The sequence below is a fragment of the Trachemys scripta genome, chromosome 4 (genome assembly GCF_013100865.1).
Source record: "Trachemys scripta elegans isolate TJP31775 chromosome 4, CAS_Tse_1.0, whole genome shotgun sequence".
NCBI lineage: Eukaryota > Metazoa > Chordata > Testudines > Emydidae > Trachemys > Trachemys scripta.
Genome location: NC_048301.1, coordinates 27,171,894 through 27,243,982, shown reverse-complemented (window position 1 = coordinate 27,243,982; position 72,089 = coordinate 27,171,894). Strand labels below are relative to the sequence as shown.

General features: G+C 43.3%; 2 protein-coding genes across 3 annotated transcripts; both read left to right on the top strand.

Annotated features, from left to right (window-relative positions):
• The first annotated feature begins 20,860 nt into the window (after positions 1-20,860).
• On the top strand, positions 20,861-56,569 carry BDKRB2 (bradykinin receptor B2). 2 transcript variants are annotated; one of them, XM_034770168.1, is made up of 3 exons: positions 20,861-21,014; positions 50,456-50,539; positions 53,804-56,569. In XM_034770168.1, the coding sequence occupies exon 3, from the start codon at positions 53,811-53,813 to the stop codon at positions 54,942-54,944; it is 1,134 nt and encodes a 377-aa protein (XP_034626059.1). In that variant the 5' UTR covers positions 20,861-21,014; positions 50,456-50,539; positions 53,804-53,810; the 3' UTR covers positions 54,945-56,569. The 2 variants fall into 2 exon arrangements, with proteins under 2 accessions (XP_034626059.1, XP_034626058.1); XM_034770167.1 differs by lacking the exon at positions 50,456-50,539 and having other exon boundaries at positions 20,864-21,014.
• Positions 56,570-68,069: 11,500 nt separating this feature from the next.
• On the top strand, positions 68,070-69,650 carry BDKRB1 (bradykinin receptor B1). The gene is given in 7 exon segments (XM_034767930.1): positions 68,070-68,092; positions 68,752-68,871; positions 68,873-69,064; positions 69,066-69,114; positions 69,117-69,208; positions 69,210-69,388; positions 69,391-69,650. Coding segments are annotated over 7 exon segments (915 nt in total).
• Positions 69,651-72,089: the final 2,439 nt, after the last annotated feature.

The window sequence follows — 72,089 nt, the reverse complement described above, 5'->3', positions numbered from 1 at the left end:
AGCCAATTCTGTTAGGCCCCTTATAGTGGGCCTGGGAATGTTAGGCCCAGGACCTTAAGTAGAAGTGTGGGGTCTGTAAATGGTATGAGATGGCCTGTTTGCTATTTCACTGAGGGCGTTGTGACGGTAAAACAAATACCCCTGCCCCAGCCTTCATCCAGCCCTCGCCCATACCCTATTCTGACCTCACTCCATTCCCATTCGTGACCCTCACCAGCCCTGCACCTGCCTCTTGACCCCCAGACCTTTGGCCTGACTTCAACCCAGTTTTGATCTTTGGCCTGCTGCCAGACTCTAACTGCAATCCTGATTTGACTTGTTTATGGACTCTGGCCCTGGTTCTGATCCACTGCCTGTTCCCAGGATCCGAGGTTTTAGTGCTGCCCTTGGCCCAGTCCTGACTCTACATCCAGCTTTGACTTTTGATACCTGTTCTTAACCACCTCTCCAACCATTAGGCATGACTGCCTCGAACTCAAAAGCCTGACATTGCCTTTAGCAACCACACTTATTATCTCATCAAAAAAGGTATCAAGTTAGTTTGATGGGATCTGTTTTCCATAAACCCATGTGGATATAGCATTAATTATAATACCCTCCTTTAAGTCTTTATTAATCAAATCCCATATCAGCTGCTGCATTATTTTGAGTGGGATTGGTCAGACTGACAGGCCTATATTTACCTGGGTCATCCTGTTTACTCTTTTTAAATATTTGCACAACATTCATTCCAGTCTTCTTGAACTTCCCCTGTGTTCCAAGATTTATTAAAATCAACATAAACAGTCCAGTGAGTGCCTCAGCCAACTCTTTTAAAACTTTCAGATGAAAATTATTGGGATCTGCTGATTTTAAAATGTCTTACTATTGTAGCTGCTGTTTAACAGTCTCCTGAGATACTAGTGGAATGGAAAGGACCGACAGTGGCCAATGCCTAACTACATCACCCTAAGCACTATGCCTCTCACGGAGGCGGAGTTCAGTCAGTGTAGTAGGCGAGTTACATCGGTGGTAGCTACATTTTAAGTCAACATAAGCTGCCTTATGTCAACCTAACTCTGTATGATAGACAAGGCCTAAGAAAAGAAATAAGAAAAGAAATTACAGGCTTAAAGCAGGCAAATATATATGCAATGGAGTTGCAGTCTATGGTTTCCAAAATGTGACAGAGCTATAGTAATCTGTCAGTTCTGAATGTCTTTTAGGGATAGCCCAGGTTGACCCAGGGAATCTCTGTTTCATAGCTTCAGCCCTGTGAGAGTCCAAGGCTATGTCTACACTGGCACTTGTCATCGGCAAAACTTTTGTCTTTCAGAGGTGTTAAAAAAACCAACAACCCTGAAAGACAAAAATTTTGCCGACAACAACAGCCAGTGTGAACAGCGCTTTGTCAGCAGCAGCGCTCTCCTGCCGACAACACAAACACCATTCGTTGGGGGTGGAAGGTTTTTGTCGGCAAGAGAGCCAACAAATAGTGGCTACATGGAGCGACATTTAGTTGGCTTCAGTAATACCAACTAGATTAAATTTATGCTCATAAATGAGCAATTCCAATTTTTCTTGTTTATTACCCAGGCTCCTAGCATTGGTTTATAGGCAATTCAAGAATTTCTTCTCTTGATGTCCTTTTGTTCCTCGAGTAATTTTGTTCTGGACATCTCAATTTTGTGCTGAGCACTCATATCTTCCCTCTTTTTACCTTCCCTTTTTGTTATTACTTTGACGCTCTTCTAACTACTTTAGCCAACCTGTCCCTAAGAATATTGGTCCCCCTTTTACTGAGGTGGAGGCCATCCAAACAAATACCACCAACTCTCCGCATAGAAGGTGGACCAATGCTCCACAAAACCAAAACCCTGCCCACTATACCACTTAGCTAGCCAGCAATTCACTTCTAGAATCTTCTGCCTAGTGTCTTCCTTTGCTTATGGGACAGGAAGGCTTTCAGAGAAGATCCCTTGGACAGTCTTCTTCATCATGCTTGTGAGTTCCCTGAGGACATTTACTGTCTTGCAAGATATCCCACTATGCAGTGTCATTAGTGCCAATATGAACCATTATGTCGGCTTCAAAAGCCTATCTAATCTTAGAGTGACATCTTGTGTCTTGGTTGCAGGAAGGTAGCATACTGTCCTGTTGTCCACCTCTCCCTTGCAGGCTATTCTTTTGAATATTGAATCCCACCCAAGGACTGTCTACTTTTTAAATGTGTGTAGGCAGTGGCTGAGCCACTGATAAATTCGATATTTTTAGTTTTATAAAAATCTCACTTCAATCCCTGTGTTAAAGATTCTGATATAAATTTTAGGAAATATCCCCTTCAAAGTGGCACCCAGTTTCTGCTACTTCTGTTTTAAAATACCCAATTGATTTTGCATGAGGCATTAAAATACAATCAATTAAAAATTGCAGAAGGAGGAAAGTAAATGAATTATGGAGAAAATATATTAAATCTCTCAGGAATCCAGCAATAGGAATGAGGGCAAGGTGCTAAAAACTTCAGACCCTGAAAAAGAAAAAAGAAAAAATGGAATGAAAAGACTTTGGTAAAGTAATGGAAAATCTGGGATTCACGATATGTCATGCAGAGTGAAGGAGTGACCAGACCCAGAGAGTTCTAAAAGCTTCTGATACTGTTTTTTCATGTCTAGCACGAGATCTACCTCTGTAAGTGCTGGATGAGGAGGAAGAAAGTCAACTGTAGGTTTTTATTACTGGTGAGCAACAATTTTTTTTCAGCAAAGAAGTAAGACGGTAAATGTTAGGGTTGTAGACAGTTAGGGCCCAGCCATATAGTCCCTCTGCCAGCAAAACTCCCATTATAGTCAAGGGGCCAGTTTATGCTCTCTCTTAAACCAGTGCAAATTAGGAGTGAGACCAATGAAGTCAGTAGAGTTACTCCACATTTATGTGTGTAGCTTAAGAGCAGAATTTAGGAGCAAGAAATGCAGGCATGAGCCTTTACGCAAGGTAAAACACATTGAAAACCAGAAAGAAGCTGAATGATCTTATGATTTCTGATGTTATTAACACCAACTGTGACCATATAGAGCATTGTTGCAACCAAGATCCTGTAGTGGCACCAAATCTTGTACAAAGGAGGTCAAGTAAGGTGTCTATGACAAGGTTATGGTTTGCTGGTTATGATTATGCTATCTGTATGCATGTATCATTTTTGTATTTAAAGTTATAAGTATTGGCTCTATACTGTCTGTATTTCAAACTTGTGCTATGCTTCTGGGTGACACTCCAGACAATTTGGCATCAGCACTGCCTAGCCTGCTCAATGGCCCATTAAGGACCATCAGCTATACAATTAACCCATTCAGAGAAGGCAGATACACCTTGTGACTCAGCAAGGCATGAAGGGACATGCCTATGGACAGAACTCTAAGGTTTTTCTATGCCATGTGCTGGATAGCTTGTCTTTGGGACAAAGAAAGCAGAGGCCACAAGGCAAGAGACTACAAAAGGCTGCTGCATCTCCTCCATCTTGTCTTCAATCCTGCTTCTAACCTCTGGGGGAACCTTGCTACAAACTGAAGCTCTGAACAAAAGACTGACTGACCCATCCCAACTGTGGATATACTCCAGAGACTTAATTTGAGCCTGCAGTTTATTCCATCACTGCTACAAGCCTGAACCAAGAACTTTGCCATTACTGTATGTAACTGATTCCATTTAACCAATTCTAGCTCTCATCTATATCTTTTTCCTTTTATGAATAAATCTTTAGATTTTAGATTCTAAAAGATTAGCAACAGCGTGATTTGTGGGTAAGATCTGATTTGTATATTGACCTGGGTTGGGGGGTTGGCCCTTTGGGATCAGGCGAACCTTTTTCTTTTACTTGGGTCATGGTTTTCATAACCATTCGTCCCCACAACGAGTGGCGCTGGTGGTGATACTGGGAAACTGGAGTGTCTAAGGGAATTGCTTGTATGACTTATGGTTAGCCAGTGGGGTAAAACCAAAGTCCTCTCTGTCTGGCTGGTGTGGTGTGCCTAAGAAGTGGAGAAGCCCTAGCCTTGGGCTGTAACTGCCCTGCCCTAAGCAATTTGTCCTGAATTGATACTCTCAGAAGTGTCCCACCAAAGGCAGCGTCATTACATGATTAAGTATCAGAGGGGTAGCCGTGTTAGTCTGAATCTGTAAAAAGCAACAGAGGGTCCTGTGGCACCTTTAAGACTAACAGAAGTATTGGGAGCATAAGCTTTCATGGGTAAGTGAGGTTCTAACCCACGAAAGCTTATGCTCCCAATACTTCTGTTAGTCTTAAAGGTTCCACAGGACCCTCTGTTGCTTATTACATGATTAAAGTATTGAATTACAACACAGGAGTGGTTCAGTTCCCAGCTCTTCAGACTCCCTATGTGATGCTGGGTAAACCATTTAATCTCTCTATTCCTCACTGGTAAAGTGGGGACAATAATATGCAGGGCCGGCTCTAGGCACCAGCAAAGCAAGCAGTTGCTTGGGATGGCAGATTTGCAAGGGGCGCAAGAATCAAGCATGGGAGCTAAGAACCAACAGGGTCCCCTGGGAGCTGTAGTTCCTTGGTTAGCTCCCTGCCTATAGAGCCAGCCCTGGAGCAGGGAAAGAACTACATTTCCCAGCATTCCCTTGGCCACTAGCAACAGGAAGGGGTGTGGGAAAGGTGTATGGAACTGAAATCTGCAGCTTGCTGTGAATGGTAGGAACAGAGCCAGCTCTAGGTTTTTTGCCGCCTCCCTCCCCCGGGCTCCCCCCTGCCCACACCCTCTGCTGCCCCAGCTCTGGGCTCTCCCCCCACTCGCAACTCCTGCCGCCCCAGCCCTGGGCTCTCCCCCGCCCACACCCCCTGTAGCCCCAGCTCTGGCCCCCACCTGCACTCCCCTGCTCCCCCAGCCCTGGGCTCTTCCCCTCCCCCACCCCGCACCTCCTGCCACCCCAGCTCCGGCCCCCATCCGTACCTCCTGCCGCTCCAGCCCTGGGCTCTCCCACAAAGAAGGAATTAGGGGGACTAAATGGATGGTGCACCTCTCTATCTGAAGCCTAGCAAGGGAGGTATGTGGCTCCCACTAGAATTTAAAATGAAAAGTAAGGGAGGGGAGGCTCTGGACCTGGGCAGCTTTAGATACAGTACCAGGCACTTAGGAGGATTTCCACTTCTGAGCCATGGAAGCAGAAATTGACTTTTCCTCTCCAGATATAGCTAATATTCAGAAAGGGAATCTAGCACCTGCCTTCCAGATTTGAACACCCTCAAAATTCAGGAGTGCTCAAGCTCAATTTGGGCAGCTGTTACTTCATTTCCCCCAAATCAAATATATTGATCCACTGTAACTTGCTGTAGAAAAAGTAGAATAAATTAAGCAAGAAATGCTTCCCAGTGGTTATTAGGACTGGAATTGCTATTTTCAACAGCCATTGCCTTTTTTTTTTTTTTTTTAACTTTTAGTTTTATTTGTTTAAAAGAAAGACCGTGATAGTGCATTCCCCATAGAAACAAAGAATGGAACAAAAGAATAATAAAGGCACCTCAACTTTTCCTCATTTGTGTAGGACAGTCTTATAATGTGCATCCAGATATCCTCCAGTCACACAAGCTGAAAATTGTTCCACTTTACTGCAGTTCTGTAACCATATGGGAACCAATCCTGTCTGTGTTCTGTGCTCATCCAAAATTCCTGCTGAATGACCCGCCCTGGGAGCGAGTTACCAGTGATCCAAGGCTGGGGCAGCAGGAGGGTGCAGTTGGGAGGGCGAGAGCCCAGGGCTGGGGTGGGGGGCAGCCAAAAAATTTTTTGCTTGGGGCAGCAAAAAACCTAGAGCCGGCCCTGATAATATGACATCCTTTCTCTACTTATACCAGAAAATCTTTGGGGCAGCAACTGCCTTCCATTTCATGTATGTACAACATCTAGTATGGTAGATCTTGATTGGAGCTTCTATACATTACGGTAAACAAATTACAACAATGAGGTGTAGCAGTTAGGCATCTGTCAGGTTGCCAGCTTGGCCCTTGATGGTAAGAAGTTCCTTGTGTCTCAGCAAAAACAGGAATCAGAAAACAGAAGCTATACAAATGTTACAAAAAAACCAGCAGTTGTTTTGGATTGCAACCCAGCACACTTGTTCCTTGTAAGGATCATATGTTTCAGGGCATAGATGGAGGGCCTAACTTTTGACCTCTGTAAAAAGCCAAACCAGAAATGACATTCATTCAACCAAAGAAGCTTTTTTCCAGCGAGCTGCATAAAGGGAAAACATGAAGAGATAAAACCACTTACTTCTGAATACCTTACACTGTTAGCAAAAGCAATTTTATATAATCATCTTCCTACTGCTAGAGTCATAATCCTCACCGTTTTCTGGTGTCACCATCTTCCCATAGCAACAGATTACCAAGCAAGTACATCATTTGATTTAATTGAAAGTATGAAGATAGAAAAAAGCAGAAAAATATTGATGTGAAAAGTCCTTGAAAACTACCAGTTATTTTTTTAAAATAACAGCAAGTTTACTCCATTTTTTAATGACCACGTTCATTTTTCACTTGATTGTTCAGATAGATTGGATTGTAAGAGAAGAGTTTTAATTTTAATCCAAGTACAAATATTTGAAAGATTAAATTGTAGTGTCTCCTCTGAATTCACAGTGTCCCTGCCAAGTTGGCTCTTAATGAAACATTCTGATCTTTTTAATTCAGATATTGTCTCTGAAAATTCTTTCCCTTGAACCAAATGCATCAGCAGTGATTTTAAATAAAGGGACCCCAGTCCTGGGTTGCACTCTGGCTCCTTGGCATTGCTTCATTGGCAGAAAGCAGCCCCTGTGAATCCAGCCAAGAAGGATCCTCTGGTCCTATGCAACCTCTCTTGGTGAGTATTGATGTAAGGGTCATAGCCAGAGAGAAGAGAGAGTGGCTGTTTTTTCCCTGCACTTTGGTAATCGCTATATGCCATATGGCTGCTGGCACAAATTAGAACAGCCCTAAGAAAAGTGTGAACTGCCCAATTCATCTCAATGGGTTATTAACTCTGAGAGCTAATTGTCACACTGTCTGCAGTGGGTCATAACTATGAGTGCCTACCTTGACGCAGACTGTCAAAAACAAGGCAGACACCGCAAACTGGTGGCGGGGGTCTATAATTAGATTTAATCAAGCTAGTAACAAATGTGAACTCCTGGATAACTGTAACAGTCTTACCCTGGAGTCACAGACAGCCCCCTTAGTCTCTCCAGTCTATCTTGCCCCCCAAGGACAAACTGGATTTAGTGATAAATGGTCACTTACACTAAAAATCACATCACATTCACGTTGCTTCCAGTCTCCTATCCTAGATCAATTGGTACCCTAGATCTTACACCAAAGATACCGCCTGTAGCCAATCCTGTAATAAACTATCTAAAGGTTTATTAACTAGGAAAAAGAAATAAGTTATTTACAGATTAAAGCAAGCAAACATATACACACAAATGAGTTACCATCTAAATCCTAAGAGTGTCGGAGTGGTTGTGCTCTGCTAATTCAAGTTGTCTTTCAGCGTGGACCCCGGAGGCAGCCCTTGGGGATCTCTGGCTTCAGTTTAGAGTCTCTGGCCCTTCAGAATTCAAACAACCAAAAAGATGGAAAATTTTCCTGTGGTTTTGTTTTACTTCCTTTATTCAGCTTCCAAACCTACAGGAGGAGTTCCTTGCACATAGCACTTCCCAGGTGCAGGGAGGGCCATTAACCAATTCTCAGTATTGTGATATTCCTTGATGGTTTTGACAGTCCTTCTGGATGGGTGAGGGGAGGAGTCTCATGCCTGGATTCATAAGTTCAGAGCACACACATTCAAAGTTAAAAAGCAAAACTTACATATTTTCTTATAGCATGGAATTCAGATATTGCAAGTGAGATTAATGCATGCAGCAACTTACATACTTTTCATGGAGTCTAAACACTAAATACATTCTTATAAGATTAATAATTCTGAGTAAAACTAACATACAGGTCAACTGGCCTGGTCTCCAGCTACAAGTTTGTCAGTTCTTAGTTAATGTCTGCAGCCTTGGCAAGAGCTGGCCCCTGGTTTGCCAGTGTTACACTAATGATGACAAATTAAATGTCAACATTAATCATTTTAGAAGAAATATCAAGCTAACAGGCCTATTCCCCCAATCCTCTCTCACCTTTCCAGGTTTTAAATAGTTTAGCTGCAGCACACCTGTCAAAACCTCCAACTTTCTCCAGGACAATTTCTACAGTGCAATCATGTATTTTCAATGCAAAAATGAACAACTAGAACTACAGGGGCAGCATAATGTTAATTAAACTACCTGGTTTTGCAGACTGCCTGGGTTCCATCGGGAGCTTGTGAAAATCTAACCATGTCCACAAGATGTTTTGTGGGCAAATTCTGATGGAAAAATGTGTCATGGTAATTTTCCTGACCAGCTCTCCTAAGATTGGCACATAGCGGGATTTACAAAAGCACCTGAGCAGGTTAGGCACTTAACGCCCATTACAAGCCAATGTGAATTAAACACCTAGCTCATCTTGGGGGAGGGATAGCTCAGTGGTTTGCACATCAGCTTGCTAAACTCAGGGTTGTGTGAGTTCAATCCTTGAGGGGACCATTTATGGAGCTGGGGCAAAAATCTGTCTAGGGATTGGTCCTGCTTTGAGCAAGCAGGGGGTTGGACTAGATGACCTTCTGAGGTCCCTTCCAACTCTGATATTCTCTGATCTGGGCACTTTTGCAAATTCTACAACACACCTACCTGCATCTTTAGGTACCTAAATACTTTCTAAATCTTGCCCTCTATCCTCTATGATTCTAGCCAATGATGAGCTGCTAAAATCTTAACAACCGGTTCCCTATAAAAAGTTCTGATTTAAGGGATGTGCCACAGTATGTATTTTTTGTACCAATAGGGTTACGATATGTCTGTATTTTCCCGGATGGCGATTTAAGAACCGAAAAGCCTGACATCTCCAGGAAAATACAGATGTATGTTAACCCTACCTAAAGTTTCTTTTTTAAAAAGATGGGCCTGAACTAGAAATGAGCTCCATTTCACATGTGTGGGTCCCTGCCACTCCCTGGGGGTGTGCTAGGGTGACCAGATGTCCCAATTTTATAGGGACAGTCTCGATTTTTGGGTCTTTTTTTTATATAGGCTCCTATTACCCCCCCACCCCTGTCCCAATTTTTCACACTTACTGTCTGGTCACCCTAGGATGTGCACATGTGTGGGTCCCAGCTGCTCCCTGCCCCCCTCATTGAAGCAGGTGTGCAGGGTTACTGCCCTGGGAACTGCAGGGCACCCGTGGATGTGGGGCTGGCTGCAGACAGGGGCGTGGGGCAGGGCTAGCTGGAGGCAGGGGGTGTGACATGGGCTGGCTACAGGCAGGGGCTGGCTGCGGGCAGGGGGGTGCAGCAGGGGCTGGCTGCGGGCAGGGGGTGGCTGCAGGGGTTGGCTGTGGGCAGGGAGTACAGCAGGGGCTGGCTGTGGGCAGGGGGTGGCTGCGGCCAGCGGGTGCAGCAGGGGCTGGCTATGGGCAGGGGGTGCAGCAGGGGCTGGCTGTGGGCAGTGTGGTGGGTACTCACACGGGGACTGCAGCTCGAAGCAGCAGGACGCAGCCAGTTGTATTCCTCCCTTCCACAGCTGCATTTTGTCATGCTCTCTAATCCTGCATTGTATTCCACTCTGTTGCCTTGCCTTAGTAAGCAATGTATTTTTCCAGGGCTCTTGCCCTGATCTTTTTATCAAAACATTTCCCCATCTTGGGAGGTTTTAGTTCAATGATTCCGACTTGATTGAAGTGATGAGCTTTTTGGTGACATCTCTTCCCCCTTCCCTCCCACTTTATGCCATTCAGTTGCCTTGTAGTGTTTCTGCTACAGTAAATACAATTTGACTCAGCCACTAAGCCTTTGGCCAGGAAACAGCAGGCTAGGAGTGTAAAAACATATGTTTAAACAAACAAACAAACAAAAAGCAATAACTGAATCTTTACCTTTCTATGACCTCTGGTAATATTTAGAGGATAAAAAGCCACTTCCCTTCTTTCATTTCCTGACTTCTATTGCAATCAGATATTGCTGCTTGTCTAAATGGGATATGGATGATGCTATCCAGACCTACACACTGTTCGAATGGAATCAAGAATAACTTAACCTTGGGTTTATTATTGTCACTAATCCACAGCCTTCTCTATTAGTGTGACTAGCTTGGGAAATAAGCAAGTAAACCGTCTCACCTCTTTGCTCTCGTTTCCTCCTGTTTCTACACTTCCTCAGAGCCTCCAGCCTCATGGCTTCCTGTGTATCTTTCTCTGATTCCATCTCCATGCTTTCTTCCATGCAGCCCCTCCTATTTAGAATTCCTGCCACCTGGGCACAAAAGGCAGCCCCTCACCTTCTCTTCTTAAAATCACTCATTAAAGCATGCCTCTTCCACCATACCTAGCAGCGTTAGGCCACTTACATTATAATTACTGCTTGCTAACAATAGTAAAGTTAAATTTACCAACTAAACGAGTTATCCAGCTCTAATTATTTGGGTCTGAACTGTTTTGCCTGCAACTAACTAGATTACAAGCCTTTTAAGGGTACAGACTGTAATGTCCTGTGTCTTGTTTTAGTCACACAAGAAGGACGTGGTTTTAAAATCCTGCTGTATTTCCATTTGCTCAGGCTGACTGCTAATGCAGGGCTGCCTAGCACAAAGGCATTGTCTCCCTAGTAAGGGAGAGTTCAAGAGGCTCAAACAATGAGATTGATGAAAATGAATTTAGCATTTACTCTTTTCCTGGGACCCTGTTACCTATACGATGGTGTAGCACTGAGACCTCTATTGGTGTCCAGTTTAAAAAGAAAGAGAGAACAGCACAATTAGCATCATTTCCAAGCAATAGCTGACAAAGGTGGTATACTTTGTCGGGCATGGAAACTCCCTAAAGCTCCAGCACTTCTTAGATAGATATTATTGGTAGTTTACTGACTGTATGCATTATGTACCTTTACCTTCTCAAGAGTTTTAGTGAATGGATGTTGGTGAACAATGCCAGACTGATCGCACTGAAGACAACAGCCTAGACTCTGAGCTGAGACAGAGGAGTGCTTGGTGCAGCTCAGGAAATGTCTTTAAGCCAGTTCCCCATGACCATTCGGGCATCTGCCACCCTGGTGGCCATCGGCAGCCAGTGGAAGATAAAGCAGCCTTCAGGAGTCTAGCTCAGTGCGCAGTGGCCTGAGGAGCACCGAGGTGGATTGAACTCACCTTTGCAACCCTGCCCCTCCTGAAATGTGCAGTGTGCCCTATCTGGCAACAACAGAAGATTAGGGCGACTGTATTCAGTTCTGCTCCACCTTTATCTAAAGGTCATCTTTGTTTTAAAAAAATTGTCAGTCCCTAGAGTGGCCATTTGAGACAGATTTCATTGACTCTGTCTGTCTGTAGCAGGTTCTGACGCCATGGCACCACGGCAGTATCAAGGTGCCTAGAAATTCTGTTGGAGTGCTAACCTACTGCCCTCCCCTAGACTACATCTTACCCCAAACCCCGTTAGCTTCCCAGAGTAACTCACTCTAATCAAGACTCTGGCCTGGAGTCTCAGTCACTGCTTCTGCTCTGTTGGTTTGCACAGGCCTGTGTTGCCAGGTCCCAGGCAATGAGCTCCTGGGTAATATTTTTCCCTTCAGAACCACCCTCTGCTCCCTTACACTGCCTCCCTCTGAAGTGCCCTGCACCTGTTTTTAAAGCCCTGCCTCCAGCTTGTGCAAGCCCTGCAGGTGCGTCTGGGTGGGGCCAGAGCTGTTCCTTAACCCCTTGCTCTTTGATTGATTTGTGGGATAAAACGCCAAGCTGCCACCCCTGGCCATGACTTGTGGGGCTCAAGAAATGAGAGCAGACATGTTCTGCCAAACAGAATGCTTCTGTGGGCACACAGTCTACACACCTGCTCCTGCATTTTGTGGGTGACGTTCACGTCGCCTTGCACAGCAGGGGTGCTAGAGGAGCAGGTAAGGAGAAGTTCTTGTCCTGTGCTCAGGGAGTGCAGTTCTAACTGGCCTACAAGTAGACCACACAAGGGAGGGCGTGGTCACTCAGATGCACAAGCCTTGATGGGGGCCTTTCCATTGGTTTCAGTGGATATTGGATCAGGCCCATGTCATACACTTGCATGAAAGCCAGGGGGCAGATCACAATCTGGTGTAAACTCTCATAGTGGCATTGACTTCAATGGAGCTATGACAATTGATACCAGATGAGGCTCTGTCCTCAGGCATTGGCTGAACTGGGCCCTAAAGAACACAACAGTACACATTAGAAACACAAAATAAACTGGTGCCAAGAGAGTGTGAAACAATAAAGGAAACACACTGCAGAAGCTTGGGATTGATGAGAGTGAAGGAATTCCTTATGTTTAAGATCCTTAGTGGCAACACGACCCTTGAATTTAGAGTACAGAGGCTACGTTTACACTGAATGCTTCTTTCAGCAGTGAGTAGAGTATGTACTCAGGTAGCCCCCCCAGCATGGGTTTAAGTAGCAGTATAGACGGCGAGACGCAGCTTAGGCAAGTAGAGTACAGACATACCAGAAGGGTGGGGTATGTACTGAGTAGGTACCCGTGACAGTGTGAGGAGCCTAAGGGATTGTCTACACTTAGGCCATGTCTACACCAGAGAGCAAACAGCAGCACCGCTGTACCAATGCAGCTGCGCTGCTGTAAGATCTCTGTGTAGCCGCTCTATGCTGACAGGAGAGAACTCTCCCGTTGACATAATAAAACCACCTCCATGAGCAGCGGTAGTTATGTTGGCAGGAGAAGCTCTCCCGCCAAGATAGTGCTGTCCACCCCGGTGCTTCTGTCGGTGTAACTTACATTGCTTGGGGGGGGGGGGAGGAGGGATGGAGGGTTTCACACCTCTGAGTGACATAAGTTATACCGACAAAAGTGCTAGTGTAGACATAGCCTTACAGCGCTGCAGCTGTGCTGCTGTAGTGCGGGAAGACACTACTTATGCCGACAGGAAATCTTCCCCCACAGACCTAGGTACTCCACCTCCTCGAGAGGTGATGGCCATATCAACAGGAGAAACCCTTCCGTAGACATAGCACTGTCTACACTGGGGGTTAGGTTGGTATAACTGTGTCGCTTAGGCACACTCACCACTCTGTGTACTTTGGAAGTGTCACCACATGGGGTAAATTGATGAGGTAGTTTAAGTACTAAGTGATTCAGCTTGTCAGCTAGAAACAGTTAAAAGAGGCAGGAAGATGGCTGGAATAGAGTGGCCAACTCTGTCTGCCAACTATTCCAGGAGATTTTCCCCCAGCAACATGGTGTAATGTCATTTTCTTAAAATACCCTATTAAAATCTCCCGGATTGCTTTCAATAGTCACTGGGAGATCGATGCCAGGGATTCCGGGAGACTCCAGGCCAATCCTGGAGGGTTGGCAACCCTAGGCTCGAAGGAAGGGCCAGAGAAGCCCAAGAGCTCAGAGAGGTGAGATCTCTCCCCTGACCCTTGGGGATAAGCCTTATGCTGTAAGCAACAAACGTTTATAAAGCACATTGTAAATAAAGCACTTGGTGTTCACATGCCAGTGGTGTATGCAAGGACGGTTTACAGTAAGAACCCAGGGTGAGGGAACCCCGCCCTGTGACAATGCCCTACACAGCTCTCTACTCACCCAAGCCATGCCTTCCCATCTACGTAGTGTCCAGCTGCCTCCCAGCTGCTGGAGCTTTGCCCCACTGCAGGAAAAGGCTCGGGAATGGGGGAGGCTTTTCCCTGCTGCCCCCCCACCCCCCCATGACAGAGCCTTTCCGTGCCACAGTGAAAGGCTCCAGCAGCTGCTCAAGCCTTTCTCCTGCCTCCCCTCTGCCAGAGCCTGTCTTTGCCACATGGGGTTACATACAGCAGTGTGGACGCAGCCTGCTTTTCACTGTGGTATGTAGCTTCCTGCACCCTACCTGCTGCTGAAATTGAAGTACAGTGTATCTATACCCATGGTCACCAAGTTTGCATCTGGATTGGAATCTGAACGTCCCCAAAGTACATTGTGTACAGAACTGTGTCCTGGGCCCTTCTCTAACTGAAGCTTAAACAGATTACTGACGCACTTTGCCCTGAACATCCCATAAAAAATGTCTGGGGATCTATTTTTTTTCTCCACTAGAGCTTGTGGTTCACCATCTCTGGAAAACCATCAAAGCTTTCATATGAAAGATTAGAGCCCTGCTGTAAACATATAATTCCCCCAGGACTGTAGCCGCTGCTGGAAGAAAAGCATTAGCTTTTAGAACCAGAAGCTGTGGAAACAGTCCAACCCTGCAGCATCCCAAATGGATTCACAACCGCCGCTCTGCTTTGGCAGGTTTTCATAGTAACATGTCATTCTGAGCTTGTTCATGCCATTCAGGAAGCTCTTCCTTCCCTGCCCTGCAAATGGCATGAGGAACAGGCTCTACTGGCTTCCCTACAAAGTTAAACTGCAAGGAAGCCTGGACGGCACAGACCTGTCTCCCAGAAAAGCCAATGAGAAGCTACTTTATATATTTCAAAGCAATTTCCTGCCATTGACATATTTGTGTGGCCATGTCCTATGAAGCAGGAAGCACATGAGGAAAACATCATCAACTGGAAAACATTCCATGGCTTTCAGAGGAGCCCAGAAGAGGGTGCTGACCTTGGGCCAGGTGTATAATTAGAAGTTGGCTTGGTGACTTAAAAACACCTAACTCTCAGCTCTGGCCATGACTGGAAGAGATCAGGAAATGACAGAAGCATCTTCCTGCCTTAACTTTATCCAGGAAATACAACAGTAGTCTGCACTATAATGAACTATCTATAGATTTATTAACTAGGAAAAGGAAATAAGAGAGCTATTTACGAGGTTAAAGCAAACAAACATACACACAAATGAGTTCCAATCTTAAATTTCAAAATGTAACAGAAGTTTCTATGATAAGCAAGCTTTATATGTCTTTTAGGGCTAACCCAGGCCAAGCACTAAGCATCTTTTGTGTATGCTTAGTAATCCTTGCCCTGTAGAGTCCAAGCAGCATCCGAAGAAGTGGGCTGTAGTCCACGAAAGCTTATACTCTAATAAATTTGTTAGTCTCTAGGTGCCACAAGTACTCGTGTTCTTTTTGCGGATACAGACTAACATGGCTGCTACTCTGAAAAAAGATACTGTTCCTCCTTGTTAGGTTTTTTTATTCCTTCCTCCCTTCTGCATCAAGTTTCAAATACACCATTGGGAGCAATTCACTTGCACATCTCCTCTTCATGTGGTGGGGAAGGAAGCAATCAACAAAATCTTTTGTTCTCTGACGTGCACAATGCTTCATCTGGTGTTGATGGGCCTCCTTTGTTAGTCAGAGGATAACATCTCCAGTTGGAAACTAGTATTGTTAATGCTTCTCTCCTTTCTGGTGATTTACAGTTACAGAGCAAACACTTAACTCTTACATTATAACATGGGATACAGATATTACAAGTGAGATTAATGCATGCAGCAACTTACAAGCACTTCATGAAGTCTAAACACACAGGTGAACCAGACTGGCTCCAGCTCTGTATTTGTCAGTGTTCAGTTGAGGCCTAGGGGCCCTGGCAAGAGCTGGCACCTGGTCTGCCAGTGTCCCACTCTCATTTACATAGGAAATGCTCAGTGGTGCTTACAGCAAATCCTATTTATGCTCAAAATATTACTCCCTCTCTGTCAATAAAGGACAAGATGCATCACCCTTCTCCAACACACTGGAAATGGAAAGGAGACAGAGAGAGCCCCGTATTCAGTATATATCTGTGATGAGAGGTTCTCGGGGCCCCATTTTCCTCCCAAGGAATGCCCACAATCACATCCGGTGTGGGGAGAAGCAGTCCCTTGTAGAAGGATAGGAGTCAGGCTTTTTTGGTGTATGGTCACTAGTGGAGGAGATATGAATCGGAATGTGCAGATACTCACTCGTTATATCACAAGCGCTTTCAAGCTTGCATTCCTTTCATTCTTAGGAGTAGATGACATGACTGCCCCCTCGCCATTGGCATTTGGGGGCAATGATGTCTGATACCATTGGCTTAGCTCTCTAATGCCTCTAGGAATATTCTCCATGACACATATTATATAGTAGTAGCACTCTAATAGGTCTATGAGTGCACAACAAATGGACTGTGAATCCTGCTGTTGTGTGACCACAATTAATAACCTGTGAAGCCTGAGTCTGTGATGCCAAAATTAAAAATATTAATAGAACTTAAGGGGCCAGTAGATGGGTAGGTAGAAGAATTGCACAAGCAGGATATAATTTCACCTGGCAAGTTCAGGGAATGAACGGCACCAGTTGTGCACGTTCCAGAAACTGATGGGCATTTCAGAATTTGTGAGGATTATAAAGTCCCGGTAAACTCCTGGTTGGAGGTGAATCGATATCTGATTCCAAAAGCAGAAGAATTCTGTGCTAACTTGGCAAGAGGGGTGACATTTATAAAGCTTCATTAGTCTCAATCATATCAGCAGGTTGTGGAAGAGGATATTTTTAATTGAAGGACATAGCTAGTAAACTAGTATTCAGAGAATCGTACATTAGGTGCTGCAGGGGTTAAATAGGGTCATCTGTCATTTGGAAGCCACATTGAGCATTGGGAAAGATACTGAAGAAAGTGTAAGAATCCTCGGAGTTTCAGAGAAGACTGTAAAAATATAATTTTACGGTAGAAAAAGAAAAAAGTGCTTTATTCCTGTATGGAAGTTATTCGGGGCATAGCAGAGATGCAGAAACATCCCCTGAAAAATAACCAGTTCTGGAGAACGTGGCTGTACCCCGAAATATTTTAGAGTTTGGATCTTTTATAGCAATGCTGAATGGTTATGAAAGATTCATTCCAAATTAATCAACTTCAATCAGCCAACAGTTTGCAAAGTTAAGAAGAAAATGTGAAATGAGCGTAGCTCAAGAGATAAAACTGAAAAAGAAGCAAAAGCAAAACTGAAAAGCTTCTGTGTACTGGGGCATTATATTTCAGAGCTTCCTATACTCTTAGCGTGCACTGTCTCTCCCATGGGCTTAGGAAATATCATTCCACAAATATATAAAGGGGAAAAGATAAACATAACATTTGCTTCCAGAACATATAAAAAGCTGAGGAATTACTTTCATTAAAAAAGAAGGGCTTGGCACTATTATGGGGATAATTACATTTCATGAGTGCTTGTCAGGAAAATATCCCCGCAAGTCTTTAGTAAACATACTGATCCTTGGATCTGGCCAAGCTGTGCTCAGTGCAAGGCTGGAAGCAAGACTAATAATGGCTTTATGACATCACAGCAGTCTACCAGTTCTTGGGGCAATCAGGGGTCAGTTCAACCCCCAGGGTAATTTAGAACATCCTAATTATTTTGGCATGTCACTGCCTGGAAGGCGATGGGTTACACCAGCCTGGAATCACGGTAGCATGACACATTCTTGGCCACATCTCTTTGTGCCCTCTACACCAAGGAGGCCAGAATCTAGCCTACTAGGTCCAAAGGCACCAAGTATATCGCACTTCTAACAGCAGCCAGGACAGAGAGAAGGGCTCTGTTTCTGACTGTGTATCAGCACAACATCAAGGACAGAGGGCCCAATTAAAAAAAAAAGTTTACCTTTTTCTGAAAGTAAGCTAATACCATTCCAGCAGCCTTCCTGTTACAGGGTATGGAATGCACCTGTTCAAACCAATAATATTTCACTGACTGATACAAGATTTTTTTAAATGTGCCTTTTATTTCAGTAAAACATGCTAATGCTGAAAAGCTCTCACAATAGCTACGAGAGTGGAGCCACATCCAGAACTGAAATCACTGTGCACAGGTCTCTTGCCTAGATGATTTTCCTATTACATCCAGAGAACTCTATAATTATGGATACTAAACAAGAAATGTTTTAATTAAAAGTAATTCAACACATCCTTTTCTAAATGGGGAAATCAGAAAGGAGATAGAGACTTTATCCCTACTTTGTTAGAAAAATGTAGTTATCAGTACAAGATGATTGTTTACAGTGGAATAATACCAAACAGTTTACAAGTGAGAATACTGGTTGAATTACTTGAACATCACAAAGACGACTGATAAAGAAAATTCACCCAGAAGTTCTTTTTGGTGGCTAGACTCAGATGAGGACATAGAAAGGTCAGTGTCTTATTGTAGAGAAGATAAGAATAAAAATATATAAATAAATTAATGGAGGTATCCTATCTCCCAGAACTGGAAGGGACCTTGAAAGGTCATTGAGTCCAGCCCCCTGCCTTCACTAGCAGGACCAAGTACTTATTTCACCCTAGATTCCTGAGTGGCCCCCTCAAGAATTGAACTCACAACCCTTGGTTTAACAGGCCAATGCTCAAACCACTGAGCTATCCCTCCCCCATGATACTGAAACTGCTTCCAGTCATTCACTGCCATGTGCCACTCTGCCCTGGCCAAAGTACTGAATTTGCAGAGAAGAATAAATGAATGTACTTAGGGTTGTGGTGCTTATGGCAGACGGCCAGAAGTAGAGCACCATACATAATGAAACGTCAAAGTATATGGGAATCTGTACACTGCATGTGGGTTTCCTGGATCATGTCAGATAACAGCCCTCAACTGGTTTCTGAGAAATTTCAAACATTCCTCAGGATTAATGGTGTACAGCACACTAGATCTGCCGCTTTTCATTCAGCAACAAACGGGCTAGAAGAACCCCTTGCACAGGTACTTAAAAGGGCATTAAATAATGAAGTTTGCAACATTTGTATTGCACATTTCCTGTTACCATACAGATCTCCCCCACCCTCTACGACAGAGAAACCCCCAGAAGAGTTTGTTCTAAAATGTCCCTAACAAACTAGATTCTACTGAGCGAAGATTTAACAAAATGATTGAATGAAAAACACAGAGTAAAGAGTCCAGCTATAAATTCTGGGATTATATGCTTAGACCAGAGAGTATTGGCACAGGGAAAGGAGGGCTGGAACTGGGGGAAATAGCGGTGTCATGAAGGAATGAGGACTGATGACTTACCTGGTAGATTTCAGAGTAGCAGCCGTGTTAGTCTGTATCCGCAAAAAGAACAGGAGTACTTGTGGCACCTTAGAGACTAACAAATTTATTAGAGCATAAGCTTTCGTGGACCACAGCCCACTTCTTCGGATGCATATAGAGTGGAACATATATTGAGGAGATATGTATACACACATACAGAGAGCATGAACATGTGGGACTTGTCTTACCAACTCTGAGAGGCCAATTAAGTTCCACTCTATATACATCCGAAGAAGTGGGCTGTAGTCCACGAAAGCTTATGCTCTAATAAATTTGTTAGTCCCTAAGGTGCCACAAGTACTCCTGTTCTTTTTACCTGGTAGAGGTTAAGACAATACAGAAACATACTGAGCAAGCTATTACAAGGGTTTCAGAAAGGAAAACAAGCTGCTAACAGTAGACCGGAAAGGAAATGATTGTCCTTCTTATTTGCCTGAAGAAGTTTTAAATGATAATGTTACTCTAGAGAGTGAGTTGAAGGAAGTAGATAGAGAACTGGAAAAAAGAGCAGGTGCTAAATGCCCTTTCCGGCAGGTACTTTTGATCACAATGTAAAGACAGACCTCTCATAAGACTAAGCTAGTAACAAAAATGTTTGCTTGATTTTTTTTTTTAATTATGGAGGAAGAATTTGGTGTGTGTAATTGAAAGGCGATGCCATTCTGTTTTCTGCATGCTGTAGCTTTAAATAAAGAGGTGCCTCCTTGCCTTTCTGCAATGATAGATGCCATTTTTTGTTTTTTTGTTTCAGTTCAGATGCGCAATATTACAAGGTGATAATGTCTCTTTCATGGAGACATGATATTCGTTCTTTCTTAGTTTGATGTTTTCTCTAATCTAGACAGAAAAACTCAGGCTCTGTTCTCTGGGTGTAATCCACCAGCGCAGCGGGTTAGCACAAGGCTGTATGGAACACTTAAATCCCACTTAAGTGATGCACAAAGCTCAGACAAGTTCTCTACAAAGAATTTCACCTTTCATGAAAGGGAAAAACATAACAGCAAACATATTTCAACAAGAGGAAGTCACTAGCAGTTCTCCTGAGGGAGAGTAAATCTCTCTGAGTCTTATGAAGTCTGTGAAAACACAAATAATAGATTTATCCCTCTGAGAGAAAGCCTTTGCAGTGGCACAGGGGGTATTTAATCTGTTCTGATTTCAAGAATTTCACAGAGGTCCCAACCCTGCAAGGCAATCAGTACAGCTGGGTGGGAAATGATTTGCCTTTCCTAGGAACATTTTTGAGATTTCAAGAAAAGTTTCTGTCTCAAATCAGTATGAAAAGTCAAAATCTCAAAAATTTTGCAAACTGAAAAAAAACCCAATTGGTTTGGGTCAATCAAAACATTTCATTTTCAGCTTTGATTTTTTAAAATATAATTAGCTTAAATTTCAAAACCAAAAGTCATTTTGAAGCAGAAAACTGGAATTAAAAAAAAAATAGTAGAAAAATGTGTCAAACCTGACCCTTTCCCGCAAAAAGTTTCAAGTTTGATGAATCAGCATTTTCCAGTGGGGGGGGGGGGGGGGACATTTTCCCAGAAAAATTCCTGACCAGCTCTAGAGCTGGGCACCTTCAATTCCCAGTGAAGCCAACAGGATTAGAAAGCACTCTGCACCACACAGGATCAAGCCTAAAGTCATAGAGGCAGGAAGGGAGAGGGATTTTCCTTGCACTTCCATAGCTTGATTTGTATTATTCACAAGTTTTAGTCAAATACCAGTGATCTCATATTGAAAACAGCTGCCAAACTTTGATCTTGGAGGAGATTACAGGAGGGAGAAAAAAAAATCCAGGAGTCTGATGTCATGAACAGTGGGATGAGCTTATTCTGTCTAGAGTTGAGCAGAAAACCAGAAGTTGGAATCGTTCATAGAACAGCCAGAAATCCTGTCCACAGAAATCTCTCTCTTTACCAACGTTTACCTCCTTTGAGGTGTATTTGGCGTGAAGGTACGTGTTTCTGCTTCTCTTTAAGTGAATATGAAAAGCCCTCAATTATTCAAATTCACCACAATCTTTCTTTTCTTCCTCAGACAAATTCCTTGATATTTTTTTTCTCTGTTTCTGTTTCAGTTACAAAAGAGATTATGCTACAAGGGAGGATTATTATTAATTATGATTATTTCTTAATCTTAAATTGCTTCAAATTTTGTTTTAATGTTAGACTCTATCTTTCAAAAGTAGTCTTGATGATTAATGGGATTTGCAGCCCAAAATGACACCCCTTGACAGCAGCTAAGGTGTCACTGACCCAGTGGAATTTCAGTTGCCAAGTGACTACACTGCATGTCAGAGGGCAGATCATTGTAACCGTAGGTCACTTACTGTGTCTCCCAAAAGTGCAAAAGAATTCAGACCACAAACTTCCTAGTTTGTCTTCAGTGAGAGATTCCCTAACAAACTGTAGAGAAAACATACTGAGTGAACTCTCTCTTTTGTGTCTCTTACGGGTATCTTGTCTTCTGTGCTTGTTATTTGGATTGTTAGCTTTGTGGGCAGGGACTGTCTTTTTATGTGTATTTTGCATTGCTGAGCTTTATTATGTGTGCTTAATAAATAACAGAAGGCAAATATGAAAATCTAAAGTGTGTGCAATGTACAGCAAAGCTGACAGAGTTCAAATTTACTTTTAAATATTATCAAGCTTCTTGTTAAAAATTACATCTTGCTTTATATTATAGTAAAGGAAAAGCTTTAAAGTGTCAAAAAACGTGAGTTGTAAGCTGATGATAATAAAAGAAGCTTAGAGTTGGAGTTATTTCTAGGAAGATATGGTAGAAAGAGCAGGTAACAATGTCACAATATATGCTAGAAATTTTAAGTCACTCCTGGTGCAGCATGCAGTGACTTTTAGAGATGTCTCAGCATTATAACAATAGTAATACAACAGCAGAACACCAGGACAGGGGAATTCAAATAGTTTGTCACTAGGATCCCCAACTTTGAATTACTTTTCACTACATTGTTGGATATGTATTATTTTAAACAATGATATATTTTAAGGCTAAAATGCATGTGTTAGAAAAATTTCTGTTTACACTCCATAATCCCCAAAAGTCTCATATTCCAACATGCTATTTTAAAAGTCTTGGGATAGCAAGTCATATCAATAATATGATTTTTGTTGTTATTGTTGTCTGCTCTGTGGAAATTTGCAGATGAAAGAGAGAAAGATGTTTAAATGGGAGTTTCTTCATAACTGAGAATTGTCCCAGGTTTACTTGTCCTCAGTATTGTCAAGTTTTGAACTATACAGACTTGAAGGAAAGAGAAAGATCCAGGAATAGATGTGGCCAAATTCCTGGCCAAGACTTTGGAAGAAGAAGAGGCAGGCCCCAGAAAAATTTCCACGGGTTTTACAATGAGCCCAATGCATGTTAAACAGGATTTGAGTTTAGTCAGCGCTACCTGAACACTCCACAATCCAGACATGACCAATGAGGGTCCTTGATTGGAGGAGCTCACCAGTAATGTGGGCCATAACTTTAGGAAACTTTCAGCACTATATATCTGAAGTCCTTCCTCAGGCAAAAAACAACAGGAGTTTTGTAAGGTTTCAATATAGTGCCTGTGAAGAGTTTGTGTCAGTTTCCACTGATCTAGTCTTAAAATAAAACATTATGAGATAGATTGTAAGGGGGAAATCTTCAAAGGCACAAACGACAGTTAGAGGGATTGAAAATAAAGGAGAGATTTTCAAAAGCATCTAAGTGACTTGGGGGCACAAATCCTAAATCAATGGGTCTTGTGTTTCTATGCTGAGTTGGTCACAAAACAAAGGTTTGTTTTTTAAATTCATTTTGGTACACATTTTCAGTGGCAAAATTTTGAATTTTGTCAAAAATACAAATACTTTACAAATTTTCAATTCTCAGCAACCAAAAGTCAAAAAAGAAAAAAAATTAGTCCAAAAAGCTGCTGAAAACTAAAAAAAAAAAAGGGGAGGGAGGGAGGTTATTTCCCCCAAAATAAAATAATCAAAAATAAAATAAGAAGAAGAATAAATTGACAATTCAAGGAAAACAAAAAAATTCGGTTTCAATAAAAAAGAAGTTTGACCAGCCCTATACTTCAGTCAGTGCTTTTGAAAATCCCACCTTGACTGCCCTGTGTGTCTTTGAAAATCTCTTCCTAGACAGATACACAGAAGAGGTTTTCAAAAGGGCTGATTTGCCTCCCTATTGCATTTGCAATATTTGTTCCCGAAGTTGAATTGCAGGCACAAAGAGGAACCTGTGTGTCAAACTACCTGACTGCAACTGCTATGCAACTGTGCATGCAAATAGCACTTTAAAAAGGGTAGGCTGAGCCTGAGCATAGGGTGACCAGATGTCCCGATTTTATAGGGACAGTCCCGATTTTTGGAGCTTTTTCTTATATAGGCTCCTATTACCCCCCATGCCCTGTCCTGATTTTTCACACTTGCTGTCTGGTCATCATACCTGAGCATGACTGAAAAGACAGCTCCACCTTTAAGCACTTTTACAAATAGAACAAGCCCTGTGTGAGGAGGTAGTTTAAACAGTATGACTGCTCCCCACAGATGGAACCTGAGAACCAAATTCAGCCCAGGTTTAACATGTGCAACTCCCGCAGCAGTAAATAGGAGTTGCACCCACTTATGATCTTGGCCCAGAGAGATTAAATGGCTTGTCCATTGTCACACAACAAATTAGTGGAAGAACCAGATTTAGATCTCAACACTTCATGGCTCCCAGAATTCAGCGTCACACATCTGCATATATATATCCCACCCATGTGTATGTACATCCCATCCACATTCTAGGGGCAAAGACAAACAAAGGGAGTTTAAGGGAGCATTATTCAGCTGGGTGTGCAGCCCCATTGTTTCTAGATGTTACAGCACATACACTGGCAAGCAGTGAAATGTCATCACAGCACCGTAGTATCCTTATTATTTATGTGTATTGCAGTAGCTCCTAGAAGTTCTAGTCATGGACTCAGATCCTATTGCATTAGGTGCAAACACAGACCAATGGCAAAGAGCTTACAATTTAAGGGTATGTCTACACTAGGCAGACACCATAGCTACATCACCACAAGGGTTTTTCCCTCATGATGGTCGATTGGGGACACAGCTGTGTCTACATTGGGGGCTAGGTCGGCATAGCTATGTCAGTCAGGAGTCGGAGTGTGGTTTTTTTTCACACACCGGACTGATGTGGCTAAATCAACCTGACTTTTAAATGTAGACCAGGCCTTAATAGAAGCATATGATGAGAGACAACAGGTAAATCCAGACAGACAGGAAGTGCAAAGTTACCTGCTAAGAGGGGGACATTTTAGATATCAGGCTGATAAGGGAATGGGCAAATTATAAAATGTGGAGGTAGAAGATTTAGCTGCAAAGTTGCCAGATCCCAAAACTGAGTGGAATGTTTTGGGCTCAGACTGAGTCCTCTCTCCTTGAGTCCCTGCATCACATACCCTTACTGTTGTGCTAACACAGGTTTTGAGGGTTTAAGACATATATATGCTGAGAATGATTTTCCTTACGTACCAAGTAATTTCCCCATAGTGACGAGTTTGGCTTGCTTTCGGCGCTATGTAAATTTTATTTCCTCTCAATATTCTGACTCCTCAACTATGTTCTACGGGGTTGTTTTTCTTTAAAATACCTTTGATCTGATTGTTCAGGCATATGGACCCTCCGATGCTGCCTACTCTGCACAATGTTCAGCTTTCACGCCTATGCAAACCAATTAATCTCAATAGTGTCACATGGCTGCAATTTAGGACAGAATGTGGTCCCTGGTTAATTTCAGATAGTGGGGCTGTCAACATGCAGTTATGGGTTTCTTCTGAGAGGTACATCCGAGGTCACAGCTAGCCTCAGGAGAAGAGAAAGTGTCACGGCTAGCAGCCCAGCTCCCTTTGACTTTAATGGGACTTGCACCTGGGTAACAGAGGGAGCAGCAGGCCATAGATGTGTTTCTAGGGCACTTTTTCCGCACTGGCAGAGTGAAGAGAGCTATAAGGAGGAAGAATGATGTTCCCATCTCTCTGCATCTTTGTGACCTTCCTGCTTACCTCGGTCTGTCCCTCTGGAGGGAATTCCATCCCTTTTGCCTTTATTCAATGTGATTTCCCATCAGCAAACACTTTCTTGGTCTTCCTCAAGAGCATATCATGTTGGGAATGGGAAATTACATTATATAAAGGCAAAGGGAAGAGACTCCCCTCCAGGGAATGATCTGAGCCTGGAAAACAGGCATGCTGAGAAGTGATAATACTCCACCTCATCCCAGCTCACTCTCCTCCCCTAATGGTAATGGCTAATGATAAACTGTCTCATGATAATGGCTAAGCTGGTGGCCTGTTAGTTCATCACTTGCTGTCAGCCCTTACTAGGGTGACCAGATGTCCTATTTTATAGGGACAGTCCCGATTTTGGGGTCTTTTTCTTATATAGGCTCCTATTACTCCCAACCCCCTGTCCCGATTTTTCACACTTTCTGTCTGGTCACCCTACCCCTTATCCTGTGAAAAAAAACAACTGTGAAGCCTTAAAATGTCCACTTAGGGCCAGATCCAAATACCATTGAAGTGGAAAGATAGAAAGACTCCCACTGACTTCAGTGGGCTTTGGATCAACTGATACAATTACCACCAAGGGCTAGATCATCATCTGGTGTAAATGGGCATAATTCCATCAATTTCAGTTGAGCTGTGACATTTATAAGCTGGAGATTTGGTCCCAGGGATCTATTTACTAGAAATGGATGGGTAATAAAAAGCCGCTGTTTGCTGCCAGTTTATATTATAACTCCATTCTCCTGTCATCTGGGGAGAGCATTCCCAGAAACCAGGGCTCAGCTAAGCCAACAAAACTTGTACAGAAGATGTTTCAGCACCAGCGATATCGTGACAAAGGCTTTTTTTACTGTATTCCTTGTCTGGGCAGGAAGGATCAGAAATCAATGTAGCTGGCCCATCACTAATTCCCATCACAGCTAAACAGTTCTGTGAGATGGGAAACACAATATAAAGAGACATGCTTTAATTTGTATCAGTTCTTGGAGTAGATGCAGGAATTACTAGGTACGTTTCTATGGCTTCTGTTATGCAAGAAGATCCGACTAGATGATCTAATGGTACCTTAATGGCCTTAAAATCTGTGAATCTATGAAACCCTGAGCTGTAGGGTAGATTCATAGGTTCAAAGGCCAGAAGGGACAATTGTGATCATCTAATTTGACCTCCTGTATAACACAGGCCATAGAACTTCCCCAAAATAATTCCTAGAGCAGATCTTCTAGAAAAACATCCCATCTTGATTTAAAAATGGTCAGTGATGCAGCATCCACCACCACTCTTGGTAAATTGTTCCAATGGTTAATTATTCTCGCCATTAAAAATATATATGCCATATTTCCAAACTCTTGCTTTCAGTGCAGAAGGTTCTACATTTAAACCCTGCAGATGGACAATGCAGGGTCTTTAGAGACCTCCCTCCAGGAGACTTCTTTATCCTTCCTATCTGTGAGATGGTCCATTGAACAGGCTGCTCTCCTCCTTGTTACTGCCCTGAAGGGTCTTATTCTTGCTACATCCCATTCTGTCCTAGTAAGGACAGCATTGGAAACACACCAAACTCCTTTTTCTGGGGGAAAAAGACAGCAAATAACAAGAAATTTGGGGAAGGACGGTGAAGTGGCAAGTGGACAAGCTGAGGTAAATGGCCTCCTTGTAGATATATGCAGCACAAGCAGAGAATTATGTAGCATCTTGATAGGAAGGTAAATTATACTGCCATTTGCAGCTGCATCAGCATGGAGCCCTGCTCTGTAGCCATCTCTTGAGTTAACACAATGTGGTGGGGTGCTCGGGCAACTGTACTGTTTATTTCCTGGCCCCCAAAAAACCATCCTCCGTGATAAAAAGTAATCAGGAATTATTTTCATCAGACAATTCTGATGTCTCCTTTTATTAGGATCAAAACTGATTTGCTAATTTATTTCCTTTCCCATGTTTGGACATGGATCTTTTATTTTCTTTCTTCTAAACAATACTAAAATGTCCAGATGGCAAATAGTGATGTTGGCTGATAAACAAGCATCCAACTGGTCTGGGATTGTTTGCAGAGATCTGTGATAAGTACCATAAGGGAAAGGGGTTTCTTAGGCTTCTAAGTGTGGAAGAAGCCAAGCTAGGATTTCACAAAAACTAAGGCAATGTTTTAAAGCTGAAAAACTTTCCAAATGGGGCTTTTTTTTAAAAATTGTGAGTTGCCAGTTCATTTTCGGAGTGGCAAGGCCTGGTTTTACACCATCATAGTTTAATGCCAAGTCAGAGTGAGTCAGGCACCAAACATATATATATATATATGGTAACAAAAGGAGCTTGTAGAGGCATGTTGGACAAAGCTTCCATTTACATCATTCATCTGAAGAAAAGAGTGAGAATTTCCCACACATTATTGTGCCAGTTTTCCTGTAAAATCGAATACCTCACAACCAAGAAATCCCCGCCCTTTGGCTCAACAATGGACCTCCTTCCCTGAGCTAGAGAGAGGGGCAATGTATGAAGTTTGGCTAAAAATACTTCACTAGATGTTTCATTCAGTGATTTAGAAATATTCACTTTTTAGTGAAATGCAGTGAGACTCCCCACCCAATAAGCCGTTTTCTCCCACAAGAGCCACACTCTATACAGTGTCATTCAGCCTACAGTTCCACTATGCTCATTGCAATGCTGTTAAATATGAGGGGGTTTCATTCTGCTGCACATAACAAGAAGCTTATCTGCTGCCAAGCTCACTGTATATATAGATTCCATTGTACATGAATTAAATTGAAGTTTAAAAAAATTGTTAGGATGGAATGAATGAGTTCTCATCATGTACAGGGGGAAATACATTAAAATAGGCTTGATTTTAAATACCAGATCTAGACACTGCTAAACTTTCAGGGTATTTGAACTCTAAACCTAGCTAAGGACCAAAGTTGTGTTTTATACTGGGCCAAACCAAAATCCATCCCAGATCCAAACTTTGGGATGTTCATAATTCAGATCTGGATCCTGGTCCATACTTTGTCATAAACCCATCTCTGAACATTAAAAATCTCTCTCTCCCTTCGCAAGTCCAGCATTCCCCCCTCTACTTGCTTGTTTTACAGCCTAGTTTCCCCTGTCCTGTGTTCCAGAGCTCATATTCTCTCTTTTTCTAGAATGGGGAATGTGGGAAATTTCTTGATTATGAAAATTGTGTCTCATTCAGTTTACACATTCACTTTTCCTGCTTGGTCTCAGGAAGCAGACTTCTTTCCAGAGATTTCTCACTGACTGTGTATCCTTTTGGCATGTCTGGGTTGGTGTGAATGAACAATCAAGAACTGTCAACATGTGACTACAACTACCTTACAGATACCATGGAGACCCATGACTGGACCATTAACTTTTAATGCCTGCTGGGCAAGAGAACTTTGTGGAATATGGTGGGTGGTTACCTGTCTAAACACAGCTCCTGCCCTGCCTAAACTCAAGGAGGAGGGAAGGGTACAAGTGAAAAAAAGCATGAATGCAACTACAGAGAAAGAACTGAACTGTTAAAAGACTTGCTCAGAGAACAGAAGAAGGTAATCCCATCCAGTAACTGTTGGGCAAGGCCAGGGAGGCTGGCTGCAGACAGGAATCTTCCAAGCTGTGCAAAGAGGGACCTTCCTAATCATGCAAGAGGATGCTGACAGATTAGGGGAGAGTTGTGCATTTAGGCTTTTCTTTACCATTTTAACCCAGTGTTCCTGAATACTGTTGTCCCGTGGACTGATAAAGAAAATCTTGTTTTGAAGAGGCTGTCCTGTGTCACTGCAAACCGCTCTCAGTCACAGAGCTCCAAAGAGGGGAAGTCTTGAACTGGAGTCCAAACCCACTGAAGGAGCCATACTGAGAAACAGAGGTGCTGAAGCCAGAGACCCAGTCTCAGAGTAGTGGAGTCACAGGAGTGGAGTCTTCAGCAGAGTGAGGCCCAGGGTCTGTCTCTAAGAATGGTACACTCCCAAAAAGGCTTTATAAAGATGAGAGGCATGGGATGCCCTGTAATATCAAGACAGCAGGGACAGAAGGGACCTCAAGAGGTCATCTAGTTCACTCCCCTGCACTCATGGCAGGACTAAATATTATCTGGACACCTGCTCCTGCCTGGAAGGGCTTAAAAGCAGCCCTGGAGAGGGCTGCAGCTCTAAAATATGGGCTGATTGGGGAAACGGCTGCAGCTGTGCCACACCCCAATCAGGCCACAGCTGGCCTGTATAAGAGGCTGGGAGCCAGGCACTCAACAGTCTCTCTCTGGATTCAGAGAGAGAAGGGCCTGGCTGCAGGAAGCTAGAGACAGGGTACCTGAGTGGAGCAGGGCTGGGGAAAGGCAGAGGAGATGGGGAGCTCCAGCCTGGCATTGGGCTAAAAGGTACTGGGAGGTACAGAGGGCAGCCCAGGGGTAGGCCAAGGCAGCAGGTCCAAACCCAACCTTGCCAGTGATGAATAGGCTGATACTGCAGTCTGCCCCAGGGCGTGGGGCTAGACAATGACTGGCAGTAGCCTTATACTGAGGTAAGGTAGGAATAGTGTGTGGGGGTTCCTTGGGGAGTGAAGACCCTAAGACTGAGGGGTTACTGCCAAGGGGCAGCACCCCAGGTAAAAGGGCACCAGGGTCTAGGGAGGGACGGGGGGGGGCTAGAGGACAGGCGGATCACTAGCCTGCAGAGGGCACTCTGGAGCTGGAATGAGCTAATTCCCAGAAGTCACCAGCAGGAGTTGCCACAGGGGTGAGTCTGCTCCTCTACAGATAGAAATTCCACAACCTCCCTAGGCAATTTATTCCAGTGCTTAAACACCCTGACAGTTAGGAAGCTTTTCATAATGGCCAACCTAAACTTCCCTTGCTGCAATTTAAGCCCACTGCTTCTTGTCCTATCCTCGGAGGTTAAGAAAAACAATTTTTCTCCCACCTCCTTCTAACAAGCTTTTACCTACTTGAAAACTGTTATCATGTCCCCTCTGTCTTCTCTTTTCCAGACTAAACAAACCCAATTTTTTCAATCTTCCCCCATAGGTCATGTTTTCTAGACCTTTAATCATTTTTGTTGCTCTTCTCTGGACTCTCCAATTAGTCCACATTTTTCCTGAAATGTGGTGCCCAAAGCTAGACAAAATATTCCAGTTGAGGCCTAATCAGCACAGAGTAGAGCGGAAGAATTACTTCTTGTCTTGATTACAACTACTGCCACACTACTACAGGACAGGCCCAACAAAGAAAGTAACAGAATGCCACTAGTCATCACCTTCAGCCCCCAACTAAAACCTCTTCAGTGCATCATCAAGGATCTACAACCTATCCTGAAGGACGATCCATCACTCTCACAGATCTTGGGAGACAGGCCAGTCCTTGCTTACAGACAGCCCCCAAATCTGAAGCAAATACTCACCAGCAACCACACAACAAAAACACTAACCCAGGAACCTATCCTTGCAACAAAGCCAACTCTGTCCACATATCTATTCAGGGGATACCATCATAGGTCCTAATCACATCAGCCACACTATCAGAGGCTCGTTCACCTGCACATCTACCAATGTGATATATGCCATCATGTGCCAGCAATGCCCCTCTGCCATGAACATTGGCCAAACCGGACAGTCTCTACGTAAAAGAATAAATGGACACAAATCAGACATCAAGAATTATAACATTCAAAAACCAGTTGGAGAACACTTCAATCTCCCTGACCACTCAATTACAGACCTAAAAGTTGCAATACTACAACAAAAAAACTTCAAAAACAGACTCCAATGAAAGACTGCTGAATTGAAATTAATTTGCAAATTGGACACCATTAACTTAGGCTTGAATAAAGACTGGGAGTGGATGGGCCATTACACAAAGTAAAACTATTTCCCCATTCTTATTTCTCTATTTTTTCGCCCCCCCCCCCCCCGCCCAGTTCCTCACATCATCTTGTCAATTGCTGGAAATGGGCCATTTTCATTACCACTACAAACAGTTCTTTTTCTCTCCTGCTGATAATAGCTCACCTTAACTGATCACTCTCCTTATAGTGTGTATGGTAACACCCATTGTTTCATGTTCTCTGTGTGTGTGTGTGTATGTGTACGTGTGTGTATATATATATATATATATACACACAATCTTTCTACTGTGTATTTTCCACTGCATGCATCCAATGAAGTGGGCTGTAGTCCATGAAAGCTTATGCGCAAATACATTTGTTAGTCTCTAAGGTGCCACAAGTACTCCTGTTCTTTTTGCGGATACAGACTAACACGGCCTCTACTCTGAAATCTAACTCCTGCTAATACATCCCAGAATGATGTTTGCTTTTTTTGCAACAGCATTACACTGTTGACTCATATTTAGCTTATGGTCCACTATGAGCTCCAGATCCCTTTCTGAAGTACTCCTTCCTAGGCAGTCATTTCCCATTTTGTGTGTTCAACTGACTCTTCTTTCCTACATGGAGTACTTCACATTTGTCCTTATTGAATTTCATCCTATTTACTTCAGACCATTTCTCTAGTTTGTCCAGATCATTTTGAATTTTAATCCTAACCTCCAAAGCACTTGCAACCCCTCCCAGCTTGGTATCATCTGCAAACTTTATAAGTGTACTCTCTATGCCATTATCTAAATCATTGATGAAGATATTAAACAGAACCGGACCCAGAACTGATCCCTGTGGGACCCCACTCATCCTTCCAGCATGACTGTGAACCACTGATAACTACTCTCTGGGAACGTTTTCCAACCAGTTTTGCACCCACCTTATAATAGCTCCATCTAGGTTGCATTTCCTTAGTTTGTTTATGAGAAGGTCATGTGAGACAGTATCAAAAGCTTTACTAAAGGCAAGATGTACCACATCTGCCGCTTTCCCCCATATCCACAAGGCTTGTTACCCTGTTAAAGAAAGCTATCAGGTTGTTTTGACATGATTTGTTCTTCACAAATCCATGCTGTATATAGATATATATAGATATAGGGTAAAAATAAACAAATTGTACTCACAATATACCCAGAATCTGCATCACTGATTTCTTTTTCAATAGGAAGCTAACCTGCAAAGCCTCAACATCTGCTAACACCACCACCACCACAAAAATACAGTTTATTCCCCAAATGCTAGAAACGATGCAGGGGTGGGGGGAGAATACAGTGCAGCTACCAAAAGGTGGGAGTCAAACTCCCTTTTGTCACTACACAGCTGTACCAGTGTAGCACCTGAACTTTTCATGAACCATCCAAACAGTTCAGCTTTAGTACAAACATTTATGTTGGTTATAAACATAAATAAACTGAGTCTGATCAGCAATGGCTAAATTCTTTTGTCAATTATGCCCAGAGAGATCCAGTGTAACACTACTGAATTGTTGGGTCATTGGAGTTATTCTGGATTTACAGTGGTAAAACAGCATAGATTTTGACCCAGGCCGTTTTTTAACCTGCTACGGCTAATATCTTTGCAAACCTTTTAGACCACTGTAATTACTCTCAAAACTTCAAATACACCCACATCCTTCCCTTCTGCAGCAGAAAACTTTCAAAAAAAAACCCTATACACTCTGGTATTTTTAACCATAATTTTCTGAACACTATGTCCTCTTTCACGAACACTGGGGCATCAAGTCCAGTTGCGTTAATCAATTGGGTCCAGAGACATCAAAATAATGTGACATGACTGCCCCAGCTGCTCAAGAGATAGCACAACAGGATGTGTTCAACCTGGGGAGTGTAAAGAAAAATGGGTTTTTGCAGTTCATAGTTCAAGATGTCAGAAACAGTTCGGTACAAGGCTACACTCTCCTTGAAAAGGGATTTTTACCCCAGTGTCTACTCTGCCATCCTTTAAATTTGAATAATCTGCAGAGGGTATGAAACAAAAGATTAAAAAACAGATCACTGAGTAAAAATCTACCTGATATTCATGCAGTAAATACCTGGTACCTGCATTATACAATATCTCACAAACTAAGCAGGGTTGAGCCTGGTTGATGGGAGTTATCCGAAGAAAAGAGAGACTTCTCAGGAAATGGAGAATGTTTCAGTGTCTAAGGTAACTTAGTAGATTCTGACTCCCTGGCATGAAGTTAGCGGGTCCTATAGATTAAACATTCAGCGAGTCCCCTCTGATCATTAAGAAACCCATGGTACATTTTACTAAGGGCTTAGCTACACTTGCAAGATAGAGCGTATTAAATCAGCCCCAGGCATCCTAACTCTTGAGGTGTCCACACTGGCAAGGCACTTAGAGCGCCTGGACTCCACGGCTAGAGCACTCCTGGTAATCCACCTCCACGAGAAGCATAGAGCTTGCTGCGCCCTGGCTGAAACGCCGGGATGTCAGTGTGGACGGACGTGTTGCATTACTGCGCTGTGTGTGGCCTCTGGAAACGTCCCATAATCTCTTGAAGTCAAGTGGCAACTCTGGTCATTGTTTTGAACGCAGCTGCAGTCATGTGGATATCCCCTTTCAAAGCTCTGTTTCTGACAGCCAGCATGCTTCTCTGCTCCAGGACAAAGCAAACCAATTCTGTGGAATGCTGCTGCTGCAGAGGCAGGTGTGTGTGCGTGTGTGTGAGAGAGAAGTGGTGGGGAGGGGGATCTGCTGCTGTCTGAACTTACAAGACAGGATGCTGACACACTCTCTGCCCCCCAAAACAGACTGTCTCTCCCCCCACCTACACACAACACACTCCCTGTCACACCACCCCCACATTTGAAAAACACGCTGCATCCACTTGCACAATGGAATAGCTACCACAATGCACTTCTCTCTGTGGCGTTGCAAGACCTGCTAATGTGACCATGCCACTGTGCTTGCAGCTGACAGTGTAAACACATGGCAGTGCTTTCCCTGCTACAGTCTCCCAGCGCTCCACATCTGCAAGTGTAGCCATAGCCTAAGGTAGCAATATTAAGTGTAGTGTACAGGACAAATTCTGTCTTGGCTAATTAAGTTCTGGCAACCTGAAATTGCCATTGTAGTTTCAACTGACAATAGTATATTCACCCTCACTTTCTAGCTTAAACTATTGTCTTCTTATTATACACTATTAAAAAGTGCTGGATCACACAGTGATGAGTTGTCATAGAATCACAGAAATGTTGGGCTAGAAAGGACCTTGAGAAGTCCAGCTCCCTGCAATGAGGAAGGACCAAGTAAACCTAGGCCATCTATCCTCCTACTCTACTGTAGGAGTGCGATACTGACTTGGATTCTTAATACATTCCATGGGTGGCGTACCCGAGCCCACTTATCCACTGACGCTCTAAAAAAACTCCCACACCCCAATCTGGGTCTGTGCTGGTTATGTGATATGTATGTATCTCTTCATCCTTGTAACCAATACCTGTTATCCCTCATAACTCAAGCCGGACCCCCGATGTACAGTATCTTCCCTCTTACCTTGTGTATATTTAATTTTAAACTAACTTTAATAAAATTTAACTATTATTTTACAGAGAGGGCCAGCTTCTGGCCTCCACTCTAGCTGCGATGTCCCTGAGGATTCCTTGTGCCTGGGTGGACTCCTCAGGTTCCATAGAGCTGCCAGCATCTTAGTGGGGAAAAAAGGGCTTTGGCTGGATTATCTCTGCACCCTGGCATGGATGGCTGGGGCTGTAGCCATCTGAACATAAGTTATAACAGCCATCAGACTGCTCTGACTTGCACCAGGGACTGGACCAGTCCCAGGATCAGTGGGGACTAGAGAAATCAGCTGCATGTGTGATGAGAACTGATGAAGACTGTAACTCTGAGGGAAGAGATTATGAGAGTCCAGGCACACCGGGCAGCCATTCTTAAATACTTAGGCCTTGTCTACACTACACAGTTTTGTCGGCAAAAGGCAGCTTTTGTCAACAAAGCAGTGGAGGTGTACACACTACACTGCTCCTCCGGCCGACAAAACTCTCCTGCTTTGCTGAGGAAAAAAAACAAACACCTCATTGAGAGGTGTAGAGCTTTTTGAGGCACAGTTAGACCAACAAAGCATCAGTGTAGACACTGCATTAGTTACATCGCCATAACTGGCCTGTAGGAGGTATCTGACAATGCCCACCATGACCGCCCTGCTCACTGTTTTGAAATCCGCTGCCCTGCATCCAGCTATACAGGCATGCACCCCTCCGCTTTAGAAACAGCTCAGAGTGGAGAGCTCACATAGCTACTGCCCAGCTGAGCATGTCAGCTCCCGGCAGCAAACACACTCCTGGACTACAGGGGAGGGGGTGGCTCTCTTTGGTCAGTGGGGAGAGGGGCCTGTGGTAGAACTCAGAGGGAAACACGGAATCAAAACATTATCGCGGAATCCTGCTCTCCCTGGCACTTGGACCACCGCAGCAGGCAGGCAGGACAGGCTGTTGTGGAGAAGGGGGGAAAGAGCATACACGTGCTGTGCAGAGCCGGGGGCTGATGTTGGGGTGTTCCCGTCCCCCCACCAGTGTACCAGACTCTGCGGAGCTGGGGTGTGGGAACAGGGAGACACAAACAGTATGTGCAAAAGCTTCTGCCGCAGGATTGGTTGCTTCCAGCTGGTGTCTGAACTTAGAGACAGCATGCCGACACACTCACTCTCCCCCAACACACTCTCTCTCTCTCTCACACACACACACACACCTGCTGCACCCCCTGCCCGCACCAGCCCCACACCCCCTGCCCTGCCCACAGCCAGCCCCTGTCTCCAGGCAGCCCCGCACCCCCTACCCACAGCCAGCCCCTGCATCACCCCCTGCCCTGCCTCCAGCCCCACACCAGCCCCTGTCTCCAGCCATCCCTGCACCCCCTGCCCTGCCCGCAGCCAGCCCCACACTCCTTGCCCCTGCCTCCAGCCAGACCTTACCTCCAGTCAGTCCCTGCCCTGTCTCCAGCTATCAATGTACGTAATATATAATTTTGTTATTATTTATATAGTTTTGGAAAGTAAATAATACATGGAAGAAACTAAAGAGATTTTTTTACATTTTTTTTTTTTTTTAGTCATCTCTGCCGGGGCCCCGCCGAAAATGTTCGAATTGGGCTCCGCACTTCCTAAAGCCGACCACACACACACACACACACGCACGCACGCACACTTCTGTGGGCTTCTTTTGTTAGTGTTCAGCAATGTCAGTTTGGTCATATTACCGAGTGCTACTTTAAAAAGTGTTACTTTTCAGGCACACACCCATTACAAGGTTCATAGCATGGTGCAAACCAACAATGCCAGGCTCAGCACACTACAGCAACACACATTACTGTGGCTCAGTGTTAATATGCTCCTTCAAGGCATCCTGCAGTCGAATAGCCTCCCCGTTCAGTTCCTCTTATAGCCTTGTGTTCATAACACACAGCACAATACTGAACAGCAGTGCAGGATCCATGCTTTCTGACAGAGATGGCTGAGTTGCAGGTTACCAGGGCAGTTGAAAAGCAGCTGGCAATCTATTAGGATGCCCATAGAATGATGGGATTGAGAAACCTGCATCATGTGATGCTGTACCTGCCTCCAGGAGGCATTGCAAACCCTTCCCAAAGCACCTTGTGGCCAGTTGCACAGTGGGATAGCTACCCACAGTGCACTGCTCTCTGTGTCGATTCAAGAGCTGCTATTGTGGATGCGTTCCACTGACACAAAGAGCATAGTGTGGACACGCAACAGTGGCTGTACATCGGCGTAACCTGCATTGACAAAACTCTGTAGTGTAGACGAGGCCTTAGAGCTTTTAGACACTAGCCTGCCTTAGCTAATAGTGACAAGCAGATTTCCCTTGAGGAACTGCAGCTGTGCACAAGTCATGTGTGAAAATCTATTAGTGATGTGTAAAAGTGTGCAGCATTGTTGCAGCCACCCTCAATGGCACCTATATCTGGCTGTAGTGATGGTAGGCAAGGGATGAAGTGAATTCCAGCCTCTTCTATTAGGGGCTGGCACCGTGTCAATGTGGTACCACTAGCAAAGTGCTTACAGCCAGTTCATCTGAAAGTCAGATCGCTCCATGAAATATTCAATGTGCAGAGAAAGAGACACCGGCAAAAGTTGTTTGGCCATTAGACCATCACACTCTGCCTAGTCAGGAGAGCCGTAAAGCTCCCACCCAGGGAAAAGAGCTTCATTTCAGCTGCTACCAGAGAGGAGCTAAATTGCAGTAAGAGTTACAGTGTATTTTATGTGCAGTCTGACAGAAGAGAGAGACAAAAAAAGGCACCACCAACGTGCTTCTTGATGAGTTTTAAGTGGAGTTGTGTATGTAGCTGAACTGCTATATAAAGCCTCTGCCCTGGCATGGAGAATAATGAAATACCACTTATTACAGCTGCTTTGAGAAGGTGAATGTCTCAAGAACTTTCAGCCACTGATTTTCACTTCTCTTTCCTTCCCTTTGTCTTTTGCTTTCCCTCCAGTGAAGCTCCAGTGTGAGCGTGACATGCTATTAGGTACTTTCCGGACTAACTGCTGCGCAGGGTTAGATGACTGATAAGGGCACCGTAAACTAGGGAGTAGAGGCTTATATTTTTATTGAGGAGGGAAGGAATGGGGAGCACTGAATAATGACTCATGCAGGGCTCTTTTGTGACTTATATGTAATGATGAGTAAAATACTAGTGACTGTAATGTAGCCAGAGGAAGTAATACAGGAATTGCAAATGCAAAGCCCTTTGAATGGAGAGTGAAGAAGGAGCCTTCTCCAGTGGCACAGGTGGAGTTGAATCAGAAATGAATTGACACCTTTTCCCCTCTTAAGGAGTAATGATCAAAGAGCTGTTATCAAATGTGTTCAGAACATGCACACAACTTCATATGCAGAGTAGGTGCTTAGGAGGAGATGGTGAAGGGAAAAGAGCCAGGCCTGGTGTTCGGAGCCATCCATTCCTTAGTTTTAATCCTGCCTCAGACACTGATGTCTCTGTGGCCTTTGGAAGGCCAATTACCCTGTGTGCCTCAGTTTCCCCATCTGTAAATTAGGGATGGGGAAATTTGCCTACTTCCAGTGAGGTTCTGAGAATTAATTAGGTATTTGTAAAACACCTTGGAGATGTGAAGTGCTATACTGGTGCTATTATAAAGAGTATGAGAAAGTGTCAGGGGGTGTTTGTGTGTCAGATACATCATACCACATTAGCTCTGTTCTGTTCTGATTGCATGAATGTGCAAGCACTTTATGTATACACACTGGTGTGTCTAACATCCATATTCTCTATCTATAAACATTTTTATTAAGCCCTATGCTTCCCAAATACAGAAGTCAAACTCTGCCTATGGAGCCAGTCCCATGTGGTGGGGCTCAGGGTCGGGGCGCCACCTCCACCCCCTGACTCGCCTCAGTGGGCCACCTAGCCACCTAACCTGTCTGGGTTGTGGGGATGCAACCAAAAAATATGTGGGGGGGGCATGTGGCCTCTGATAGGGGACACAAATATGCTTGCTCATCCCGGGCACACAAATGCCCAGTTATGGCTCTGGCTGGGACTTCCCAGGCACACACTTGTCACATGTGAAGAAGAGGAAGTCTGTGCAGCGCATCCTGATGCCAAGACTCTTTTTAATTTTTTTCTTCTAGAAGTGTTTTGCTACCATCCCCCGCTGTTCTGTCAGAGACGTGCAAATGTGCACTGACCTCTGCTTCCCACACAACACGGTTAGCAGAACAATGTGATTATAAAGACACTGTGAAGCTAGGCAGCGAGCCAGCTACTGGAAAGGAAGACATATTAATGGCTGACCATCTCTCTCAGCAATGAGCCAAACATAGAGCATAAGTCCTTGAGGAAAAAGGCACGTGAGAGAGACACTATAGGGTTTTCTAGCTACTTATGAAGTACATAATAATTAGTTTACTTTGTGTCAGGCCCTTCAGCTAGGGACGCACAAAATTGTGACTTCAGTTCACAGGGGGGTTGCTGCAAACTTTGGTTTTAGTTCACCCATCCCAAAAACTTATCCAAAATGGATAGACCTCCATGACTAAATCAAAAGTCTTACAGATCGACACCACAGGTATCCACCACAAGGGCACATAAAGAATGTGTATCTAGGAGCAGTATGGGCAACATAATACAGCCACTTACAGGCATAGCGGGGGTTGATCCATCCCTGTGATGAAACAGATTTGGGGACAGAGGGAAGCAGCTTGTTTCTCCTATTCAGGCTATTACAATGATGCAGAATTGCCTCTCCAGCAGCCGAGTAGCCTCCTTTCTGCCCCCGTCTCCAAACACCCCCTATGCCTGTGCCTGCTACCAACATACTGCACAGTTGGAGACAGTTCTGGATCCAGTGTAGAAGCCCTTTCACCAAGGGTATTCCTACGCCTGCCCTGTAGCCATTCTGCACCAGGTTAGCTGCTGCAAGAAGTGAACAATGGTGAAGAGGGTCTCTCTAAGGGCTCTGTATCCATACTGCATCCACCCATAGGGACAGATTGAGTGATAGATATTTCAAGCTACATTTTAAGTGAGTAAGATCCCCCCTTACCCCCCCCCCCGCCTAAAAAACCCATAAGAGATTAAACCCTGGCAAGGAAGATAGGTTATGAGATGCAATAACGAAGGGTAATGATGTTTATTCACCATGAATAAAAGTGGCAAACATTAAAGCAGCTGATAGATGGGAGGAGAGGCTAAAGGTTAGTCTCTGGGCCCCATTTGTTTTATTGGGACTTTTTAAAAGACAATTTACAATTGGTATAGTACTCACTGCTGCAGACTGCTATTTCTGACCTGGTGTCAAGCACATAGAGACCAAGGATTTTCATGGCTGACTTCCCGTAGCATGCTGGTAAATGATGTAATGGAAACAGTACTGCAGTCAGACATTTTGTGTGTTCAGCCACTGCCACCTGAAAACTTAACATCACATAGCTAGGACTAATCTTAGGTCTTTGCGAGACAAGGTCAGACAGCTGCACTCTTGCAGTTTGTTAATCAGAATGGGAGGATGGGATAGAAAGTTATGGAAGAGAGACTGAACAGCGACCTTGGTTTTAGGTACCCCGACATATTGTTGTTATGGCTAGAAATACTAGAAATGTTTTGAGATAATGAGTAGTTTGTTCAAATTAGGAGAATTGGTGACCCAGTAGAGGTTATTACGCTGACCCACAATGAGTCACTTTGGGTTATGTGTTTTGTTAGTTTGCTATAAAAGATTAGGTAAAAGTAAGTATCTCAGAGAAATCCGAGGGAGCTTTTCTTCAGCGAAGGAGCTAACATCTAAACTCCCCATCAGCTGGGACAGAAGGAGGACCCCTGTAAGCCCGGCACGTGATCACTCAAAACCATCTCAGACGTGAGTAACTATATCTGGGATCATGGGCAATGGATGCAACTTCCTCTGGGGGAGGCTAGCTCCTTGTCCTGCCTCTTCCACCACAGCCCTGCCCACACTCCACCCCTGCTCTGCCCCAGGCCCCACCGCTGCCCACCGCTGACTTGCTGCTCACCTCTTCATCCCCCCATCAGGTCCCCCCTCCGCTCACCTCCTCCCTCACCCACCTGCCACTTGCCCATCTGCTGCTCACCTCCTCATCCCCCTGCCAGACTCCCCCTCCCGCCACGAGACCCCACCACCAGCCATGCAGCTGGCTCGCCACTCACCTCCTCATCCTGCCGCTCCCCCCGCCTCCCCCAAGAGACCCTACCACCTATTCACCTTTAACGCACTAGTAAAATTCCCCTGTGGGAACTGAAGAGCTACAGATCAATTGCCAGATAGATTCTCCTCTGAATGGCAGGGAGTTCGGTGTATACTGTATAAAGAGAGATGAAAAGTCAGGCTACCTGCGCCAAACTGAAGCCTAATCTCTCCTTTTGAAAAGTGTTTGTCATTGACAGCCTGCATTAGGACAGTAGTTTAATGACCTTTCTTACACAGAATTCCTTGCCAGACTCGCTTACTTAAACTGGGTTTGAATAAAATGACTAGATCAAGAAATAAATTCACTGACTATGTCAGCTTCTCCTTGAGCCAGGTTAGTCAAAAATACTTCTTCTTGGTACAAAGAATAACTGACGGGTCATTTGGAAACTGTTTTTAACCCCAAGAACACATTTTCCTATAGCTGAATGTCGCCAAAGGCTTCCTGGGCGTTGGCAAATGACTGTTAAATGACTTCATTACCATTTTATGGTCCTTAACAATTTTAGTGATCTGCTACTAGGTCTCTGGTCTGTGTAAAGTTACTCAGGGATCCCCTCCACTCCCCTCCCCAATCCCCCGCCTGTTGTTCGCAACCTCACACACACACCCCATACCCCACAGAGATGGAAGGTGAGGAGGAGGGACGCGCCGGTAGCTCCTCCGAAGGGGGAGGAGGGTGTAGTGGAGGAGATGAGGAAGACTCACACCAGGCAGCAGCAGGCTGTAGGAGTCTCCAGGAAGGGTCAGAGCAGAGAGGGGAAGAGGCAGGTTGGGGGCATTGGCGCTGACTCCAGTGGACTGGAGCACCCGTGGGGAGTCAAGATCCCCTCTCACCACCCCACCCCACCTCCTCCTCCACCTCCCCGCCTGAGCACGCCATGTCCCTGCTCCTCCACCTACCTCCCAGAGCTTCCCACCAGGCCGCCGTTTGGTGGTGTAGCAAGCTCCGGGAGGGAGGGAGAGGAGCGGGAACATGGCACACTCAGGGGAGGAAGCGGAGCCGGGGCGGGGATTTGGGGAAGGAGTCGGAATAGGGGCAGGGAGGAGGCAGAGTTGGGGCGGGGACTTTGGGGAAGAGGTTGGAATGGGGGCAGGGCAGGGTGGGAGGGGACGGTGCCTCATAGAAGGGGTGGAGTCGAGGCGGTTCGGGAGTAGAGGGGGGTTGAGCACCCACGGGCGGGAGCAGAAGTCGGTGGGAGCACCATGGCCCAGGTGTCGGGCAGCAGGTACGGCTTGCTAGGGGAGGCAACGCCTCCACTTGCCTATTATACCCGCCGCCCATGTCCAGGATGTCCTAAACCTATTGTGTATGTGTGTGTGCTTAATATCGAATAGTAGTTTTAGATAAGAGCATGCTTTTTTGTATCAATCATTTCTCAGATGGAAGCACTGTGATCCCATTGATTTATTCCTGATACCACCTGGAGAGAAACAGTTAAGTTACCACTGCTTTTGGTTCTGAAAAAACCCAGGTAACAACAGGATCAGACTCCATAGTTTTTATCCCCTGGTCATAAAGGCATTATGTTGGAAATAATAAAAGGCAAGACTTTTCCAGATTTCCCTTTTATCTGATAATTTTCCGTACTACTTTGTTGCAGCAGGATGGGTTTTGCATCTATTCCACATTTCCTTTAGGTAATTGAAAGGAACAGCATCAGAACTGAATGGATTGCTCCTGGGGGAAATTTAGCAACTTGTTTTTTTCCACTGGATTCATTGCTACCGAGACAACTTTAAAAACAATAGACGTAATTGTTTTTCATCTTTTCCAAAAATAAAGGAGCTCAATGCACTTACCTATAAGATGCGATGTGACAGCTGTAATTTCACACTGTGCCATCAGATTACATGCTGTGGGAGCTCTTAAAATTTAGTTTTTGAAGTGTATTATCGCTGTATGTTTTTTTTATTTCTTGATGTGCACTGTTTTCCTATAAAGGGAACAGAAATAGGGAAAGATTTTTTATTTGCTTTTCCTTTATTTCTGCTTTGGTGCTTTTGATTGGTTGCACTACTAGACCTATGACATACTATGACTTTTTTAATTCTCATGTAGTCTTACTTAACAGCAAACAATATCTAATGTGTAACAGAAAGGTCTCCTTTGTAATCTTTAAAGACTTTCAAAATCAGAGCAACTTACACATAGGTTGGAGATGTTAAATGTTCTTATCATTGGGACTGTTAGGCATAAACTCCTATTCTTCAAACTGTTTCCAAAAGACTCTGGCACTAGGGCCGGGGGAAAGGCGGCTCTCCCCACCACCGCATCGCAGCCTCCACTGTAGCCCTGCATGCCCCAAGTTCCCCGCCCACCCCCTATTCTCCACCTCACCCTACACCTCTCTCCTCTCCAGACCCCTATGGCTGCACACCTGCATGGCTCTCCTCATCAGGTGCATGGCCCTGGATGGGTTCCTGTGCAGCCGCACATCTTAGAGGGAACACAGCTGATGCCCCAAACCAGTGGTGGGGTCGATAATTAGCTTTCACCAAACCAGTAACAAATGTGAACTCCTGGATCACTAGAACAGCCTTACCATGGCATCACAGATAGACTGGAGAGACTAAGGGGACTATCTTGCCACCCAGACAAACTGGACTTAGTGATAAATTGTCACTTACACCAACAATCACACCATTTTCAGGTTGCTTCCAGTCCCAAGAGATCAGTCACTTACCCAAGATCAATTAGTACCCTAGATTTTACACCAAAGACACTTCCTGTAGACAATCCTGTAATAATCTAAAGGTTTATTAATTAGGAAAAAGTAATGAGAGTTATTTACAGGTTAAAGCAAGCAAGCACATACATACAAATGAGTTACCATCTAAATCCTAAGAATGACAGAGTTGTAGTGATCTGTCTATTCAAAGTGTCCTTCATGGCAGACCAGGAGGCAGCCCCTGGGAATCTCTGGCCCTAGAGAGTTCCAGCAGCCAAAAAGATGCAATTTCTTCTTAATGCCCTTCCCCCAGAGTTCAGGATAATGGGTCGAGTTCATGTGCACATCTCCTCTTCGTGGTGAGGGGGGAGCAATCAACAAAGTCTTTTGTCCTCTGATGTTCCTCAGTGGTTTGTCTGATGTCTATGGGCCTTCTTTTGTTGGTCAGGAGAGGATATCTCCTGTGGCAAACTAGTATTTCACACTTGGTAATGCTTCTCACCAGAGCAAACACTTTTACATTTACAAAGCAAACACTTAAACATTACCTTATAACATGGGATATACATATTAATGCATGTAGCAACATACCAGCATTTCATAAAGTCTAACACTAAAAACATTTTATAAGACTAATACCTACAGTATTTTGAGCAAAGCTAACAAACAGGTGACTTGGTCTGGTCTCCATTTATGAGGCTGTCAGGTCTTAGCTAATGCCTGCAGCGTGGGCAAGAGCTGGCCTCTGGCCTGCCAGCATAACAGTGGAATCTATGTACAAATAGAATCAGTGGAAGACAGTCTTTTCTGTGTATAATATTGCAGGATGAGTCACCCTTACTTAAACCAGCTTTTAACTAGGTTTCTTTTTACCATTCACTCTAATCACAACACTTCTGTCTAGTATATATAGTCTTCTTTCCACAGCTCAGATGGCCCCTCAATAAACATATTTGCTGCAGTTTTAATGTTTACGTAATGGAGCAAGTCTTCTAAATTAATAAATATTCTCCCGGGGAGATTCGACTATATTAGCCAGGCTCATGTTACATGAGAGATTCAAGGAGATGAACCCACAAACTGAGGTCATTTTCTATGGGAAATACACAATCACAATGAAAATATTCATTCTGCATACAGGCTGTGAGACCGGTAAATGCAGAAGGTTGATTAGGAAAACAGTTTCAGGGAGAAAGGCTATGTTGAGAAGCAAGAAATGGTATGCTAGCTTTTACTAATTGTTCCTCTTATTGACAAATCTAACAACAGCATATCAAGAGATGGATTGATACAGGCTATTCATAAGACTATTTCAGGAATCGTGACTCCACTAATTTAGTCACAGGGGTTCTTTTACATACCTTACAGAAACCAGGATTAAGACCAAGCAAAATCATCACAGCCATTAAAGAAAAGAAAAGAAAACATTAAACAAAACACAAATGATAAACTGGTTACTTCCCGTACAATCTCTTCTGCATGTCTCTCTGTGAAGAGCCTTTAACAGAAATTACACACTTGAGAGTGAACTGCTTCTGGGGGCACTTTTCTCCTGGTAAATTAAAACCAAAGTATACGGTTTCCCAAAATTATTATGAATCCATTATTTAGTATATCCTTAGATCATTAAGAATGTTGATAGACGGGAAAAACAATTTATTCCAGGGCAGGTAGATCTGTTAATTATTAATAAATAACCAGCCAATTTATCGTTGGGTAAAGTAAGCAATCTTAAGTACGTCCTATGAAATTTAAAAAAAATATTTTAGAAGAAGCCATTTAAGGAGCTGTTTTGAGATAGGTCAGTTAACCAATATTAAGAATCTTAAATCCAATTAAATCCCACTATTTCTCTGTTTAGCAATGTTTAGCCCCTGTCTAGTCTTCAGGAATACATGGGCTAACCACTTTGTGATTATCAGGAGAAACTTAATATTTTAAGTTACAACCACATTTCAATAGCCCAATAGAATTATACAAGTTTCAATGTAATCCCTTATCACTGTCTTAATTAACTTTCTCTCACCAACCCACATTGAAGTTTTGGGGAGATTTTTTTTGGATTGGTTTCTTCTGGAGTCTCCTCTGTTTTCTTACCTATGTGTAGCAACTTGCTTGTAGAGATGGACTGGAAGATTGTGGAGTGCTTGCTGTCTAAGCAGGGTAGCAGAGGCTTGTGTGTGAAAGGTGCTCACTTCAGAGGTTTTTTTTTGCTCTCTTCCTTCCTATTTCCATGAAATTATGAAAATGCTCCTCTTTCAGGCCTGTTTAGATTCAAAGTTGGTTGCTGTCACTCTTTCATTGGCTTAATGTCTTCTGTGTTGGCTTAGGTGACACCTGCAGCTCCTGAATATGCAGTCGGCCTGATCAAGACACAACGGTTCTTTAGAATCATAGAATCATAGAATATCAGAGTTGGAAGGGACCTCAAGAGGTCATCTAGTCCAACCCCCTGCTCAAAGCAGGACCAATTCCCAGCTAAATCATCCCAGCCAGGGCTTTGTCAAGCCGGGCCTTAAAAACCTCCAAGGAAGGAGACTCCACCACCTCCCTAGGTAATGCATTCCAGTGTTTCACCACCCTCCTAGTGAAATAGTTTTTCCTGATATCCAACCTGGACCTCCCCCACTGCAACTTGAGACCATTGCTCCTTGTTCTGTCATCTGCCCCCACTGAGAACAGCCGAGCTCCATCCTCTTTGGAACCCCCCTTCAGGTAGTTGAAGGCTGCTATCAAATCCCCCCTCATTCTTCTCTTCTGGAGACTAAACAATCCCAGTTCCCTCAGCCTCTCCTCATAAGTCATGTGCTCCAGACCCCTAATCATTTTTGTTGCCCTCCGCTGGACTCTTTCTAATTTTTCCACATCCTTCTTGTAGTGTGGGGCCCAAAACTGGACACAGTATTCCAGATGAGGCCTCACCAATGTCGAATAAAGGGGAACGATCACGTTCCTCGATCTGCTGGCAATGCCCCTACTTATACAGCCCAAAATGCCGTTAGCCTTCTTGGCAACCAGAGCACACTGTTGACTCATATCCAGCTTCTCGTCCACTGTGACCCCTAGGTCCTTTTCTGCAGAACTGCTGCCTAGCCATTCGGTCCCTAGTCTATAGCAGTGCATGGGATTCTTCCGTCCTAAGTGCAGGACTCTGCACTTGTCCTTGTTGAACCTCATCAGGTTTTTTTTTTGGCCCAATCCTCTAATTTGAAGAAATCAATGGACCAAGTTGACACTTTGTTATCTCTAGTGAAGTTATGTCAGTGCTGAATTTGGACCAATGTCTTAAAGAGATGTCAGTGATTCCTTCACTGGTCTCAATACTAAGAGGTCATAGAATGCAATAATTTACACACAAACAAGATCACTTGGCCATTGTTTTCTTAAGTGAACAAAGCTGGAAGAGCAGTAGTAGTAATAACAGTTAAGTTTCAGTGTTTCCTATTCAAAAATGTGTTCTTGTGTGTCTTTGCCCCATGAGAGCAGGTCAGCACCTCCAAAAGCCACAGACATGGCCACTTTTCACTGTGGAACAAAATATTTCTAAAGTATATTTAAAAGCTACCACCTTGCAATGAGATATATGTTAGCAGACTCCCGTGCTGTCCTAGAACCCCACTGACTTCACTGCATGGGCAAAGAGGACTACCTGCATGAGCTGCATTGCAGGACTAGGTTCTAAATAGGTAAAGAATGTTATGAGCTTTCACAGCGGAAGGTGTGTTCTCCTTTGTACTTTTTTTATTATGTGTGGTACAGTAGTGCTTAGTAACCTCTCAGTCATGGGTTAGGGTATCATTGTGTGTTAGGCTCTATACAAACACAGAAATTTATTTATCAATTGCCATTACTTCTCAATGGACCCAAGTCTGAGATCATAGCAATTTAGCTGTGACATACCTAGTTAGTGCAAGCCAGCATTGTCAAGCAATGGACATTTTTACTTTAAAAATACAGTCTCTTCCTTCTTTAATTATGGGTGAGGGGGGGATGGAAGTTATTCATACTTGCACAGGCAGCATGTAGAAGAGTGACTTTCTGGCCAACAGACCTCCACATGGCGGGGCATGGCACAGCAGGCTCTCTGCACCCGGTGTCCTTGCCAACAGCCACTTTGGCCCTCTACGGTCCGCTTTGTTTGGTGACAGCCCTCCAGCCAGATCACCTTAAAGTCTTACTCTTCGGAGGATATTAGTGTCCCACAGAACTCTAATTATTAACAAAGCATCTTATTCCCATCCAGGGCTCCTCTGCAGTTCCACTTTTCTCACAAAGCAGCAGACTCCTAGGCTTCCTCCCTGTATCTCCCAACAGGGCACAGAAAACCCCAAACAAACCAAACTAAGGCTATCTCCACCAAGTCCAACTTGAGCTTTTAGTCCTACCAGGATCTCCCCAGCTCCCTGCTCCAGATCCAGAACACCAACTACCTGGGCTCCTTTTCACAGGGCCTACCAGTGGGGCTAGCTCCTCTCCTACAGTTTCCCCATAAGTCCTTTCCTAGAGTGAAGGGAAACTCCAACCTACTCTCCTCCTAGGCCTCTCCTGTAGCTTTCACTTCCTTCCTTTATGTAGACGACTTAGCTTTGCCTCAGCTAGGTCTGATAACAAATCAAGCCTAACACACCCTCCAGATGGAGCAAAAGGGGTTAATTAAGCTCTCAGACTTCTGTTAACCCTTTGTTCACCTCGGTGGTGTTTACACTCCACCACATGGCATCAAAGGCAAGGAATATCTATCTATTGCTTGAGTCAGGGAAGCCTGTGGTGATGCAGTTCAGCCCTAAATCTCCAGCTGACGTAAGCAAACAGCCATTTCCGGATATGCATCTATTTTACAAAATCAGAGAAACCCTAGGAGACTAGAGACCTTAAGCGCTCTAGAAATAGTGCATTGTGTTCAACAATTAAATTCCAGTAGTTCCTCAGTCTGAAATTTGAAGAGTGACTTCAGAGCAAAGAAAGCAATTACTGTTAATGCCTGCCTGTCCTTGTGAGAGATGAGCTACACAGAGAACTGTGCAAAAAAATCTGCAGCACAGCAGAGGCGAGATGAACATCAGATTCTCTGAGTCAAATCCTGAGCTGTTTGCCAGGTTACTTCAGCTGAGGTTCCCTAGCCATTTATATTTACTTGTGATAGTTTTCTAGCATTGGACAGTGTTTAAACAAAGAAATGAAACCAACCCATCCTTGGAAAGGCACTGTCTTGGCTTTTAGCCTTTCTGTATCCTGCCTGGTCAATATTTACACCCTGCGTGTAAACATGTAACTATTATTTATTGTTACATAATTTATGATAAATAAGCTAATGGTCGTGTGATGTCACTGTAAATGTTTGAAAACCATGGCTTAAGGACACTTACCATTTCCACAGCTGTGTAAACCATGGATCATTCAGTAAATGCATGATATAAACAAGTGGTAAAATCAAATGAGTGCTCGTCTACACTGCAGAGAACATGTTGCATAACATTGCAGCATTTAAATATATTACCTAAGTTGATCTAAAAATCCTGGTTTATGCAGTATTCATAAATTACTCCCAAATCTATACCAATATTTGATTCTTACAAAGTGCTATTCATCTCCAAAGCTTTATAACTAACATTGGGCCAGATTCTGGCTAACTGCTGCATGGATGCTCACAGATGGGAGGGGTAAGGTAGAACCAAGATGCTCCTCTATCTTTGGGCTCAATTCAGGGATTGGTCAGAATCCTCACCAGGAACTTAGACTCTGGTTGCTTCAGCCCTAGGTAACTCAAAGAGAGCACAGAAGCAGAGGCAGCTTGATGCAACCCCCACTGAGGTCAATGGGAGTCTTTCCATTGAGTTCAAAATGTGATAGACCAGGCTGAGGATGAGGGTTGGATCATGGTTCCACTCCACACAGGTAACAAAGCTGGTTGGTCACTGAGGGAAGTGTACTGCATTCCTTTCAAGCTTGTTGCAGCAAAGCTCAATGGTGACTGCCTGGGCATCTCTAGCAGAATTTTGGATGAATCAGCTAATACTGGATTCACAGGGGGATGTAGGCACCTTTCCCGTTAGTTGCCTAAAATTGACATTTAGGCTCGCTGGCATTCACAAAACCACCACTCTGTTGCTACCTAGCTCTGGAGGTACCTGAAGTCCCTGGGCACTTAAGTTTCCACCACTACATTCTCCATGGTGCCTAAATGTCTGTCAGTGGACATGCCACAAAGCCACCTAAGAGCAGCTTGACACCTAACTCATATCTAAGCTGCAGCTGGATTCACAAACTAGATGTTCCCCCACATATCTCACCTTTGGAGCCCTGTTGGGTAGGGGTGCTTGGAGGCTGTCTAAGAACATGCCTACCTGATCAGGACATATACAAAATATAGCTGATAGAGAAAATGGTGCCTATGGCCCAGTAACTAAAGCACTCAGTTAGAATCTAGAAGATCTGGGTTCAAATCCCCACTCTGCCTGATATATTGGGGGGGCAGAGCTTGGCTCTCTCAGTATTTCATGCAGGAAAGAAACCTGCCTCAAAGTAGCCTGTGGATTAGGGTTCTGAGGTGGGAGAAGATTTCACACATAGTATCTCCATTGTAACAGGCTACATCTCAACTGAACACAAAATGGAAGCTAGCTAACTCAAGCAGTATGAGGGGTCCAGTACACAGAAGACAAAATCATAGTCATTGCATAGGCTACAATGCCAATAATTTACTTTATTTTACAGAATGGTCTTTGTAAATGCTTCCCTTCTAAAAATGTAATCCCAAAGAGATGAGGTGAGGGAGAAATATCCTAAAACATGTACTCTCTCCTTATTGTGCTGCTATTCACTGTAAAATTAACATTCTGCAGTGGGGTAGGCTTCTTCTGCTAGTCATAATTATGAGGAGGAGGAATAAGAAATTGCCAAGCAATGTCACAACCTTTATGAACTTTCTTTGAATCGCAAATGAATGCCTTTTAAATATGTGCATATGTCCAACCACAGAGCACAAAATAAAGGACTCTTATAATGCTCTTCACCAAGTCAGAACCTTTTATGTTACTAACATGAAGATAAACAGCTTCTGTTTAATTGCAGCATCCTACGGGACATCTGTTCAGGAATGACCAATTGATTGGTAGTCGTCCACCAGTCTGCCGAGTACATTTATGGCATAAATCTGTAAGTGCTACAGGAAGAGGGAGTAAAGCAAAGTTATTTGCAAAACATTAAATGGACTACCACATCCTCAGAGCTCTCAGATATTTAGCTTATTAGCACTGGTATCCTGATACAGGTGTCATATGAAACTAGGTGAGAAATTGCCACTGCCAACACTGAACTTTTGCTCAGTGACTTCAGCATTTTGCAGGAAGGCGCTGAATAGAGCAGGAGAGAGAAGTCTGGTGGGAGCCCTTTTGCTGGTATAGAGGAGTTTGCAGTGATGAGGTTGCTTAGAATGGTGGATGTCACGATCCTGGAGCCTTAACATTATACCTGTACTGCATAAAGGGAGTTCACACAAAGACATGATCCTGGCACCAAACAGCTTTTACAATATGAGACAATGAGCAACAAACTAAGGGTGGGGGGAGGAAAGGCTGCAATCAAAATAAGTACAATGTTACACATAAAACTCCTGGTATGAGTGTGTTTGGTTTTAAATTATAGGAAGTACATCAAAATTAATTGTACCAAACAGCTCCAAAAATCAAGGTGTTCCCAAGACCTTTGGCCACAGGGTAACTCACTGTGACATGCCACTAATTCTTCAGACAATAGTAAAATGGATAAGGGGCCAAAACCAGGCAGGAATTTGAAGAAAATGAGGGAGGTTGTTTGAATGGGTTCTGAGGAGGACAGAGAGCCGGTGATGATGTCAGAGGATGGGGATATGCTCCTGAGTTTAGATATGGGTATGAGAAGGTGTTATATTTTGCACAACATGAATTCTGGACAGTTGAGAACACTGCACTCACCATAAAACTTAATGGATACTGAACTTTATCTTGCTCATGGGGGATGGATACACAAATGACCATAGGGTGACCAGATGTCCCGATTTTATGGGACAGTCCTGATATTTGGGGCTTTTTCTTATATAGGCTCCTATTATTCCCCACCCCGGTCCCGATTTTTTACATTTGCTGTCTGGTCACCCTAAATGACCATGATATCTACTTGTCTGCTAAACTCTGTTCCTTTTAAAGTGTCATCTGCCCAGCTCCCTCTGTCTGTTTCATTCCCCTGTCCTGCCCCGCCCTATCTGACAACTATATTATAAACTCTCTGGGGCAGAGACTATCTTCTTTGTTACCTGCCTTTACAGCAACTTGTACAAAAGAATCCCGATCTTGATGAGGGTTCTAAGATACTACAGTAATAATAAATTAATGTCAGTTTTGTAGTGATCCTGCTTCCAGCAAGTATGTTTTATGTACATTTCCAGCTGTCAGCTAGAAAAGGCAGTAACCGGAGCATAGCTTATATTTGCAGATAGTTGAGCCCTTCAATGAGATCTATAGTTGTCCTTTTGCTGTCAAGTTACCAGCTGTATCAAGCAACTGCCTTGATTACAAATACATTTGAAACAGCTGCCAATAAAACTATAATAAAAGTTATGGCATTTTAAAGACTTGGCATAAGGCAAGTTCCATACCTGTCACTCAGTCTTGACAGCTACACTCAAACCCAGGAAGGGCATACTTACAGTTTAAAAATATCACAGTATGCTCTTGGCTGCATAAACAGGGGAATCTTTAGTAGGAGTAAAGAGGTTATTTTACATCTGTATTTGGTACTGGTGCAACCGCTGCTGGAAAATTGTGTCCAGCTCTGGTGTCCACTGTTCCAGAGCATGTTGAAAATATGGAGAGGGTTCAAACAAGAGCCATAAGAATGATTAAAGGATTAGAAAAGATGCCTTATAGTGATAGAGTCAAGGAGCTCACTCTATTTAGCTTAACAAAGAGAAGACTAAGGGGTGACTTGATTGCAGTCTATAACCTATGTGGGGAACAAATATTGGACATTGGGCTCTTCAGTCTGGCAGAGAAAGGTATAACATGATCCAATGGCTGGATGTTGGAAGCTAGGCAAATTCAGAATGGAAATAAGGCATACATTTTTCACAGTGAGGGTAATTAACTATTGGAACAATTTATCGAGGGTAGTGGTGGATTATTCATCACTGACCATTTTTAAATCTCAATAGGATGTTTGTTTAAAAGAATTTGGGGAAGTTCTATGGCCTGTGTTATGCAGGATGTCAGACAAGATGATCACAATGGTCCCTGCTAGCCTTGGAACCTATGACTATAACAGTAACAAGCAAGGGGCAGATTTTCAAAGGCCCAGAGTGGCAGCTAGACACTCAACTTCCAATTGAACTCATCAGAATTTAGGCACCTAACTGACATTAGTGCCTCTGAAGTGCTTCCCGTGAAACATGAAGGCATTCCAAGCTGTGCAATATTAACAACACAGGGCCACATTCTCAAAGAGATTATCACGTGGCATTAAAATTGTCCCACAGAAATCCTGGACAGGCCCGAACTTATGTGACAGACACCATCTTGGCCATCAGACCAGGAATTGAAACAGGGTCCTTCAGACTAAAAGCAGGACTCTCTTGCTGGGGCTGTAACACTCATACGCTCTGTGGATCAGGCAGGGTATTATAGATGCAAAAAATAGGCATGTGAATCCAGCCACTAGAAGGCAAGCAACCCAATTTGCTGGCAGATGCAGGTTTTGCACTCACAAATTTACCTGTCCAAAATTGCAGTTGCACATTAAGTGGTTGCTTTTGAAAATGTGCTTAGCTGCTGACAACATTCATTCCATCACTGTAGTCTAAAAACCATTAAAGAAAGAGGGGGAGAGGATCATCATGTCCTGTAGAAGCCAAATCACCACTTTTCAAGGAAGGATATAAAATAACAAGTGAGATGCCACAAGCACAACACCTGCACACCATAAAACTATCAAGAGAGAGAGCGAGAATATAAGTCTGTCCTATAGGAGACTACACTTAACCCTACAAAAAGATAAACCATGAAGAAAACCAACAGCCTGCGCAAGGTATCAAAAATGCTCTAGTTTATATTGCTAGAATTAATGATCCATAAAAACATTTTGTCCCAGCCTCAGTCATCCCAAACCACAGCCCCCGCCCCCCATCTGCCGCTGTTTCATCTCTTCTGTTTTCAGTCACTTGAACGAGGTCCACCTGGGATGCTCCTGTGGTTACTGTCTCAAAGCCTCTGCAGATATGCAGTATCTGTAAGAGGGTAAACCACATGCTATATACAATTAATTGTCAGTCTGTATTCTGTTAAAAGACATGCTCCTACGGAGTATAAACAGTCGATTTTACTTTATTTATCATGTCTTTAGCAGTGATGTGCAGTATACAATTATCTTATTTCACATTTTATTTTCCAGCAGAGAAATGGATTCCATCAGAGCAGAAAATATTTCCAGTGGTATGACTACCTGGAAGTTTGGAATCAATCAATCTTTTTCACACAACACATCAGAAAACAGCAGCAGCTCTACCTGCATTATTTTGGATGCATGGGATTGGTTATATACATTTCAGCCTATGTTCCTCTGGATCATTTTTGTCCTGGGTGTGATAGAGAATGGCTTTGTCCTCAGCGTTTTGTGTTTCCACAAGAGTCGCTGCACGGTGGCTGAAATTTACCTGGCAAACCTGGCAGTTGCCGACTTGATGTTAGTTTGCGGTTTACCTTTCTGGGCCATTAATATTGCTAATCAGTTTAAGTGGCCTTTTGGCACTTTCCTTTGCAAGGTTGTCAATGCAATCATTTACATGAACTTATATTCTAGCATTTATTTTTTGATGATGGTGAGCATCGATCGCTACCTGGCCCTGGTGAAAACCATGTCTCTTGGACGTATGCGACGAGGTACATGTGCCAAATGGAACTGCCTTGTCATCTGGGCGTCTGCATTGCTCATATGTTCTCCTGTTCTAGTGTTCAGGTCTGTCAGTTATGTGGAAGAAGCCAAGGGCAGAGCCTGCATTCTTCAGTATCCATCCACACACTGGACAACTGCAACACACATTTTGCTGAATACTGTGGGCTTTTTGATCCCACTCTGTGTAATTACCTATTGTACTATTCAAATAATCAAAGCCTTACGAGACAACAAAATACAAAGACTCACAGAAACCCAGACTGAGAAGAGAGCCACCATCTTGGTCCTTGCTGTCCTTTTGCTATTTATCATTTGCTGGCTTCCTTTCCAGGTCACCACATTCATTGACATACTAATTCAAGTACACATCATTTCTGACTGCATTACTAAAGATGTCAGTGAATTGGTGACCCAGGTAGCTACATACTGTGCTTATAGCAACAGCTGCCTTAACCCAGTATTGTATGTCATTGTAGGCAAGCAGTTCAGAAAGAAATCCAGGGAACTCTACAAATGCTGCCTGCCTAGGATGTTCAACAAATCAGAGTCCATCCAGATGGAGAATTCTTTGGATACTCTGAGAACGTCCATTTCGATTGAATGCCCAAAGAAAAAGTCTGCTTCTTCATTAGCACGATAGCACTGTTTTGCTTATTGCAAAGTTACAAGAAAACCTTTCAACATATCAGTGCGTAAACTGTCCTTAATATCCATTGATTATGGCACCCATTGTATGCACTGGCTGCATTCATGATGCATGAAAGTTTGGGGAGCCGATCTCAATACAAAACTCCATGATAGGCACCTACATCTACCAGCTAATGGACAACATTTTTCATGACTTAATCACATTTCATGATATATTTATATATTCATGGCTGAAGTATATTTGACACACTATCATTTTAAATATTTATATTGCTAATGAAGATAAGTGTCTGACATCAGAATATAGTTCTCTAAGTAAAGCCATGTTATAACAGCTATTGTCAGTATTATGAAGCTAACCACAGTACCCATACATTTGAAAGAATACATTTTTAATATAAGGAACATTTTTGAATGAGACTATAGTGAATGGAAGGTTTTATAGGATCATTAATCATAGAATATCAGGGTTAGACAGGACCTCAGGAGGTTATCTAGTCCAACCCCCTGCTCAAGGCAGGACCAATCCTCAGACAGATTTTTGCCCCAGATCCCTAAATGGCCCCCTCAAGGATTGAATTCACAACCCTGACTTTAGCAGGCCAATGCTCAAACCACTGAGCTATACCTCCCCCCCTTTCAATTTAAATTGATGTTTAGTGTCCACATTATTTTCCCCCTTTGGTCAATAAGATGTTCCAAATGCTCCAATCCAAAAATTGCTGTTTACATGATTGCCAGGTTATATCTTTTGGGGATTGCTCTGACTTTGATGGGGTGGAAAGGAATGGAGTGGAATCTTATATTCCCTAGAGTGGGACAATTTCTAGTCTTTTACATCTGTGTAACCCCCAACAACAAGGGTTGCACAGGTGTAACTGAGAGCACAATTTGAGTGAATGAATGTAGTTGACAATGTAGAAATGTAAACTGTTCAGGAGCAAAGACTTGTATTTTATACCTGTCTGTAAAGAGTAATTCACATATGTGATGCTGTATAATTAATACATGAGATTACAGATTAGACATACGTGGGGTATACTCATAAAAAAAGAAAAACAGACGTATAATGGAAAAAAACCACACAATAACTGCCTTTGAAATCAAACTGATGCTAGTGGAAGACCTGAATGATTAAGGAATGCATGAGCACATTATTTATCATGTAATATAGGCTATATCTGCACTGTAGAGTTAACTTAGCTACATGAGTTAACTCCTCATGAGTAAGCCTAGCTGAAGTGAAAGCAGCCACACTGCAAAATGAGTCTGGAGCTGCACAGAGTGATTGTGTTAGCAGCTGCTGAATTGTGCTAACACTGGAGATGAGAGTGCTCAGCGCTTTGCAGAACTGGGCTCTGGACATTAGAGTACAGTTGAAGTCAATTGATGACACTCAGCCTTTTTCAGTAAGTGCTCAACAGCTTGCAGGCTCAAGTCCTTATGCAGTAGCAAGTGTTATTTACTCATACAGTGGATTCACTCCAGTCCTGCTGGGAGCCAAAATGCATATTATGAAAACCATAAGTAGAGTGGCCCTAAATTACAATGAAAGCAGAGCAGGTTCAAAATTTTCTGATGGAAAGCTTTTCCCTCAGAATATGCCTTCTTTTTTTTTTTTTTTTTTTTTTTTTTTAAACACAAATGTAAAATGTGCTGTGGGAATATGTCAGTTCTGACAAAATTTCATTTAAAAAAAATTAAACTGTTTCAAGAATGGTGCAATGGAATATTTTCAATTTTTTATTTCTTAGCTTATTGTTTACAAATGTATTTTGTTTGATATTATATTAGAAACCATAATATAATAAAGTTAAAATCAGACTGAAATGTTTCAGTTTTATCAAAACAGAACTTTTTGACTGACTGAAAACAAATTGTTCTTGAAAATTTCATTTCACAGGAAATACTGAAATGTCAAAATTTCCCACGGGAAGGATATACCAAGTTTGGACTAGCTCTAAATGAAAGAATACTGAACGACACCCTAGCCTGACATCAAAATAGAAAGTTTTCTTCTCTGATTACCTTCCTAGATAAAAGCAGAAGCAGCATGGCAGGTTTGCAAGAGGAAGGATTTCCAGAGAAGTAAGATGAGGAATAATTTATGCAGAGGTGTGGAAAATTATTATTTTTAAAACAGGAAAAAAGCTACCCTTTTTTGAACCTTAAGAACTCTTTGGGATTGGGTTTGTTTCTGATAAAATAAGAACCTCCCTGAACCTTTGCCCAAAACTTGAACCATTTTGGCCATCTCTAATGATAAGAAAAAAAAATATTTCTGTTTTTTTTTAACATCCTCACTGATGTCACTAGAGACCACACAACTTTCTGCCATAAGCCTTTGGAAACCATTAGAGTCTATCATGTCAAAGCAGCTTTAGTGGGGTTGCTTAGAGAAAGTGAAGGCAGAATTTTGCCCATAATAACTGCAGAGCCCTATTATCATCTCAATAAGCTTATGTTTGTTGTCCACCAAGTTCCTGGAGAAAAATGTGGGCAGGATCAACACAGTTTTACTATTGGTCATATAAATAAAAGCCATGAACAGTACATAATGGGCACAGGACTGGGAGTTCTATTCTAGGCTCTTACACTATCTGTTTCAGCTCTTATATAGCCTCTGTTACCACAGTATTTGAGCACCTCACAAACTTTCATGTATGTATTCTCACAACCTTCTTGTGAGATAGTACTTCTCTGTCATCCCATTTTACAGATGGAGAACTGAGGCACAGAGATCAAGACTCACTTTTTATAGTTCTTTAGGTGTTGTTCTGCTCAGCATTGCAAGGCCTGAGTATCTTAGCCATCTAAATTACTTCAATGCTGGGCAGAACAACACCCAAAGATCTTTAAAATCTGGGCCTACATTACTTGTCCAGGGTCACTCAGGAGATCTGTAGCAAGAGCAGCAAATTCACTCTGGGTCTTCCAAGACGCAGGCTATCACACTAGCCACTGGGCTACCCTTCCTGTCTATACACCACTCACTCCTTGTGTGGTTTGGGGCCAATAACATAACCTCTCTCTTTCTGCTTCCACAGCTGTAAAATAAGGATAACATTTGTTTATTCTCTCATTGGGAAGTGGTTAATATTCATTAGTTAATGTTTGTAAGTCACTATATAAAAGTGCTAAGTATTATTATTTCTCATTTAAGTTCTCAACCATTACTGTACATTGACACATCGCTGTATGTGTATGGAAATCTAAGTAGGCTAAGAACTGTGTTTGAAATGATGTGTGTATGCAGGAAACTTTTTTTTACTGGGCATAGAATAAGTGATCAAATTGTCACAAGTGGATTTTGAAGAGGATCTTAATAAAGAACATAGTATTATCCATCATTTTGTTATACTGTAGCAATAATGTTATATGGAAGATCATAAAAGCTTCACAAGACCTTTATTAGGAAGGAATATCATTTCTAATGATTCGGGTATCGGTCTGAGACTTCTGGGATCTTTTCTCAGTTCTGCTACCTGAATTCTGTAAACTTTGGACAAGTAACTTAAACAAATAGATAAGTAGAGACTAAGAGGTTAACTTATGTCTCAGTTTACCAACTTGATAGGAATGTTCTGAGGTTCAGATAATGATTGTTAAGTGCTTTTAGATCCTCAGATGACATGAGCACTTTATAAGAAAGTCCTAATTCATTTTATCTGAGTGCCTGTATAAGCATAAGATATAAACAAATGTATTATACATATGCATCTTAGACGAAAGGCAATGGCCAGTTACATTATGAAACTGTATCCAAAGGAGTGCTCTTAACCCTTCACATCATACACTATAATGCAGAAGTTACTGGACATGATTCTTTCTAGTGCCCATGCCTTGTAAAGTCTTTATATCTGTGTGGAATACTACCCAATCACAATGCACTCGGCACAACTTTAAATGAGTACAGGAGGTGCAAAGCAGTAGATAAGTAGGCCCACTATGTGTGAATCTGTAGCATAGGCCCTACAGCTCAGTATAAGCTGCCTATTGATCAGTAGATGCCAATAGAATGTGTTGGTTCAACAATCTACCCTACACATAGGCTTTCTGTATATGCTCCCCAGGATTAATCTTTCATTGGAATCACTCTCCTCCTCTGAATGTGACACAAAAAATTCTAAAGGTTACAATAAAACTAATAGGAGACAGGAAACAATAATTCTTTGATCCAGTTTAGAAAATGAACAAAGAAATGTTTTTTCAGTCAGTAAAAGTTCAAACACAGCTGCAATGCGTAATGCTCAGTGCAAGTGCGCTGGCTGCTCTCAGACACAGATTCCTGGCCAAATGAGGCCAAAAAGACTCAAAAGCCATTTAAAACTCTGACATGTTATTATTCACATCTTACATTCTGAAAAATGACTGCACTTAGAAATGCCCCAGCATTAGTGAAGGGAAATATAGGAAAGTCCATGACTCTGGTTGTGCTACGCTTACCTTAGTGAGTCACGATGGCCAGAAAACAAGAATTCTGTTTCGCAAAAAAATGGCGATGTTTTGACGTTTGTTCTCATTCTGTAATGGTGAGTGCCATAACCACTGGACTATTGGTTATTCTGGACTCTTGCTCTCTCGGTGATCAAAACACTCCATCCTCAGAAATCTTCCTCATGAAAATTTAATCAAAACCAATATGTTTTGGCAAAAAGTCTTGTTTTTGATGAATCAGCATTTTCCAATGGAAAAGTTTCATTGAAAAATTCCAACCAGCTCTAATCATGAGAACTCACTGCACAGCCATGAATGACATAAAATCTTTCATAATATTTCCAACTGCTTCCCCAATAGCAAAGCATACTGGGAAGTGGGAATTCAGAGGGTATGTCTAGTCTGCTTCCGTGGTCCCCAGTCACAAACAAATACAGTCTATTTCTTTTCCACCACATGTATCTTTAATCCTCTGTTTTCAAACAGGGCAGGGCAGGGCATAGTACATGTATACAGGAGAAGCCACCTTCCACCCAGCTTCTCTCCTCCACCCAGCTCAACCTCTGAGCTCTCTGTTCCTCCCAAATATGTATCCTCCCAGTTACTAAACCAATTACTTCATTAACCCAACAGTTACCACCAAGGGTTAGTAATCCCCACTAGAAACAGGTTAATTGACTCCATTTGTGCCTGTAGCCTTCTCCGTGCTACAGCTAGCTCTCTGTCACAGGGTAACACATTGAATGTTTCCATTGAGGGAGAAAGGGGGTAAAGGGGGCTTGGTTTGCCACTCTTACCCATGCATAGGAAGATGAGGGACTTGTCCCACTGAAAGGGTAGGATCACTGAGCCCCACTGGGCTCCCTTTACACTGTACTGTTGTGACCAGCCTGCACTTTACCAGCACACATACAGGTAGGGACACACCCAGCTGCAGTTACATACACACAGGTTCTTTACACAGCCCCTGCATGGAAAGGCACAGCTAGGGCACCTCCCAGTCCCTAACGCATGGAGTGTAAACCCCAAATTATACCATCTTGTGCTGCACAGAGAACTGTACAGCGTAAGCTCATGAAATTTGCCCCCTCCCTCAATGTGGAGAAAGATATGCAACAGCTTTCTGCTGCAAGTTATGATTTCCATAGACACTGGCTTTAGACAAAGCAAAACACATTTATTAACTACAAAAGATAGATGTTAAGTGATGATAAGGGATAGCAAACAGATCAAAGCAGATTACCTAGCAAATAAACAAAACACACAAACTAAGCTTAATATACTGAAAAGATTGAATATGAGTAGCAAATTCTCACCCCAAATGATGATTCAAACAGGCTGCAGAGATTCTTAAGGGCCAAGCTTCAGTAATTTACAGGTTGGAATCCCCAGGTGTTTCATTCACAGGCTAAAAGTCCCTTTAGCCTGGGTCCAGCGCTTCCCCCAGTTCAGTCTTTGTTCCTCAGGTATTTTTAGGAGTCTCTTTGGGCAGGGAGTCAGTGAATAACCATGATGATGTCACTCCCCTGCCTTATATAGCCTTTGCATATGGTGGGAACCATTTGTTTCCAAGCTTGGTTCCCATGCCAGTCAGTGGAAAAACACAGCTATCCCAAGATGGAATCCAGCACCAGCTGACCTGATCACATGGCCCTGTAGTGTCCTAGCAGACATGAGACAGAGGCTGTTTCTAGCATCCTCAGGAAGGCTCCCAGTGGGAGATAAACTTCTTCTAAGGCCTATAGTTTTTTTCTAATGGCTCATTAACCTGAATGGGCCCTTCCCAGCCAGCCATCTAGATTGACAGTCTTTTGTCTAGTGGATGTTCCCCAGGTGTAAACACATTTGTAATACAGATATATTCAATATTCCTAACTTCAGATACAAAAATGATACATGTATACAAATAGGATAATCATAATCTTTCCAATGACACCTGACATGACCTACCTTGCATAAAATACATGATTATGTCATAATCATATTATAATAATATTACTGTAAAGAATATGGGGTGCAGTGTCACACACAGCTCCCCCCAAAGGGAGAAGTCCCACAGCAAAGGCAGGGAGGCAGGCTGTGTTTCCTTGCATTGTGTTCCCCAATGCTGAGGGGATGGGAAGAATTGGGAGAAGCCCAGCCAATTTTCCTGACCTTTTGCTTCTCAACTCTAGTGCATCTATTCCAGCAACCCTGAGCCCAAAGTCTATGCAAACTATTCCCCATATGAGGGTTTCCATAGGGCAAGGGAAAGATGAGGTCTGAAATATAATTCTAGGAAGGACAGAGGACCATCCCCCCCTTCCAACTTTCAGCATGGTAAGGGAAGATGGTCATGCTTCTCCCACCACAGCTCTCAAGCCAGTTTAGAGGGATGGAGGAGGGTGAGCCCCACGGCCAGCTGCTCTTTGTACTTCATCCAACCCTGCCCAGCAGCTGTTGAGCAGAGATGAGGGCTCTGCTCTGCAATGCTAGGCTCAGCTACCATGGGAGACAGTGGAGAACCACCTTCCTAGGTATGGAGGGGGTTACAGAATGGATTTTGGCCAGCCAGACCCACAGTATTGTCAACTCTCACACTTTTAACATGCCCCTACCAATTTGGGGGTGTCTTTTTAACCTGTCTCATGAAAACATGATCAAAGGCTGCCAAATCACAAATTTTCCCTTATTCAAAATGGCCACCATCTTCTATTACTGTCAATGGGGCTGAGGCGAGCAAGATAGCTGCCCTTTCCCTACCCTTGATCCACATGTGGGCATGAGATGTATAACCTTAATAAAGGTGGCTGCCATGTCCCACTCATTTTGGTCAGATTGAAGGCACACCCACAGGCAAAATAGCTGCCACTCTATGATTGCTGGGGCTGGACAGAACACCGACTGCAAGGAGCAGCAGAGACACTGGGAAAGGCGGAGGGAGAGAATGAAGGGGAACAGGCACTGGAAGAGCAGGAAGGAGATTTAGTGGTTTCAGGGGAATGGGGTGCAGGAGGGAGAGGTGGCGTGGAGGGGTCCAAAGAAGGGGGAGGCAGGACAGTGTGAGGAGGGGACTTCAGAGTAGCCAGAAGTGGAGTATGGGAGGCTGCACTGGCCAACCTTGGGCAGAGATATCAAGGGGGCAGTTAGGGAAGTGCTGATTCTTGCAAAAGGCTAAACCAATCCCATGGTGTTTACTGTGATATTTTCACTTATGTGAGTGGTTGACGTAAGTTTAAAGTTCCTTAATATGTGCATCTGTAACTCACCAGCCCTACAAAGTAACATAAGTTCTATGTGTGAGTGTGATTCGTGATGCATTAATTAGGTCAGTAGGTCTCAAACTCTATACCATTCAGCCATTCTTTTATCAAGGGAAATAAGCTAGGAGGGGAGAAAGTCAGTCAAGAGAGTAATAGGGAATGGAGGGCAGTTCCCCTACCTTACAGGTGAGGAGAGGGTAAATGGAGCCTCCATCTCGGTAGCCAGGGAAAGGTGGTGTTGAGTGCATTAAAGTTTGACTTTTCAACCTGGAATTGTCATGCACCCATTGGCAGAGGAGTAGAGGGGAGTTAGTCAAAAGACAAGCTAAAACGTGCTATTGGATGCTTTTTAAATCATGATTGGGACAGTCTGACTCATAATTTTTGATCTCTTGAGGTTGGTAATACTGAGTCCATCCCACCCTTCTCCCTAAGCAACCTTCCAGTCCAGCTACCTCGGTGAGAGGAGAGACCCTCCCTCATTGGGGACACAAAGAAGAGACAAATAACCACTGTTAGCAGGAAGAAGATGCAAAGAGCCCCTAGAGTGGAAGGGGAGGGATGTGGGAGCAGATGGATACAGAGGGCTCCCGGCTTGGGTATGTGAAGGAAACACACAGAGCCTATAGGGGGCAAGGAAAGGACACAAAGAACCTGCTGTTGGTAGGACCCCATTGGATACACACAAAAGCGAAAGACAGAGGGACCTGTAAAAGGGACAGAAAGGGGGGACAGAAATAATCTGTACGAGGGACACTGCAGGACATGATGGAGACAGAGAAAAATGAACCGAAGGAAGAATAAGAACAAGAACAATTGTAAGGGCGTTGTTGTTTTTTTAGAAAACTGTGTTAAAATACACACAAGAATTTGATTCTGTAAATGTCCTTATATAAAGCAAATGGCATTGCCTACAATCCCACACTTCCTCACGGTTGGTATAAATGCAAGCTATTATGTTGCTGGGAGCCTGTTACGGGGATGATAGGGGATAAACTTGTCTATGGAGCCAGTTCTTTAGCAATAACTCCAAATTTGGAGCCATAATTATTCTGTGGGGTGGGATGCTACAAAAGCAGAATTTTTCTCATCCTTGGGCCCCAGCTTCCCTTCACAAGTGGACACGGATTGTTCCCCTCAGCCAATGCAGGCAAAGTTTCACTGTTTATGCACTAGCATTGAAGAGGTGATTTGGAGTTTTCCGATGGAGTCTCACATCATTGCAGATATGTAGATGGCCCACACAGCTGAATGTCAATGACAAGTTAGAATTGCCGGAGAGCTGTAATAATGCTCATACACTGTGGACTGCTAAAGCACAAGCCCTATATCTTCACTAGGAGAATGGAGCTGAGGAAAAGAAAAATCCCTCGATTCCAGAGCAATTTTTCTGAATGTGCATAGCCTGTGTCCAGTCAAACCGACAACAGAGAAACCGCTCATCATGAGAACAGTCTGAACTCTCTCTAGCTTCTGTCTTCATAAGTCATTTTACCAACTATTTTCAGATTTGAAACCTCAACTAAGGTAACATGAAGGACAAGGTCCAATATGTCTATTCATTTCAAAATCTTGTCTTCTATATGGTTTGGTTAATTTCTTTGATCTGTAAAAACTTGGTCATTCATGATCTGAAATGTATATATAGGCCTTGTGTGCTTGGTTGATCTGCAAATCTTTACTCTCAAAGATATATCTTATTCCTGAGTTTACATTCAGATTGTGAGTATCTGAGAGCTCAGAGCCTATTTGGGCATTTCCAAGCACCCAGCCTAAAATGGGCACTACCCCAATAAATACTTGTGACATTCTATGCCTTGGGGGAGCATCCTGGAACCCCCATATTCCTCATTTTTATATAATTGTGATCTTACATAAAAAGCATGTCTTGTAAGGTATCAGGAGAAAGGTATGATTGGATGAAAGTCATTTCTCTATCCATGTGTGTATATCATTAATGCGTGTGAAGTTATGAGAATTGTGTTGTATGGTTGTCACTAAAACACGCTGTAAATTGGGGAATCAGACAGCTCCCCAGGGATTACAGCAAGGAAAGTAGCCAACACCCATGTGGTTTATCAATCAACCCATCAACAGCCATTGTCCAGCAAGGGAGCTACAATGCAATGACTCACCTGCATGAGGCCACACCAGAGGCATTGCTCAGCCTTGCCTAGAGACTCAGCAAGGCCCACCCAGACATGCCTGGACTGGTGTTTTCCAAGCACATGTCTATAAAACAGACAGAGTGGACACATACTGGGCCCTTCTTCTGCCCCCACCTATGCTGCAAGCAACTAAGACACTGAGAAGAAGACAAGACTCCAATAGAGGAGATTTCACCCTTGAAATCTGGGCCAATCCGTATATTAAGGACTGCAATATCCAGTGGGTGAGAAAAACTGCTTAATCTAGTTGTTGCCCATCTAATAGGGTTGAGAGTTTAGACTGCACGGTTATATTTTATTTCTTTTGGCAACTAACTCTGACTTTTTGTCTATCACTTAATATCAATTAAAATCTGTCTTTTATAGTCAATGAATTTGTTTAACTCTTTATCTTTACCAGTGAGTTTTAATGAAGTGTGTGGCAAATCTCAGGTCTTGCAAAGGCTGATGTACGTCCACTTTCCATCGCTGAAGTGGTGAACCAATTAATAAATCTGCATTGCTCGTCTTAAGCAGTACAAGACGGTATATTCCTGAGGTACAATGCTGGGAGGATTTGACTCTGGTGCCTTTCTCTGTGTGATTCATGAGTGGCTCTGGGAGCATTCATGCAATCTAGCTGGGTGTGGGGCTCCACATGCTGTTGTGCTGAGTGATCACAGTGCCTGGTGGGGTTTGCTGCTGGTCACTAGCAAGGCATTGTGAGAGACAGCCCAGGCTGGAGAGAGTTAAGGGGGCACAGCAGTCCCACAGTCCCAGGCTACACTCTGGGGGGTCCCGTCACACTACTAACTTCACTGTATATGGAATTTCACTAGAACCGAGTTCACAATAGGCGGATTCCACTGTACCATGATGTGCAAAGGAGGTAATTATGGAATGTGTTCAACTCATTGGTTAAAAACTACTCCTCTGATTTGTGGTCAGCCAGAGCCAAAGTATTTAAAATTACTCACAGAAGAAAGAAAAACTACCTTGGACGAAATAAAAAAAGGAATTGAGTAGCTGAACATTTATTTCATTCTCAGTGAAACATATGGAGTTTTAAACCTTATACTGTATAAATGTTGTAGCAGTGCTAATTCTAGGAGCTGTTCGCTAGCAAGCAGGCTCTGGGGAATCTGAGGTGCTTTCCTTGATTCCACAGAGCCTTTAGAAAGCGCATAGGCCTCCAATTGATTGTGGGATACGAAGTCAATTGTAGCTGTGGTTCAAACTCAGGTTGTAACAGAAAGTTACTTTCCTGCAGTTACTTTCAGTAGTCCATAGTAAATGCATGTGAGGTTTCAGCTCACATGTAAAAGACACCAGCATGATTAGCACTAATTGGTACCAACAACTGGTCAGAAAACAAAGAAGGAGGGAAAACAAGCAAATTATTTGTATCTATTTTTTAGTCAAATTGTGTTTCAGTGAAAGTTTTGCAACTTTTTGTGAGCTTTTTCACAATTCTCCCCTACTCAATTTTTCTTATAAATTTCATTTTGACAAATTTTCAGACCATCTCTGTGGCACCCTTGTTTGCTGTCATGAAAGGAAGAATGGCCAGTGGTTAGGCTGGGGAAAACCCAGGTTCAGTTCAGTTCCACAAGGGGTCTGCCTCTGTGCCACAGTCTCTCTGACCCTCATTTCCCCATCTGTAAAAGGGGGATATTAGCACTTCCCCACCTCACAGGGTGTTGTGGGGACAACTACATTAGAGATTGTGAGGGTGACAGGGGGCCACATAAATATCTTAGATGTACAATAGCCCCTCAATACCATCTCTCTGTGGTTTAAAGATGATGCCCCAGGCAGAAGGAGCATAGCTAAAACAATAGCAGCAGAAAGCTTATATTAAGATTGGCTGACTTTTTTTTTTTTTTCCCTTTGGAGATCATATGCTGTGACTGTGTAGGAAGCAGATAAATATTTCTTTGCCTTGCCCTAAAATCTGCAAACTCTTGTCCTATAGAACAGTTCTGAGGCTAGATTGCTGTAATAGGACTTTGAGATTAGATAACTATAATAAGACTCCTAGAAAACTAAAGACAATACAATGGAGCTGCCTGGTTATGAAGCAAAATTTCATGTGGGGAGCACAGAGCACCAATGCTCTAGATTCTACACTGGCTGTCAGTAAATTGCTAGGTGGAGATAAAGGTATTGTCACTGGTGAAAGGGCTAAATGGTTTGGAACTCAATTACTTGAGAGATTGCCTCTCTCTCAGTGTCATACCACCCGAGCTGAGATTAGAGCCCTGCAACCCAACCCAAACCCCATGAGACGAGACTGCAAGTGTCAGGTCCACGTGGGAAAACAACTGGACCCTCTCACAATGAGTCAATTCTCCAAGTCCTGCCCATGGGGGTGGCACCACAGGGGCTGCATGCCCTGCTTCCCCAGCCAGCAGCACCTCACTGTGCTGTGTGCGCGGCAGAGTGAGTGTGCCAAGGAGTCGCAGCAAGCACATGGCGCAGCAGGAGGTGATGGACAGCAGGAGTGGGGCATGCAACCACGCTGATCCCATGGGCAGAAGGAGGAGAGCTAATCCCATGGCAGGGGGAGGCATCAGCACTAACTCAGGGTCAAGGGGAAGGGTCGAGATCAGGTCAGAAAATGACTCTACCCTCTTGGATTCAGGATTGGTGGGCTTGGGTCTCGGTTGGGCCTAAAAATTAGACCTGAGCAGACCGAGATGACCAGAGGCCCTTGAGAAGCAGGTCCCTCTACATAAATGGGAGAAGCCTGCTGGCAGACAATCTGCATGGGATCATATCCTGTCTCTTGCTCCTGTCCATCATCCTTCCGAGTGTTTGAGGAGGGGGTAGGAAGGAGTTTGGAGGGAGGGTTATGATGTCACTAGACCTAGCAGAGAGATCCTGCCCAAAATATGTTCAGCACAGGAATGGAGCATGGTAAGGGAGGCGGAAAAGGGTGGCTGTAGGTCATTATGGTGCCTCCCTATGTCCTGGGGCAAATCGGGAAGCCTACCTGGCGCCTAGAGTAAATTACTGCAGCTTTAGGGCTGCTCTAGCATACACTTGGCTACCATTGCAACCAAGACCAGCCTGAATGCAGTTGTCAACTGACTCCCCGCCCCCATCTCCCTGGACCATGCTGGTGGTTGTGGGGGCAATACAGAACCAGTTGCACTGGCTCATCCAAGGAATACCCTTTGCAAGTGACATTCCCTGATGGGGAGATCTGCTGTTTGCAGGGCCCCTTGGCACTGCTGAAGTGGCTGCATCTCAGCAAGATGCAAAATTGTGCCCACTCTCCACGGCAGGATGAGGCACATTGGCAGGGCAAGGTGGGTTGGGCTTAACCCCAGGAAACTTGTGTAGGGAAGCCCAGTACTGTAGCTAGAGCTTGGTCTCCAGGGTCATCAAGCTAGCTCTTTCCTTATTAAAAAGTTTTTTTAAAAAGCCCATATGTGTACATCGGTCAGCACAGAGACAGACTCTGCTAAACCTCAGCACAGTTTGTAGCAATTAGGCATCTATTAATGGCATTCATTGAGCCCACCTTATGTTCTAATGAGGGGGTGGACACTTCCGTGGTTCACTGCCACATCTATTCCTGCCCTCAGCCTGGGAGGGCTGTATGTTATGACACATACTAAATGGGCCCTTTCCTTCTGTTGTGCAATTGGAAACAATCTCAGTTTAAAGAGGAAATATCACAGACTGGAGAGGGAGTTTAGCTTGTGTTAGTACTAGGAATATGATCTCTGATTCACACAGATTTAGCTTATAAAAACAGGATGACCTCGAAGGAATTTTTAGTGGAAAATAGCCATCAGGAATCACTACTTGGAGAATGTTTTCAGAATTCCCTGCCCCTAGGTGACCCCATCCCTTTTTCTTCTTTCAAAGCACAGTTCCACTCCAGTATATCAATGACATTCATATTTACTTCAGAGTAATACAAATGGCCACAAGTGCTCCAGCAGACCTTCATTTCCTCAAGCCAGAGTGAAAATGAGAGCAATTTAACACACTGTCCAGATTTAGAGGAGTGGTAGGATGTTTTGTATTGTATAGTATTGACATTGACAGTCTGTGGTGCAGGTGTTCTTTGAAATATGTGGCATTTCTGTTTATTTGCTACATAAGGGTGCTAAAATCTACCTTCTAAATCTAGCAGCTGCTGACGTGGTCTTCCTTGTACGCCTCCCTTTCTGGGCTGAGACCATCAGGAATAAATACAACTGGCCAGTTGGTACTTCCTTTGTCATAGCACCAAACACATCAATCAAGATGAACACATACACCAGCATCTTCATTAGTGGCAATCAGCATGGATTGCTATTTAGTTTTCATTCACACCCTGAAAAGCAGAGGGAAACTAGAAGTAATGCTCAGGCTAAAGCAATCTGTCTGCTGGCCTGGGTCTCTAGAAGTCTGAGTATCCCAACATTTACATTTTAGTCTGAAATATCTATAAGACTTGAATATCTTCTCTTGCACACTAGTCTTCCCCAGCAAACCTTGGGAAACAACTGCTCACCTGACATTAAACATCATGGGGTTTGCTTTGCCATCTTTAGCAATCATCATCTTTAACTGCCACATCATTCATCCTCTACAAGAAAACACAAGAGGCCAAGGGACCACAAGAACACAACAGCCACCATGTTGATCTTCACAGTTATGCTTACATTTCTTTTCTGCTGGACTATCACATTTTTGTTTTCTTATTGAGGAATGGAAGCTGACAAGGGCTGTTCCTGAGACTTGTTCAATTTTGGCTCCTAATTTTCTCCTGCTTTCACCAAGAGTTGCCTTAAACCTGGGATTTATGTATTTGTTGGGAAGTACTGCAAGGAGAAGGTTTTTAAAGTTTATATACAATTTATTCCCAGCTAATTTCCTTGAAAAGGCCTAGCACCTTGAGAGAAATCTTCATATTTTACATCCAGCTTGAAACAAGTTCTGAACACAAGAATTCTGCTTCATTTTGATGTTAATCTCTTTAATATCTGAGAAATGTGACATGAATTGCCCATGATTAGCTTGGCCTGTAAATATTGAATACATATTTAACTAGAGTAAATCCCGTGGGTTAATTATTTTTCCATGGTTTTTCAACTGCTATGCTATGTGTCCAAATGAACAAATACCACATTTTCACCCAATATAGATGATTAACACAGTGTCATCCAAGAAGAACGGGAGTACTTGTGGCACCTTAGAGACTAACAAATTTATTAGAACATAAGCTCGTCACCCAAGAGAAACTCATATGCAACAGATATTGGAAGGATGCTTTAAAATCCTCTCTGGTCAGGAAACCCAGCACAGCCTCTGCAACTGAGTAGTTAGCTCACAGGAAGACAAAAACAACAGAATTTAGCTATCAAACCCAGGTAGATAGCAAAGAGGGACATTTCAAGAGTTGATGAGGAGCCCACCAAGTTGTCTTGCATGAAAGTTAAGATGCCATCTGCACCGTACCACAGCAAAAAAAGGGTATTTCGTCCTTATATCACATTCTGCTTGGATGGCTTCTTAGAGAGACCATGGAAAAACACCATTGATCTAAGCTGGTTCAGTTATCAGTCACAGGAAAGGAAAATCCTTCAAATTGGAAATCAGAACAATTGTCTACCTATGAAAAATTACCAAAGGGTTAAAAATTGTACTGCATCATGTCTATTGACCATTTGGTAGAGTTCAGTGTTAACCACTGTATACACCTGAACTGCAATGTGTGAAACTGTACAATGCTTACAAACAGGTAGATGTAAATATGGAGTTGATCCACAGATGGTATACATCTGTGTAGCTCCAAGGAATTATGACAGTTTACACCAGCTAAGGATGTGGCTCTGTTATTTTTAATCTTTGCTATTTTTACTAATAGTCTTAGTGATGTAATGTTTGACAGTTGTTTCTAATATCATTGATACATAAATATTGTACACTACATGAAAGTGTTCCATAAGGTGAGCATACCTGACTTGTTTAAAAACACACACACACAAATGGCCTTTTTGGGGGCCAATCTTACAGAGATGTAGGCTGAGATTTTCAAAGTGAACTCAATGGCACTGAGAACCTAATTCACTTAGACTCTCTTGGAAATCCTAACCTTAAGCGTTTGATTATGTAACTTTACTCATCTGAGTAGCCCCAATGAAGCAAGTATGACTACTTGCAGGAGTAGAATTATTCAGCTACTGGAGTAATTTTCTACATTATTTGTAATATTATAAAGATGAACTGTGCTGTTAAAGAGAATCTCTGACCAGATCCTCAGCTGGTGTAAATCAGGGGAGCTCACTCTAGTCCATGGAGTGATGTTTCTATGCACCAGCTGAAGATCACACTCTAGTACTTTGCTAATATGACCAAGGACTCCATTCAAAGGCTTGTCAGCTAGACAAGAATTCTTTTGATTTTTCTCCAAAGTCTAAATGGAGAAATCTGTACCTGTTGCATTTGTTTCCGTAATAGTTTACTATATTCTTAATATCTGGTAAAGATACCCAGAGCTCTGGATATGCACTTTTATTTTTATTGGTATGAATCAAAATTAAAATGTACTTTGTTTCATTCTTTCCTTATGCTCCCTGTTTATTGCATTCGTTATGTCATCTTATACTTTGATGGTTGGTTCTGTGAGGAAAAAGGCAGCTTTGTGTTTGTACAGCACCTAGCACAATGGGGTCCTAGTCTACAATTGGAGTCCCTAGGTGTTACCACAATAAATAGTAATTATATCCCAAATCGGCACTGGGCAGCAGGGAAATTTCTCTTCAGTCATGTACCCCTGTAGGACAGGCACAAGCTGCCAGTTGGGAGATCTGACCCAATTATAGTACAAGGTTATATATTTACAAGCCATAGAAAGAAATATATTATGTGCTTGGAACCACTTAAACTGCATCACTATGAAAGGAAAATAAGTCTGTGAACCCAGAACAATGCAAAGAGGAGAAAGGGCAAATACAATACAGCTGTATGTGTTCAACAGTTCATGAAATCAGTTTAAAAAAACATCCTTCTACTCACAGCAGTAATCAGCATTTTTAATAAAAATGGTAACTCATGAGAACGATTCCAATGGTTCTTGGTTAAGAAATCTCTCCAGCTTCCCCTAATTCCATTGATTTGTTGTTTTTTAAATCTTGACCTAATTCATTTCCTGTGGATCCTTTTTCATTTCAGCAAAGGAAGCCTTTTGGAGGCATTGGGGGAGCCCCACAGCTGAAACCTATCTGATTACTAGACTGGGTTAAGTGATCATGGAATGAGGATTACCTATAACAGTGTGAATTTTACTCATTTTGGCATGTGTGAAAT

What these genes read in the sequence shown, in the direction of transcription:
- BDKRB2 (XM_034770168.1), top strand. Translation starts at nt 53,811, where the DNA reads ATGGATTCCATCAGAGCAGAAAATATTTCCAGTGGTATGACTACCTGG.